Genomic DNA, 72,089 nt, shown 5'->3' with positions numbered 1-72,089 from the left:
TTGTTACATTTAGTCTTCGTTTAAGCTGTCTCTTACTTTGTTCCATATATACACATTCTTCCCCTCCCTCGACAGTTCTTATTTCAGTCTTTCTCCTGACTTCTCTTTTCCTGCACTCTCACCAAAACACGCATACATGTTGCTTTACACGCACTTACACTATAAAGATGGCTCGTCTGGAGCATGATCACTCATTTCGCTACCTTCTCTAATAGCTTTCCCCCGCCGTTCTCTTACCTCTCCCAGGTATTTCCCCACTTGCTGCGCCGCTTCCTTTATCTTTATTCTGTCGTCTACCACTTCTATCATCTCCCTGCCTGTTAAGTTTTTCATCCATTTGTCCCTTAGGTCACGTGTAGAAGGGCAGTGCAGTAGGATATGCTCGTCCGTCTCCTCCCCATCGCACAAAGGACATATCGTTTCCCCTGCTTCGTTTCTCTTTCTTAGTTGTTTCCATCCCCCTAATCTGAACCATGCCAGCGCGCCTCTTTCATTTTTTCCCACGAACTGGATATATTTCGCTTTCCCCCATTCTCTTACTCTTAGCTGTTCCCTGATTGAGGTCTTTGTTTGGCAGTCTGCTATTATAAGGTTCAGTGCACTAACAATGGAAGTGAGCCTAAGCAGTTTTGTAGAGTCGAATTACTTTCGGAACATCTCCAGCGGACTACGCTAGTCTGTCTAGCGAGCCTAGTGGGCGTGTAGAGCCTGAGCAAGGAGCTTAGCGATAGATTCTGGGTTGAGATGACGTCAGCGGCTCGCTTCGTTGATTGGCTGCTTCGAGAGTTGTGACTCGTTCCGAAGCTTCAAATGCATAACAGCCAAAGATGTTATGGAAATAATCTCCCTCTATGTTTTATGTTCGCAAACATGAAAGTGAACCAAAAGTACATAAAGTAAACATATATTGCTTAAATATGTCTGTATTATATTGTTCCGCAAATTTTGTAGGATCAAAATAATTTGAGTAAATAATTCAGTAGGAGGGGGCGAATGCTTTACTGCAGAGAAGCGGAAGTTTCTGGTTACATATGTGTTTCCTTTATTGATGTAAGTATGCTGAGATTATTGTATTGTTAATTGACTATTAGAAATCCATCATTTGTTTCCCTCATATAAGAAGAGGCAGGAGTTAACGTCCTGGCCGAATCCCGAAAGCAACCGTGCAATTTTTCAAAGCTATTGTTATCATTCCTTTATTTGATAAGCACCGCAACACATACGTAAAGCAACATCAAAGATGGCCAAATTATGTCATCGGCGCGCTATGCATTATGGGTTATCAACATATGAATTCATCGCACACACCCTCTCGTGCATGTTGTTTCGAAGGTCAGTTGCATTACGGTATCTTTAGAAATTAGTGTAAAATTACGTAAGTAAATTGAAGGGTAAGTACAGCGTTTGTGGTTGTACAGTCACGGACACTGCCGGGTTGAAATGAGTACATTAACTTTCAATGGAATCGTTACGACCCGGCAGTGTCCGTGACTGTACTTGTGCACAGTGGTTATTATTTTTCCACCCTGTTGCGGTGTAAATTTCACTCTTGAGTACGAGAGACCGTTATACCAACATCGGACCACTCAACCGGTGGTTATTTGAACCTGTCTGCGACTCGAACCTGCAATGTTCAAAGACGAAATCGTGAGCACGGATGCGTGGTTATAGTGCGCGTCAAATCTCCTGCATATGGCGATAGCCAATAGCAGCGCACTGCAGCGCTGCCATGTCGAAATCTCACACGGAAAAGAGACAGCGTGGTTGAGCGAAACGCCTTGTCACGGAGAGCACGGAACATTAGATAATATAACATGTAATAAACTTAATGGGAGAAAAGATCATACTTGCTTATGCCAGAGGGACTGCCAGGGGCTCCTCGTCACTCCAACAACTGCCGTCGTTGTCCTCATCGTCACTGACCGCACGTCCTTCAAATTTATTATAATTGGGTCCAAAATTTCGTCCCTATCTATCTCCCTTACAAAATCGTTTTCCTGTAATTGTTGTGCATGTCTAACACAAGTGGCCCATTGTTCTTATGTTACATTGTCAAGTTCTTCGCTAACAAGTTAACAACACATTTTAATGTGTGGTTCTGTTTTACCCATGTCTCGTTTAGGTAAAAGATAGGTCTCGAATCACCAGACACTCGAATTTCGTGCATTGTACGAAGGAATTTTACCCTTGACGTAACAATGTCACTTCTCTCCATCAGAAATTTACCACCGTCGTTGGTTTTCCTGTACTTGAAGCCTTATTGTTTCAATATTCTCAAGGTGGAAGTTGAGTAAGTTATCTTTTTGGCAGTAGGAAATTCGTCACGATCGTAAAATTCAAAGACGGTTCTACGAACTACGTCTTTTTCAAAGTTATCTAAGTTTGTCGTTCTTTTTTTGTACGTTAATGTGCTTTCTAGGTGATTGAAACATTGGAGCAGGCCCCGATCCACATTGTTTTGCCCCCGAACATATCCGAGAAACGGTAGCTTGATTCACACCACACGCTTGAGCTGTTAGAGCCTGGCACTTCTTAAAGTCAATTTTACTGCTCTCTTCTTCACTCGAACATTTTTTTTTAAAAAAATTGTACACCTGAAAAATCACCTGTCGTGCCTGGCTTCGTACAACACTGTATTGTTCTCTCTTCTCTCGCTATCACTACCACTTGGTTTACTCAACGACATGCTGCACACACACACAAACAAACACACACACACACACTAAAAACGTGGAAAAAACGAACAGTGGACGTAATCCTCTTCGTCAATTTCTCCTTCTACCATCACTGGGAACGAACCTGCCCTGTTTCCTTCGCTAATCGGAAAGTTTCGGAATGCAACAGGAACGAAGGGAGAACAAAAACGATACAATGCAAATACGTTTATAATGACATTGCTTCTACAGAGGGAACGGTATAAGCTACAATCACGCTTGTTTTTCGTACATACTCGCAAATTCATTATCTTTCCATCTGTTGAACTACTGACACTTGAAATAATATATTTATATCCGAGCGCCAGGTACACGATTTAGTAGCGAGGTGAAACAGGTTCTGAACTAGGCAACGCCGCACGTCTGTGATTCGCTGGTGCTGTTCAGCAGTTCAAGGCCATATGCAGGAGATTTGACGCGCACTCTAGTGTATTGTGTTGCAAACTCAGGTAAACGGGAAAGACGTTTTGATGAACGAGACTTTGGTGTTGATGAGGTCGCCAAGTTTCTGCGAATGTGCTCGTAATTCTCTCTCTCTCTCTCTCTCTCTCTCTCTCTCTGCGTGCGTACGTGTGCGTGTGTGTGTGTGTTACATGTTATCCCTGTCTTCTCCTTTCTGTATAGCTTTCTTCATGTCACTCACTCCTTTTATCTCTTTCTCTCTCTTATTCTGGGTGGCACCAGGATGATCTACCTCTCTCTTCGAGTTTCAGACTCATGTTATCTCCGTCATTCTCTCTCTCAATGAACATCTGCAGTGTTGTCATCAATTTCCTTCGGCAAAGATCAAGATCCCAGATGCCCTCTCTCTCTCTCTCGCAGTGGCGTGCCCAAGGGGGGGATTGATGGGTTCATAAATGCCCCCTCTCTGGCCCAGCATTCCTCTCCCCCCAAAATCAATGACTACTAAAAAGTAGTACTCCCTCCCCCCTTTCGAAAATCCTGAACACCTCACTGCTCTCTCGTGTGTGCGTTATTTTTCTTTCCTTCAATGTAACTTTCATTGTAGCTCTCTCTGGAGTCTGGAGGGAGTAATGTTTGTGTATATATAATGCCCTGTTTTTGTATCTTGTTACTTTTGTACTTGATACAGAGTCTGAAGAAGACCTTGCTAGAAGGTTGAAACGTTACGTTTAGTTTATGTTTTTAATAAAATAAATTACTGCCTTGGTCAGCATACTTAGTTTTTCTCTCTCTCCTCATGTGCATCACCCTTGTTATCTCATTCTCTCTTTCTCCCCATATTTTTCTAGCTTCCTCTCTTTACTATCGCTTTATACCATGATCTCTCTCCCTATATCTGTCTCTCGTTTGTGTGTGTGTGTGTGTGTGTGTGTGTGTATTTCTTTCTCTCTTTCCTCCCATGCCTCTCTCACTATTTCTCTCTCTCTCTCTCTCTCTCTCTCTGTCCCCATATTTTTCATTTTTCTTATCGCACAAGACTCTAGCAACATTCGCGTTCTGACGTCAGCGTGGAATACCTTCGTTGTTAGCTTAGGTTTAGTTCTCTTAGCATAAATACATTGCAAATGTATTATTTATGCTAAGAGAACTAAGCCTAACCTAACAATAAATTGCATTTAGCCTTCATTAAAGTATTTCGCGGTGACGTCAGAACAAGAAAGTTGCCAGAGTCTTGTGCAATAAGAGAAATCAGCTTTTGCTATGCCTTTATACAATGATATATATATCTCTCTCCATCCCTATGTGATGGTCCTCTGCTACAAATTGTTTTTTAATTTTCATTTGTGCACATTGGGGACGACAGGACCGTCCAACAGATTTCTCAGTGACCCAGATCCCACTCTACCGACGCCCCTCGCGGTACATACTATCTCTACTGTGTTTTTCATCGATGCCTTCTAGCCAAGTTCAGCATCTCACGCGACGCGAAAAACAAAAGAAGATAGGTCTTATTTTCAAGTTAGCTTCCAAGAGGCAGACAGGAGGGAAGCTATATTGGCAAGCAAGAACTTCCTGGTGCGCATGGCATGACGTCAGATGACGTCAGCGATCGAAGAGTTGCCAACTGCGAGAAGAGTATCAAACAACTGTTTCAATACGTAACGTTCTCGCAACCGGTAATTTCCCTATCATAAGTAGATGTTTATTCAGACAAACTGGCCAAAACTTGTCACGTCGTAGGAACGTCACCGCCACAAGCGGCAACACTATTTTTCTGAAAGAGGTCATCATGGAAAGTTAAAAAAGTGTTGTTGCCAACTTCGCAACCTGGGACAGTGGCCGCCATATTGGATTGAAAATGGCGGCAGGTCAAATACACTTAGCTTGCTGTTTCTCATGATAGAAACGTTACTATGCTACACAGACTTGAAAAACTGGTGTCATTCGAAAGAGAAAACTCCAACGAAGTATAAAATTACCATTAATCGTAAGTTTTATTGTTACCCGTTGAATATAGAAACAAAAAACTTTTAAAGATAAATATTTCTCTTGATCTCGAAATTGTATTTTGTTTCATAACATGGTAAATATCAATCAGATCGAAAATATGGTTATGGAATATGCACAACACCCAGGATCTTTTCTGATATTATTGCTCTGTTGAAATAAATATAGCGGACATTAATAACACTTTGAAGGTAGATGGTCTAGAACGTTTATCGTGAGAGATGTTGCAATCAATCCATGCTTATCGGAAATAAAAATATAATTTATTAAACTGCAAGAAAAAGTAATCTCGTAAAGCTAGTGCTTTTAAATATATATTTCAAATGGGGGCTTCCCTGATGGCACAGTGGTAGCGTCGTTGCCTTGTAATCAATACCCGATCGATACCCGGTGGAAGCACAGTGGTTCGGATCCTACTTTAAACTGTAGGCCCAGTCCCGATTAGTCTTACTGTGCATAAAATGGATTTAAAACACCAAATCAACCAACTAATCAAATGTAATGAACAAGTACTACTTTCAATAGGTGAATAAAGGGTGATAAGAAGAAATGGATGAAGGGACAATCTCAAACACAAATGGACAGTTCATAAGATAAGTCCCATAGAGGATTATACTGGCCATGGGACCAGACGCCAGAGCCTTGTTAGTCTGCAAAATGCAGTCCAGAATGTACTACGTGGAAGTGAGGTTGAGTTGTTGGTGTCTTGAGGAAGGGCCACTCTTACATCCCTGAAGATGTTCGTGTATGCTCATTGTAGCATTCTTTTCCATAACATCCACAACCTGGATATTAGGGGAGCTTTGCTGATGTGCAAGAGCATCCTAATCATTTAGTGCGCTTACAACATGTTATGCTCAGTAATTCATTGGGAAATGATTTACGAGTTTCCATGATTGGCACACATAATTATGTTATCTTAAAGTTTCCATCCATATTCTGGCGGAAAAAAAATATTTGGATTGGTATGAAATGTATATCTCCGAATAAGACCTTCATAATTGGCTCGTGTTATGTGCAGTCGAAGTCGAAGAAGGTAGGAGGAAGTTGTTCCATAAAAACTTCCCACGCTGACTTTTTGTATGTCCTCTAATATGATGTACGTATCACACAATCAATCAAGAAGCTATGGAATCCTAATAATAACATAACCCATGACACAACATCCCGTAGGGCAAGGGCCTACCCACGGACTGCCGACCGCACTCTCGCCTGCCGAGGTGGGAAATCACCCAACCAAATACGGGGTGCAGTGTGGTGAACGCGACGACACTACGCCTGGGTAAAGAGAGCAAAGAAGCTCAGGGGGATAGCGAACATGTGTGGGAAGGGGAGAGGGTTACTAAGTAAATAAATTAGTAAATAAATGTGAGAAAATTTAGGAATCACTCAGGTAACAGTGCAAGTATAGGGAAAGAGTTGAAATGAAATAGTGTGAAGGTGGAAGCAGACTAAAAGGAGGAAGGGTGTAGGGAAAGTGTACTAAAAATTTTTCACTTGTATGGTATGTATAGCTGTAAAGGCTCATACTTGAAATAAATTCTATTCTATTCTACTCATTCGTAGCTCCCCAATTTCCTTACCATGGTGGGTGGTCACCGATCCCATATACAGGCCGAAATCTCAGGAGAAAAGTTGTTACGCTTCTCCCAGAGGAATCACGCATCTCGTAGCCGGAGCATAAATCAAGACGCCTTAGACCGCACGGCCACTGTGCTGGACAGAATCCTAATATGACTGATATTTGTTAGACAGATCTACTGCAATGGGTATTATACTGCTCCTTTTTAACCATACTCCAAGAGCTAGATTATACACGAGAAGATCAGTCAAGACATCTGTAATGTCACAAGAAAAAACAAGTGAAGTGCAACCAACTATGATGTTTCCCGTGGAGTACTATTCTTGTGTCTGCATGTTATTGTTGTGAATGAAGTATCTCAATGCTTACTTCTTGGGGTACAACCGTTACTTTTTGGTCGCTTCTGAGTAATTTTCATGATATTTCGATAGTTTCCTCAGCTCAGAAATTTGCTAGACCACCGATCCCATAAACAGCCCGAAAGTGGCAAGTGCCATGAAATTGGACCAGGATTAATGAAGAAGAGTTGGCCTGCTGCTGATAATTCTGCGAATAGGTGTAGCTCTACACCTATTTTTCTTCAAACATGTCGATAATCTGGGCCTATAACCAACTTAAGACCATCCGACGTAATCAAAGTTATCGAATTTTCACTATCGAGAGGAAAAGGTATTGCCTGAAGAAAAATAAATGAAAGCCATAGTGAAAACTGATATTATTTTTTACACTGACAAATGGGAAGGCTAAAAATATTTTTTTTGCTTTATTACTGCTTAGGAAAGTGCATGCGTCTTTAGAGCATATTTTTCCACGTGAGAAATGGTGGAAATAGAAATAATACAAATCTTGTCATTCTACGGACATCGCATTTTTCTGGGTATGTCGCGGCAAGTTTATTTTGCAGTGAATTAGTTGAACGTAAATAATTACTTACAACACTTATTTCTGGGTGCACGGAGAACGCCGAGCGCCATGTTGTCTACGTTGATTACGTAGATTACATAGTTTACATAGTCTACATTGTCTACATGTAGAATGTAGACAATCGTTGACGCAAATCACATCACATCACTGCTTGGAACCTACAACTTCTCACACTTCCTGTGTCTTTGATAGAGGTCTGCACGGGCTCGGGCCAGGCCCTCGGGCCTAGGCCCGGCCCGGCCCGGCCCGGCCCGCGGGCCGGACTCGGGCCATAAATAACCAGAACTTCTCGGGCTCGGGTCGGGCCCAGGCCTCGTGGCTATTTTGTTAGCGAATATTGTCATCGAAAAATAATTTTTAATTATTGAAATTATGGTTTACTTCGAGAATGAGAATACATTTTTTTATAACAGCTAGTTAACGAAGTACAACAGTGCCCATTTTTTTCAAATGCTGAATTGGAAAGTAATTTTAATTATGTTTTCGGGCTCGGGCCGGGCTCATGTTTACTTATTATCGGACTCGGGTCGGGTTCGGGTTTCTTTTCCTCGGGCCGGGCCGGACTCGGGCCTTACAATTTAGGCCCGTGCAGACATCTAGTCTTTGAACACACTTGAGACTGATCACTGTCTTATGGGTCACGTTAACACAGTGGCGTACGCAAGGAGGGTGTACAGGGTTTACCTCCCTTAAGCTTTTCAAATATTATGAAATATGCTGCAGAAAAAAATTAAAAATGGCCAAATTTCGCAATCAAAGATCTGCGACAACAACAATAATAATAATAGTATTAATAATAATAATTTGAATTATTATTCCCATGCAGCACGGAGAAAAGCACATCATTTCAAACACACGCGTCTCTCAGAGTGAATGCCTTGAAAATAAACACGAATTCTTGAAAATAAAATAAGGGCAACTATGATTTAAAAGAGAAAAAAAGTTTTCTTATATCTCAGCTGCAACAATGTTCAATGAACATGTATTTTTTGTGTGTGAACAATGAGGAAAGTTCTTGGTTCATTGTAAGCGGCTAATGTGTAGACAAAGGCTAGGCTGACAAGAATACACAGTCAGCAGTCCGCCTTCCCATTGTTTATCGCGGCACGTTTGAAATTCTGAATTCAAATGACAATAAGCTCAACTATTTAATTTTTTTTGTTTGTAAGAACAGCGAGACAATCCAGATGTGAATTATCGGGGACATTTATGCGGGGACAAGGTGAAAGAAAATTCCAACCAATTCCGGGAATAGAACCCAGATCTCCCGCGTGTTTGACACACGCCCTACCGACCACACCACCGCTCCTTGGATGAGTTCCATACTTTCATTATCTCAATTTATTTTAATATAATTTCTTGTTATTATGGATTCTCTTTACACTTAAAATGTCTCACCTTGATGACTAGGCAATTATCTTGTAACAAAGAAACAAAAAAAGTTAGAATTTATTAAAAAACGAATGACTAAATAGTAATTTCGTTCAAATGCTTTCATAAATACTATATTTATGTAGATCTCTACTAGTTAATAGTAGTACTGATATTAGTAGTATTATTAGTGGTAATTGAACTAATTAATTAATAATAAGTAGCTATTATTGATTAATTATGATTATTATTATTTAATTAAAGTTCTAAAGAAAGTTTTAGAAATAGCCCCTTCGCCCCTTGATGAAATCCTGCGTACGCTACTGCGTTAACACACGAACGAAAGCCTGAAATGAACGGGAGAAATGACCTAGCAGGATTTACAAAGTAGAAGAACGTGATAAGTCAATCGGGTTGGCAGACCAGCTGTCTCTCTGGGTCACAACCCTCATTTGTTTTTGAAAACAGGTTTTTCAGTCCCATGTGTTCGCGATTAGGAAACTTTTATGTGTTCGAAATTAGGGTCATTTAAGCGTGTTCGCAATTAGGACTGATCGCAATTCGGTCGCCCACACAGCGTGCGGGAACGGCTCCGAACCGCCTTATGTGGATACATCATAATTCACCCTTATGTTTACCTATACAAAGAATGCCGGAACTGCACGAAGACATCCGGAATAACACGAGAGTGCATTCTGTGGGCACGGTACACTGTAATGGACGTTAATCTTAATTTTTTCAGGCCTCCCCGATGGAGCAGTATTAGCGTAATCGCCTTGTAATCAAGTTGTCTTGGGTTCGATACCCGGTGGAGGCAAATCGTGGTTCGGATTCCACTTTATATTTGTTTGTCACATGCTCCAAACAATACTTCCTGCGAACATGATATTTTTTTACTTTGTTTGTTTCTCTTTTTTTCTCATTTCACAATATTTGACTTTGTTTCATAAAGAAGGTCAGGCAAAAAAATATATATATTTTCCATTTCACTCATGTAAACGGGCAAGCAGTGTCTGTCGGACACAGTGTACAATTGATATGTAAAGAAGTCTACTTGAATATGTATTAACAAATATTTAATCAAAATAAAGTATTTAATAAGACATCATATAAAAATATTATTAACGCTAAAATAGAAAAAATGAAAAATATATGAGCAAATAAAACTGTTTCCTAACATGTTTCATATACGTACTATGCTGCAAGAAATACAACAATATGCAATTACGATGATTATGATGATGAATACAAGAATTATGGACATAACAATGATGATTAGGTTAAATATCATGTCACTCGCTTGTTTCCACAGCGATGAAACATAGAAATCTCGCATTAGAAGGGTAAAAATCCATTTAAAACATTGCAGTGTCCGACAGACACGGCTTGCCCGGACACGTTACAAAAATAGCTTGCCTGGATAAGGGTTAAACTGTAGGTCCAGTCTCGATTAGCCTTACTGTGCACAAAGTGGACTTAAAACACCAACTCAAGCCCACCTCAAACTCTTAATTTTTCAAAACGATAAACGATTACGAAAAGAGAGAGGAGGGAAACATTTTCGAATAAAAACTCAAGGCTGAATTGACCTTGTAAATAACATGCTCGGTTTTTATCAATTTCAGACAATTGATAGCGGTGATTAGAGTGACGTGGAAAATACAAAGATTACTTTGTTAGTAAATACTTACGCAATTTTACATTCCATTCCCTTTACGTAGGCCATGTTACAGAACAATAATTTTTCACTTGACAAATTCATAGAAGTTAATCTGTTTCATATAAATTGAGGTGACCTGAAGGTACAATAATAGATAGTGAAGTGCTTGATGAAAAGATTACTTCCAACTCCTGCAACATGATTGGCTCTTTAGGAGGCCTGTTTCCTTTACGTCATGCCTTAGGCGAGACCTAGGTGTGTGCGGGGCCTAGGGTACATAACATCCGCGAGGCCTATAAAGAAAATTGTTCAGATTTATATAAAATATCGGAGATCTCAGTGATTTATATTCCCCACTCCCCCCTCCCCCCCAAGAAAACTTTTTCACAAGGAATATCTATTAACATTTTGGAGCAAATTTTATCAATTTTACCCCCCTAAAATCGTACATACACCCGTTAAAATTGAAAATTCCGGATAAACTCTTGCTTATTCTGAGAGTCGATTCCCTAAATAGTAGAAGTGGGGAATAGCTACGCAGCAGACCAACCAGAAACAGCGGTGGCGCCCAGAGTTACGACGTCGAGGGGAGGAACTACTACGTGCACCTCGTTCTACAGGCTGCTGCGTTTACTTATCGCGCTGGATTGGTCCCGCTCCCAACTTCTTTTGACAGCATGTAGAGCGCCCGCCGTAAGACTGGAAAAGAACTATAGTATCATACGAGACTTGCATTTTGACTTTCAAGTTGAAAGTTTCAACTGCCTTTATGAGGCATTATCTATTAGTCTGTCTACCAAAATTCGCATTTCTTGTCTTTTACAAGTACGATACAAAGTTTTCAATGAGGTCCCCGTAATGCAGAGCCGCGGAAATTCACTTCTCAATGCTATGTAGATGATCTTCTACATTCGTCCGGGCTTTCCCAAACACTTATTTCTTTTCTTCTACATGCCACATACGTAGAAAAAATGACAATGTTCGAATTGAAGGGGGAGTCGAGGAATGATCTACAGCCTCTCTGCATTTTCTTTCCCAACCTCCAGATCTTTAATATTTAAGGTCAAAAATAGGGTCATGTGGGGGTAAGAATAGGAATTTGGGCAGTGCACCTTCTGAGAATATATTAGCCATTATAAACTTTATCAAATCTCAAAGACTAAGATGGCTTGGACATATTCATAGAATGTCAGAAGAAAGACCAGTTATGTACAGATGGAACCCAGTAGGAACAAGAGCAAGAGGCAGACCAAAAAACAGATGGATAGATGATCTTATTAAGGATCTGAAAGATATGAAGATCAACAAATGGTGGAAGTGCATCCAGAACAGAAATAAATGGAGAGAAATTGTTGAGAAGGCCAAAACTTTCAGTGCATGAAGTTGTAGTGCCTTATGAAGAAGAAGAAGATTAGTACATTTTGGAAAATTTACCCCCACCCCCACATATTCTTGAAATTAATTTTAGAATGTACCAGATACAGAGAAATTTGCTTTGACATCGTAAGATACGAGCAATGGCACAATTTAAGTCTTTGCAGTAGAAAGAGGGTGCACGGGGCTGCCAGGGGTGCTTGGTCATTCTGAAGAGTATTGATTTTAAATTCTTTAATTTCATTGTTTAAAATATAAATATCGTCACAACGATAGGAAAACATGTGAAAAAGTGATAACGTAGCTCAGAAACAACAATGTTAAAATTTCATCTTCATATACCTAATATTTTTTGTGAAAAAAGAACAGAAAGCTACGCCAAATAGGCTAACATTGACCAGAAAGGCAATTAAAACTCCCTTGCGGCATCCCCAAATAAATTACTGTGCACACGCATACAGGGACTTTTGTTAGGATGGATTTCTTATCATATTGTAACCTCGCCAATTACCACCACCCTTTGAAAAACTGACTTCTGGTATCGATTGATTGATTTGGTTTGTTTTACTTCGTATTTCTGCCACTTTTCGTTAATCGCGAAGATGAGGATGAAATTTATGAAGGGACACAAAGATAACATTCTTGGCCCCAACCGGGATTCGAACCCGGGCCTTGTAATCAAGGGGCGATTCTCACTAGAAGTACATTACATAGTAGTTCGTATTACACTTTAAATTGTGAGTTCCTTCCCGATTAGCCTACCTGGTCATCAAGCGGACTCTTAACTTTTATACGAATATAAATCGGTTTGCTAGCCAACGAGAAATTTCCGTCAGGAAATATTTGTGTGCAGTGAGTTGGAAACCCTGCCGCGCAAATCTGCTTCTGCGCAGTTAGTGTCGGTCAGAAATACGTAGGTGTATCTTGCGAGTGGAACGAGTTGCTTTCGAAGCTATTGTCGAAGTGAGTGTGATACGGAATACGTTGCAGTGAATCTTCAATAGTTTTAGTGTAATAAGAGTACAGAGGTTATTCGTGTGCCAGCTGTGTGCGTATACATTTAACAGTGCGTGCATGCTTACGGAAATATTCACCGTAGCCCGATAAGGCGTGTGAAGTGCGGTGAAGAAAACTCATTTGGAAATGGAGGAGCAGATATGATGTCACGCACAGAGCAAGGAAGGTAGAAAGTCTATTCTGACATTTCGTAAACGTGACGGTGAGTAATCCTATTTGTTGTTTTCTGTAATTGAGTCCGGGGCATGGTTAAATCATAGTGTTCGTTAGTTAATTGTTGTACATAATATTTTAGACACATACCATGGCGCCAAATATCACACGCTAGATAACTGATCAACTAACACTTTTCATTCACTGTCCTGTATAAGTACTAAAAAAAGTGTTTTCTTACATTGAATTTGTATCGAGGAATTACCCCTCTTTCGCTTAGGAGAGGATTGCAGTACTTACTGGAAGAGGGGGGGGGCTATTTCGCATACGACCGTTTGAAAGATTCTTCCAGAGAGAGAGAGAAAAGTGTCCGAAATTCATATAAGGACAAAAAAATACTTTAATGAGTAATTGCTTATTAAAAAAACCAGTTTTGGTTCACTGGTAATTTTTTTGGTAAGAATTTACAATATAGAGAAAGTCTCCAATTTCGTTAATTTTCGGTATACTAACTAATTTTGGCCTCCTAATCACGAATCTGTTGTAATAAACCGGGGGTCACGTCTGGAAATTGTATATTTTGATGAAAAATTGTTTGTTAGCGCCAAAAACTATCCACGGGTAGCCCCACAAACCATTCACACGAGGTTAGGTTAGGCCTGTTAGGTTAGGTTCCATTAGCACTCATTTCGCCCCTAAATTCATCGAAAAAATAGGGATCGTACTAGAATTGAACATCATAAATCATTTTCTTGTAACGGCGTGGTTGGACACAATGACAGGAGATTACATTTTTGTTCGTAAAACTACGCATATACACCTACATACCTACATATATAAAAAAAATCAATCGGCTTTTTCTCAAATTTTCAGACGTGACCCCCGGTTTTTTTTCAACAGATTCGTGATTAGGAGGTCAAAATTAGTTAGTATACCGAAAATTAACAAAATTGGAGACTTTCTCTATATTGTAAATTCGCTCCATTTTTTTGTTATTTCCTCATAACTTGAGGTGGAGACATTGCTTCCTCTCGTGCCCCCACCCCCAAGGGTTTATCCAGAATTTTCCATCCGGGGATGTGAGTTCATATTCAGGGGGTGTAAGGATATATTTAGTGCCAAAATTATAAATAGGACCTTTGAGAAAAAAAAAATTAGGGGGTATTGACATTTTTAGGAGGTGTAAGGTGGTGTTGGGGGTGTGTGGATAAATCACTCCATCACCTGCCAGTTCACTTTCTTACATTTTTATTGCAATGAAAAGCCAGACCAGATCTACGATGTCGATTACATACATCAGTGGTGTACAACAACATACAATCCGCAAAGTGAATTTAGTCAGTATGATATTCTAGGTATGCTTAATCGAGTTAACAAGTCTAGTCGGTATGTCGTCTGACTGCCACGCGTGAGACCAGGGTTCGATTCCCGGGTTGGGTGATCTATGGTCGGAATTTTTCCGGCGTTGTCCGCGCATGTCCTCTGGGGCTCACCCAGCCTCAAATCAGTGGGTATCTGGGGGCAACCATGGGGGTAAAGTCGGCCGAAGCGTGGTGCTGATCACATCACCTCCAAAACTGCCGAGATAGAGAATGTGTGGGGCTCTATCCCCGTTCATTTCGCGGTGCTATATGCACGGTGAACTTAATCAAGTTGGTAGTGTTGAATGGTAAATTTCTAAAATTGATGAAAATCAAGTAGATCTTGCCTGATATTCGAGACGCAGAACTCCTGACAAGGGGGAGGGGGTGAGGTCTCTTCCTTTTTTTTCTATGGGTGCCTAAAACCAAACCGATGTCCTACTGGGCACTATTTTTAAAAAAGTGAGATTTCATAATATGTCTTCTTTTTTGCGGTTTTCAAACCCGTTTTCCGAACATGTTCAATAAATTCAACAGCACACTGTAATTTCATCAACCCAACGCAGCCTCCAGTATGATCATGGTCAGTAGTACACGAAGTATGTGGTATTTGAAAAATTTCCAGTGGGGAGTGGATTCCTGCAACTCCTTTCGAAGGTTAGGGATTATATACGTTACATGGTCCCTGAGGACTAAAACAGATTGCAACCAGAGGTGTGAATTCCTCATCCCCTCTTACAAATACCACCAGTAGCGAAGCGTAGTCTTACGAAGGAGGCAAGCGATGTTTCAGTGGAACAAAACAAGTAGAGCATTCCCTGACATTCGCTACGAGACTCGGCGGCAAGCGGCCCGGCGTCAGCGCTTGTCTTTCCCAGCGAACGGGGTCCGCGACAGTCGGTAGAGTCGGCTATTAAAATTACATTTCATATTGTGATTCAACCTTGACTACAGAAGGTGTTGAAAATGATGTCCCTCTGCTGCAACACATTCGTGGCATCTCCGAAGGAAATTGGCATTTACACGTGCAAGTTCGTCTACTGTAATTCTCACGACCTTTATTTTTAGATAAATAAAAATCGCAGAGTGACAAATCGGGGGACCTAGAGGATTTTTGAAACACCCGTTTCTTGTGAGAGGCGGCGGATAGATTTCCGAGGAGACTGTTCTAACCTTTGTCCTATCTCATCGAGTTTTTCCTCAGTAAGTACACGTGGGTTTTTCTTTCCACTTTTATTCAGAACTGACCCTGTTACTCTAAACTTTTTTACGAAGTTTAATATAGTAGCCCTATGTGGAACGGGAACACCAGGAAATTTCGTTGCAAAACGTCTTCGCACTTCTCCACAATTCCTCTTTCCGAAGTAACACTCGACAAGATAAATCCTTTGTTGTAATGTAAACTTTTGTGGTACTGCCATATTAAGCCACAATCTTCGACACACGGACACGACACAACACAATTTCCGAGGGAGGATTATACTGACGTCAGTCAGCAACGTCAACAGAAAGGGAAAGAGAGAGAAGGCAGGGAGAGCGAAAAAAAACAGACCGTAGTGTGCGACTGTCGCGGACCCGTTCACGGGGAAAGACAAGCGCTGACGCCGGACCGCTAGCCGCCGAGTCTCGTAGCGAATGTCAGGGAATGCTCTTAGTACAATGGCATGCCGAAAACGGGGGGTTTCAAGGTTTGTAGCCTCATTGGCCCGTTCGCTGGATTTGTTGACAAAATGGTAAAACTTCGATAGCGTCCCAACACCTCTCACTCTTTTATTTCGTCATTTTTAACATTCGTACTTACCTATTCTGCATTGCGAAAGATCCTTCAAGGTGCTATTTTGCTTTTTTCGCGAAAAGAAGTTCGATTTTTGACATAAAGAGTAATTATTAAACCATTGACGTTAGCCCCAAAAACAATCCACGTGTAGCCCCAAAAACCATTGACGTTAGCCCCACGAACCATCACGTGGACGAGGTATGCCTACTAGGTTAGGTTAGGCCTGTTAGGTTAGGTTCCATTAGCACTCATTTTGTTCAATTTAGCATATACGGACAACATCGGTTTTTCTCGATGAAAGGAAATACCTACACGAACTTCTAAATACTACAGAAACTCATTTCGGTAAGTAGTTTCTTGTGTAAAAATGAAGAAATCCGTTGGGACGCTATCGAAGTTTTACCGACAAAATATTATAAATAATAAAGTGACGGTACTAAAAATAAAACATGATCACATTTACTTTCAAAATTCCAGGTAACGTTATTCATATGGTAGTAAACGTCTTGCATATGCAAACTTTCCGCATACAACTAAAGGTGTACGGACTTTCTTATTTATTTATTAGTATCACTTTAAAGTGTAGGTCCAGTCCCGATTAGCCTTATTGTGCATAAAGTGGATTTAAAACACGAACCAGGGTGGCGACAGACCTGGAAAACCTGGAAAACCGGGAAAAGTCAGGGAATTTGAGGTGTCAAAAAAAGTCAGGGAAATGTCAGGGAATTTCGTCTTCATTGACTTTTTTTTTTTTAAATAAAGATATCGTTATGGAACTATGCACGGGAACAGGAAATCTCGTTCGTAAGTTTCGGCCTCATCTTTTAGGCCCCTTTTATGAGCAACACAACCACGGCGCCAGAAACCAGTGATGGCAGGAGGGGAGAGAGAGAGAGAGAGAGAGAGAGAAATTTCTCTCGCCCGGGCTTCTCGGCAGGAATTTTGAATTTGAACACTCTTTGGAGGAAAATTGTTATAACTCGGGCACTATGGGAGCAATCTACTTCGGATAAGTTTTGTTTTTCAGCTAAAACATCAGAGCATGCAATCGTGTACAATTCAGAATGCCGGACTGGGAGGAGGGGCTGGAGGGGCGCGACCCCCGAATTTCAATGGAAAAAAACATAAAAATCTGGAGTTTGCCCCCTCTTCTCCCGCTATTTTGAGAAGAAGGCGCAAACCTTAGTATTCTCTTTAAAGAATGGACGTTTCCAAAGAGAATGAAACTTGTTTCATGTATTTTGGTGCCATACAAGTTGATTAATAAGCCAAAATGTGAAACTCTGTTTTTTACGAAAAATAGGTAATTTGCATATTGCTCAGAAAATTGTTATAACTCGGGCACTATAGGAGCAATCTACTTCGGATAAGTTTTATTTTGCAGCTAGAACATAAGAGCATGCAACCATGTACAATTCAGAACGCCGAACCGAGGAAGGGGGGGGGGGGTTGGGGGCGCGGTCCCACCATAAAAATCTGGAGTTTCCCCCTCTTCTCCCGCTATTTGGGAAGAAGTCGCGAACTTTAGTGTTCTTTTCAAAGAATGGACATTTATCAAGAAAACGTAACATGTTTCATGTTCTTGGGTGCCATACAAGTTGAATAATAAGCCATAATGTGTTTTTTTTTTTTTTTTACGAAAAATAGGTAATTTGCATTTTTGGAGGAAAATTGTTATAGTTCGGGCACTATGCACTATGGGAGCAATCTACTTGGGATAAGTTTTGTTTTGCAGCTAAAAGATCATAGCATGCAACCGTGTATAATTCAGAACGCCGAACCGAGGAAGGGGGGTTTGGGGGCGCGACCACTGAATTTCAATGAAGAAAAACCATACAAATCTGGAGTTTGCCCCCCTCTTCTCCCGCTATTTTGAGGACAAGGCGCAAACCTTAGTATTCTCTTCAAAGAATGGACGTTTCCAATAAGATTGAAACATGTTTCATGTTATTGGGTGCCATACAAGTTGAATAATGAGCCAAAATGTGAAACTCTGTTCGGAAATATGGCATGGATATGTTGCGGAGATGTGGGGGAGGTTGGTCATCAATATGAATTCCCCAGGTTTGCTCCAGACCTGTGTCAGAGTTCCCACCAAAACATAAAGAGTATGAAGGTACAAAAAGCACATTCATTTCGTAATCAGCACCATGATACCATATGGTATCATCGGGTGAGTGCGACCGTACTCTGGTGATACCATAAGGTATCATCGGGGGAGTAAAGGTTATGCCTCTAAATATTACATGGAAAATGCATTGAATTATCATTTTTTCTTGTCCGTATGGGAGTAGTAACGGGACTTGTCAATAGATGGAGGGGATAAGAGCGTGTAGCGTCATCCGATAGTTGTCGGACGTCGTAGTAAGGCATTTTGTTGGGCAAACTGAAGGAACATGGAAACAAATAGGTTCCATTGATACATACGATTTTTGTCGAATATCACCACCCGACAAAGTATCTCACTACAACATGCGACATAAATTGCATGGACTGCAACATCCAACAAGAATCGAATGCATAAACAAGAAGAGGTTTAGACTGCAAATATGCTGCTGGAATTTTATTACTCTTCTGGCTCACTTCACCTTAATGTAGAAGTGCTTACGAAGGTTTTCTTTCATCATCCTGATGTATTACTGGTTTCGCACAAGTTAACATACCTTTACAATGACATTGCATGATTCTTAGATATCAAGAAGAATCCAACCAAATGGGATATATATATATATTGAATACTATCACGAAAAAGTGAAACATAAATCTGCATTGGTGAACGTTATAAAAATTGGCAAGTGCATGCTCCCAACCTCAAATTTACTAGTATTGCAATGAAATTAACGCCACTGTCTGTCCTGTCTGTTTAAACTCGTGACAGATGGTCATTAATCTCTCACTGAGTAAGGTTAATGTACAATATTATGAAATAAAATACTAATAATAAATACGTAAATATTTTAATATCATATTTACTCGAATCATTCAATCATAAAAGCAAATCACTTTCTTCAAGAATTGACTTTTCTCTGCCAGCCCTGCTAAATTTTCACTTTCCATCTACTGATTTATACGAGGGGTGGCCAGAAAGTAATTTCCAATTAGTAGGGACATTGATTTTTCGCAAACGCGAAAACCGTGAAAAATGGTAATTGCTGCGAAGTTATGTTTAGGAATGTGCAGTTATGTCTGGACACATTTTTCGCCTGTTCGAAATATCGAAATAATACGAATTTGGCATAAAATGCGAATTGTTGGCGTTTTTAGTGATTTTTTTAAAGAAATTTCCTAAAACAACGAAAAATTCCTTGAAATACAACATTCTTGTCTTTTCTAGGCCATGTTTGTGTACATAGAACATGCAAGTTTTCCAACAATTTACTCAAGAGTAAACTATAGAGTTATACGTACATGGAATAATTCCGGCAGGCACATTAAATCATGTCTTTCCCACGATTTTTTCAACTTCTATCAAAACCATTTGCATCACAGAGCAAAGTGGCAGGGTTCTAACAGGAGATCGAGTGCGTATCTACCGTTACACGAGAGCCACATCTACGTATTTGTTGCACGAGATATGTTCTGAATTACCAAGCTAAGTGCACACCATCGGCATTTGTCGAGCGAGTAATAATGGAGCTCAGTCGTTAGGGCATCTGACTACTATGCGAGAGACCTGGGGTCGATCCCCTGCGGTGGAGAATCGGGATGTTTTCCACCTATTCAAACTGCTCCGGCACCCATCCAGCATCATATGAAGCTGGTACCTTGAGGAAACTTTGAGGGATAAAGGTAGCCAGGAGCGTGGTGCTGATCACATCACCCCTACCTTCAGCCGTGATCAAGAAAGTGTGGGGTCCTAACTCCACACCCCTACTATACACCTTCATGGAAAAGTGCAGGGAGCACTTTACTTTTACTTCCTCAAAAATCTGTTCTAACATATCAAACTGTCACGAAAATACGTAGACCATGTGACCTACAATTTAAATTAATAGCACAATGGAGTATTAAGTTTCGGTATATTTGGCAGATAAATGTTCTAAAACAAAAACGCAAATTTTGGGAAACGTAACACTAACAAGTCAAAAAAAGATAATGCCAATTTTTGGTGCCATAATATATCGGTATCTGTCACGTGAGATTGATTGATTTTAATTTTTTGGGTGCGTCGCCACTTATGGTCATTATGCACCCTTCAGTATATACGGGGAAAATTCCATTATCTAAAATCTTTACCTTAAAATTAAAAAAGGAGTATGGAAAATAACTTTCCCGAAATAACTTTCAAGATATCAAACTCTAACGAAGAGGCTTAAGCCATGTGACTTACAATTTGAAACAGTAGTTTAAAATCACCATGAAGGTATAATTTCAGATATTTGCCAGAAAATGCGCTGAAATGAAAATGTGAATTTTGGGGAAAATAACACCGTATAGTAAAAAATAAGAAAATACACCAATTTTTTAAAAAAATAACAAAATATCAAGGTCCCTACCGATTAGGCATAAATAAAACAAGAATATCAGTTGTAATTTATTGCATTAGTAACAGTGAGTCCTAACCTAATTTTCGGCATAATCACCACTGTTGTTCTGGCATTTGTCGTAGCATGGCACTAAATTTTGTATGCCCATGGTATATGTGTCTGACAGCAAAGACTGGAACTATCTCTACCGCAGTGTAGCTGTCAAATCCTTGCCCTGCCAGAAACCTTTTCAGTTAAACATTCAAGGCCAGGGCTGTACAGGGAGTGGTCCAAGATCTCTCACCTGAAGTGATGCAAAGAACCCGTGTGTACTCAGCTGTATGGGGTTGTGCACATTCGATTGGCCTTCCGTGAATTGTCTGCACCATCGTCTGACCATACTATCACTCACGACGTCCGGTCTGCACACCTCACACGATTGCTGCTGGCTCTGTGCCAAATTCTGAACGTGCAATGTAGGGTATATCGCAGTCGGTGGGAGACTATGAGAGCTGCAATATTTAACCTAGAACTGTCCTAAAGCGGCTGCATTTCAACTGTACCAGATTACAGCTACATGCCACTTCTTCCTGCCTGCATGTGTGTGTGTCGCTCTCCGACCACTATTGCTGCGTATAGGCACCATTGGAGCTTTTTTCAGGATGCCCCTCGTATATGAACTTTCAGAAGCTTTTATTATTAGAGTGTTCCTGTTTTAATGTGTGGTTAGCTAAATGAGGTACCTATACAATTCAATTCTATAAATTCCTTGCGTTTAATTTCTAATACCTACATACCCTTTTCGTCAGCATTAATGGTATAACTGCATGTTGTCATTTTCACAGTTCTTCACTTGGATATACTGTACTGAAGCAGAAATCCAATTGATAATGTAAGGAAATATGACACTTTATTTTGTTCGATTCAATTGTTTCACTTATATGCAAGAGTTAAGTTGTTTGCTTTACAGAGAAGAGAAGTAGCTTTATGCATTGAAAAATGGGTCCGCAGAGGGTTCTAAACCTCAGTGGAAATATCAACATATAATACCGAGAATGTATAAGGAGACTGATAAATTACAAATTGTATTTCTTAATCAATCACTCTTATCTCATTTAGTCGTAACTTTAAAAATAATGAAGTATTTCATTTTAAACTTACTGCATATGACAAAATTCCGTAATCCTTCCCTAGCTTGTGAATTGTAATAATTTTCCAAATTCACTATTTTGCAGTTTGAATTCAAATCGTAGAGAATAGAGAAATTAAGTCAACTTCATAGAAGATAAAATTGGTACTTAACAAAACCATACATGGATCTGTGTGTTTATTATTTCTATTTGCAAAAACATCGATTTAGTTTAGTTTGTAATTGTCAGGGAAAAATGTAAATTTTGTCCTGGAAAACCTGGAAAAGTCAGGGAATTTCATTTCTGCTTGTTTGTAGCCACCCTGCGAACTCAACAACAACAATAGAACTTAAAACATGTTATTTTGTTCACAATGTGCACAATGTATACAATTTACTTCTGTGTACAAATATCAGTAGATAGTCCTTTTTCAAATAGCTTTATTTTCACCCCAAGTTCTTCTATTCAAAAGCCGTCAATTTATTGAATATAGTTGTAAAATTTGAGAAACAGCTCACTAGAATTACTGTGTAAATAATTAGCAGTTGCAAACACTGGTAGCGGTCAACACTTCTGATGTAATTTGAGCTGGACCGAGCTGGACGCAGGGTGTAGACCAAGGTCCGCCGAGTCTTCAACCTCCCCGGGGAAACTCTTCACGGGGGTGCAGACATTCCACTTCCTGGAAACACAAACGCTCGCCCTTTGCCATCTCGCCCCATTTCCCAACGTCATTTTTTTTACGCGTTTTACATTTCGAGAAATCTAAAATAATTTGTAATATAATATGATATATATATATATATATATGGAATTTAGAACTGACAATAACTTCTTTTAGTTATTTTATGACTAATAAATATTATTATATTCGCGATCTTGTTTACGTGTTCATGAAGACAAATATTCTTTACTAGTTTTTGGTGGCAATATATCCTTCTGCTTTCGGTTGAGCTCGGCTATTTTCGGGAATCGCAAGCTGAGAAAGCAGAGCTTTTTTGTAGGAGCATTGTGGACGGTTTCTACCCGAATTTCACGCTTCGCCATGTGACTCCTTCGGGTGCGTTATTTTCCCGCAGAGCAGCCGTAAGCATTGAGCCTGGTGCTTGCAACAGACCTGCTGAGGGAGTTTGCGGCCGTAATTTTTCGCGAAAACGAGTGCGATGGAAAGTAAATAACGCTAAAGCATTAAGTACATTAAATGCTATTCGCATAACGTAAGCATTGCTTGTACTATATCTTCGCCTCTGCCTACCACCCCAATCGCATCTTGAACACGAAGAGGGATGCGGTTTATCCAACCCAGTTTGATTACTATACAGGAATGTCGAGTGGCTGCTTTGTCACTTGCAGTGACAGACACTCCATATACCGACAGGGGATGGTCAGCTGGTTGGTACTGAATAATTTTGCGGAAAAAAATATAAGGTGTCATACATACTGGCATAATACCAAAAATGCATACGTACTTGTAATTGATACATGAAGGCGTGAGTTGGTGCTTTGTAGTTCTCGCCAACCCCTTTTTCAAAGGGAGTGTTAGCTACTGGTCACTTGTGTTAGAGTTGGCAGTTAATACTCGTCTCTGTGAAAATCAATCCACACGGGTGTGAGTGAATATTTATAACATTAATATTTCATCATGCCCCTTTCGTATGTACAACCTGGATGTACGAGATGGTTGAGCGCGTTGCTTATTTTTCAGGATAGAAAAATAATTTGGTATCCCAAAAAATGTTCGTCACCAAGATATGCGCGAATTAGTACCGCTCCTGGGCAAACGAGACAGTTCTGCCCTTTCGCTTAACCTTTAAGAGACCAACTATCTTTCAAAAGATATTAGTTGCCTGTAAGCCCCAACTGCCCAAGTATCTTTATAAAGATAGTTGGTCATGTTCGTAGTTATGACGTCATAACGTCGCTAATATTTGCTGGAATTGCAATTTTGTTCTTGTATATTATTGTTAACACACATATTGCACCGTAATTGCACCGTAAGGACTCTTGCAGGGCTTAGTGTTCCATAAAAAAGGCGGGAAAATGGCGGATTCCTTTGTAATGAAATAGCGTTGGTACGAACGTAGGTTTTCTTTTCTGCAACAATAATCCGCTTGAACCTCGAGTTGGGGAAAGTGTCGTTTATGGTTGCTGGAAGTTTCGAATGAATTTTCCTGGTAGAAGTGGAGGGGTTTTGACAATATCCGGTAATTTGTTGCCCGGTGGGGAACCCCTTTTTTCTGCCCCCCTACCCTCCATGGATACGCTCAATGAGCATAAATTTTATATAGTCCGATTCTATGCTTCATCCCGCGTACAACGGTATATTATTCATCTCTGTAGGGCAGTTAGCCTCCGATCTAGTCATCGAAATGAAACTCTGCATTTTGCTAAAAATTGGCCCGGTCCCAAGGGGCTCACCTGGTGAAATGGGCTTGGTCTCCTAAAGGTTAATAGATTTTTAAAACTGTAAAGAGGGATTGGTATCAATTATTTTTCAATTCACGCGATGCTTATCAGTTTAATCCAATACAAGTACCATTATTAAATACAACAATTCTACTAGCGTTTTCACTGCCCTGCTATGCGCTCTCCTTTAAAGTTAATGGGATTATACAATGTCCGATATGGTTTAACAGTTCAACATCATTGATAGTACCTTTCTCGGTGGATCCTCAAGACGTAAATTTAGAAAATGTGGTATACCCTTGAAGTGAACCCCGAGTTTTCTGCAGTCACGGACACTTCTGGGTTGTAACAACCCCATTGACTTTCAATGAAATCATTACAACCCAAAAGTGCCGGTGACTGTACCTTTTTCTTTCCATTTTGGTTATTTTACCTCTTGTGAGATTCGCGACGATTCATGATGAAAAGGACGACAAACACAATAATACACCCATGTCTTAACCAGGGTTCGAACCTGGAACTTTGGCTCCGAAGCGCATTGCGCGGACTTCTCCACCACGGAAGCCTCGATTGAGAGACCTTACTGTTTGGAGTCTCATGCACTGCAAGTCTACAGGTTAAAGATCGCTAGAACATCCTTCCCACTCCATTGCTTTCAAGCAACAGATTTCGATGTTGTTATTGCAACTTTAAGTATCTCTCTACTAGCGTCGTTGCGTCACTGTTTTGTCTGAGCCTTATCGGCTATCTTGCAGCCCTGATGCTTGTGTTGTGGCTTCAAATATGACGACATTACCAGGATTCTCACTAGTGTGCGTATTTCACGTCCAAAGAAAGTTATAGCTTTTGAGAAACAAAAAAAGATCATAATTGACGTCCGCTTCCCTCCCTGAATAACCACATTTATTCTTGATTACACACATAAGAGACAACGTAGTTAGTGTGCCTTCTAATTTTAGTGAATTGGAGTAAATGCAAATGTGTTTAGTTTTCAGAGTGGCTTAGTGTCGATAGTTAAATGTTGTATCCAGTTTGTGTTGTTCCCTCTCCCACCTGAAAACTGCTATGACGCAGCCCTTTCTTGAAGTTACGCCAGGGTGGGAAATCCTGGGGGGACGAGGAGATTTCCCCCCACCAACAATCTTAGCCTGAAAAATCCCCCCACCAAAAATTTCCGGGGGGAGAGTTTTTGTTATAACAAACAAAAGTCAAGCAATTACTTTTAATTTCAAATTTCAAATATACTTTACTAAGAATAATATCGAAAACACACAGAAATTAGTGTAGTTGTGAGTATTGAATGCATTCTCTCTCAAGAGGTCGTTAACAAATCTACATCAATACGCACAATAAAAGTAAAACAAGAATGCAAAACAATAACAACTATGAAATATAATTGATTTATATTAACATAAAGCACAAACTAAACAAAAACTTACACATAATAAAACCACTTGAACTATTTCATAATTTATTAACATCTTTAACTAGTTGGTAAAGAAATTTGCTTCTTTGCAATATCTGATATGTATAAAAGTAACAAATTAATTTCCTTTATGTAATTAATAACAATAGTATTAATAATAATATATTTTTAATTGAGTAATTTATTTTTACTTTTATTAACATTTCAAATATGTACATCGTATAATATACACATATGTTCGGGGGGGAGGGGGTTTGAAGATGGAAAACTTTCTCCCCCCACCAGTTTTCAATGATTTCGCACCCTGGGTTACGCTAATCTGCAGATTAATAATAATGGTGTGTTTGGCGAACCAGGTACTGCAGGAAGGGAAGGCTACGAAAGGATGTGTTTTCAAAATGTTCGACTGCAAGTAATGAAGCAGCATACATGCTGTTATTCATTGACGAACGTTTTTTTTTTTTTACAATTGACACTACCAACAGTTATCAGTCAACCGTAAACCGATATAAAAATTAAATATGTTTCAAGTTTGCTCTTCCTTATCTATATATGTATATGAATATATATAAAAGAAGTTTAGAAACACGTGTTAAGACAGAATCCAACAATATAACGAGATATAAATGAAATGCAGCACCACTAGCTTTCTCAGAGTAATATTGGGCCGTCGTTAGCAGTTTAGCATTGTTGTTGTTATTATTACTTCAATAAAATATGCGTATTTCAATAAAATATGCGTATTGAAATAAACGGGATAATATTCAACTTGACATTATCACGCAGTGCATTTTGGGAACAAACAGTTGAATACGCATGAAGTCCTGCAAACAAATTCGCGGGTGTTAAGGAAAGCGTACGAGACTTCGTAAAGCGAGAAGATTTGCGATAATTTATATGCACACATTCGTGTTCATACATTATCATGATAATACTTTGAATCGCTTCAGCAAATACCATAAGCACAATGCTTATCCGACATGTTTACGACGCAGGGCCTGATCTGTTATCGGAAATTAGCGGCGGGCGTGATTTCGCGCAGTGAATACTGGCGAGGTACAGTAAGTTGTTCCCTGAATATCAACCAATTATATCGTATAATTGTAATAATAATAAAAAAATAAAGCCATTTGGTGAGCAACTTCCAAAAAATATTTCATGCACACTTGACGACTTCAGATTGAGTCTTGGGGTTTTGCAACATAAATTTAAAGGGTCCGTGGTAAAGGAAACTGCTGATGTCGTTTATTTATTCGCCTGAAATCTTGGTATCTCGCGAGTCTCAAGGTCAGCCTGTTCTTGTATTTCGTCCGTATGCCAACAGATGGCAGCTGCTGACTGTCGTTTGACATATTGTGACATCTTATCACGTCGTTTATGAACTGAACAGCACGCGAAAAACTCGATTTGGTGCTTTGTCACGGGACTCATTTCTGTCCAATTTCCATATTTCTTTCTCCTGTTTTAATGAAGCACCTTCTTCTGTTAATAAATGCTCGTATACGTAAGTAGTATTGGTTAGGCTGGTCAGATTTGATGTTCTTACGATACGTTTTTTTGGCGTGATGGATGCATTCAAGGGCGGGACTAATATGTGTCCACATCTTATATTATGAGCTCTTGTGTTTGATATGTGCTCCTCGGGATCTAAGGGTGAAAATAGTGGCTTACTTACTGTGGTAAATTTCTCGTATCGGACAAACGGATTTCTACAAATTTTGTTATCCTCCGGAATAACGATTTGGTATTTTTTTTATTATGATATTTTTATTTTCTTTTGGTATGCATGAGCCGAGCAAAGAAATTTGTTGTTACAAACCAAACAATGAAACTTCACAATATTATTTTGAAGGCTCGCGAAAAATGAGTCATTGCTTAAGTAAGTAGGAGGAGCACAAAGTTCAAACACCTTGTTGCGCCAAAGCGTCTACATAACAGAAAATAAAGGCATTGTTACACCAAAATCTCGAGACTTCCTTATTTCTCCCACACCTTCATTATATAGATCTAGTTCGTAGTATGTATTTACATTAGCAAAACCACAAACAGATAACAGCTGATATTCAGGACATTAGCCTTCCAGAACATTTTAATCTAAAGGGTTTGAAGGTTGTAAAGAAATCTCTAGGAATTTTTTCCCCTTAAATGTCTTGTTAAAGTGGCTTATTATTGGGCTACCCTATTATTGGTAGATTAAAATTATCTTAAAGTTGTTGAAACTGGTCTTTTTTATAAAACTTACGAAAAATCATTAAACCATCGGCCACCATCGGAACCATTACCGGTAGATTTTTGTTCAATCTAAAATACTGGTTCAAGTTGAATTTCTTACAAGTACCTATTCTCAGGCCTGCAACTCGCTGACATTGTGAAAAAGTTGTCGAATTCCCGGTTTTGAGTTCCTGCTTAGGTGTGGGTGTTCTTTGTGAGAGTCCCTTTACACCAAAAATTTCCATTTGTCCACACACAGCTAATAAGAATACAAAATCCATAGAGCAGGGTTTCCTGCCTGCTGCCTCCCTGCTGTCATCGCTTTGTTTCGAATTTAATATTTTTTTTTCCTGTTGTATTTTGACAAGAAATGCAAACAATGCTTCTCGACTATAATACACTTTTAATCAGGTGGTGAATTTATGTATAATCACATAACAGAATGAAAATCCTGCTCACAATTTCATGTGCAAGTTGTTATGTTTTCCATTTTTAACTCGCATCTACTATCTACCAGCACAAATATTTCCAAAGTATTACTTCTTTTTTGTGGGGAAACTGACGTTTAAACCTTTGAAAACATTGTCACATATAAAAACTACCATTCAATGTTGGGTAATATCTGTTTTCCTTCTTTCTTCCAGACTTTTGTAAAACAGCCAGGGAACCATGACTGGGAAAACGCACCCTGGTCAAAGATCCCCAGGGAAGAACTGTCAAACAATAAAGTACAAACCAGTTTCCACTTCCAACAAATGTGTGAGGGCTAAAGTTATTAGCAAGAGCCCAATAGAAAACAATAACAACATTAAAAGTTGTAGTGAAACTCAAAATGAACTTTTATTGCAACAGATGGAACAGTTGACCATTGGTACAAAGCTGAATGCAGTGACAAAGTTGAACGTTGTAGCAAAGTGTGATGATGACATTAATCTTTTAGAAAATAAAATTAATGAACTCAATATCAACGATGATAAAGTGAAGGAACTCAAAGTCAAGGTTGAAAAGTCTGAATTAGAAGGTAGTGTTGGTGGTAGTGATAGTGAAAAGGAAGAAGAAGAAGAGTTATGTGAAAGAAGTCCAGCTGGAAGAATAAAATCTCAACAAAGACATGCTCCTTATGTGAATGTGGTAAGTAAATGCATGATTATTTAATTTCATTTCTGCATACATCACAGTTTGCACTCTTGTTTCAAGTGTAAGGTGTACTTGAAACAGCAGTACTACTAGCATTCCAATTTTAGATTTTTCATTTTTTTCCCCTAATGTTGTTTTGAAGTATTGCATAATCAGTTTGCATTCATTCATATTATGATTTGCGTATTTCCAGGACCAGGTCATATTTTTTTTTCTAGTCTTCATACTGATATGGGGGGATCTCGCACACCCTCTAATTCAATTACTTATAAGTGGTAAAGCTGAAAACTTTGTTGACAGAATTTGATTCAACAACAAAAATGCCAAGTTTTGTGTGATTACCCATATGCTCCAAATAACTTACATATTCATTTATTAATTGAAGTGTTATTTTGAGTCCACTTTATGAACAGAAAGGCTAATCGGGACTGGACCTACAGTTTAAAGTGGGATCTGAACCACTGTGCCTCCATCAGATATCAAACACGGGACCCTTTTGATTAAAAGGTGATGACGTTACCACTATGCCATCAGGGAGCCCCCACACACATATTCATTTACTCAATATAGATGAGAGCCAGGTAATTGGCTGGTTAGTCCTGTACAGAAAGTGATTTGTTAAATTTAGTTTTGAGTCCACTTTATGCTCAGATTGGACCCAATTAGCCTGTCTGAGCATTTTTTTTTTTAAAGTGACATTCGAACCACTGTGTAACTCCACTGGGAATTAAACTAGAGCTCCTTGATTACAAAGTCACAGTGTTACTACTATGCCATTGAGAAGTGAAAGTAATTTGCATACTTCCCACTAGATAGGAGAGCTCACTACTCCTGACATGCTCCCATCTACTAGGGATTTCGAACCACAGTCTCATCTGACACCTCTCATTGATGTGTTATGCCTTGCATTTTATATTGAAGAATTTACTCTGCATAGTTAAAGGGTGTCCTACCCTACATCCCCTCACATACAACCCCTGAACGGCATGTTGCAATATTCAGGGAAGCCCCTCCCCTATGACATAGTGGTAACGCTGTCACATTGTAATGAAGAGGTCCCAAGATTTGGTTCCCAGTAGAGGTATACAGTAGTTGAGTCTGTAGGTCCAGACGCGATTAACCTATTTGTCCATGGTGGACTTAAGCTAGTTTTCAGACCAAAGCACAGGCGATAAGCAAGCAAATCCTCAGTAATGAATGCAACCTGTCAAACAGAAGCAACACATGTCACTTGTGTGCTCAGACTGGGTCTTTTTCTCCATACAATGACCGATTCTGAAAGGTGCAAGACTGTACTTGAAGCAAACATTCTCTGAGTCTTGGACTGGAAGTGAAAGTCTTTCAAATTGCATTGCCAAATACGGCAGCAGCACCAATGCATTCAATATATAAAACTGAGGACACATTGTTCTTCCCGTGTTTTAATCACTTGTGTTTCACCATAGAAATCAGATGGCATTTTAAAATGCTCCCATACATACATTTCCACACGTTAGAAGAACTTCAACCAACAAGTTACTGACTTCTATCTCCATGATTTCAAACAAATGCTCTTTGTACCTTTCAGACACAGCCTATCCATTGTGTTGGTGAAATGTTTTGCTTTAGACTGAAGGGGCTCGTGTCGCTTCTGACTGATATCTCCCAAAAACAAACTTTGGCAATGTGGAGGGCATAGGCATAGCTACGGGGTGTTCCGGGAGCTTTTCTAACGATGGAAGCGGCCCCGGTGCCCACCCAGCGTCGAATAACATGGGTACCTGGGGGAAACCCTGGGGGGTAAAGGCGGTCAGGGGCGTGATGCTGATCACATCACCCCCACTTACGACCGGATCAAGAAAGTGTGGGGCGTTACCCCCACACCCCCTATACGCCTTCATGGCGTGGTGCTAAGCACAGGGGAACACTTTACTTTTTTTACGGGGTGTTCCGGGTGTGCGCACACCCTAATGGGCTGCTTTATCAAAGAGAATTAAAGACAGATATTTCAATAAGAGAGGAAATAAGCGGCAGTTTGTAAGAAGTTGAAAACGACATTACTTGGTACACACGTGTGCATTATCGCTGATGAAACGAGTGTCTAGTTTTTCGATATTTTGATGTCATTGGAGAAATACGATATTTACTGCATTCTACTCTGTACTACAGCGCTTTTCTTCTATACCTGTCACAAGCTGCACTTGTGAGATAGCTTTCTCCAAGCTTACCCAAGTTAAAACTAAATTAAGAGCAACTCAGAAGCAGGATAGCTTGGAAGCCCTGCTCTTGCTATTTGTGGAACAGGAAAAAGCTTAGTCTATTGATGTAAATGAAGTTATTGATGAGTTTAAGAACATTGTACCTTTTGACAGACGTCTCTTCTTAGATATGACGTGTATTTTGAAGTATTGGTTTGTAACATTTATGAACATTTTGTGTGTGTGTAATTTCTATGCAATTTTATTTTTCTACTACATATATTCAGAAATTTTCAACACTGGCATTTAGTGAATTTATATTCCTTTACAAACATCAGTGCAGTTAAAGAGCCAAGTGATTGTGTTGCAAAATATGCTATTAAAAAGGTACAAGACCTCATTTTTTTTTCTTTGTGCACACCCAAATATAAAGTTCGAGCTACACCTATGGTGGAGGGAATAAAATTTAATGCATGTTAGGTAATGAAGTGTCATTGAAATTAATCATGGAATTTTGGTCAAGTGTTACTTGAGTTTCATTATTCCCCAACTCTGAGTATTAGGCACATTTCCAAGTGAAAAAAGAAGCATGTTCACTATATTCCTTCTGATATGGATACTAAAGAACTAATAGCTGAATCTCATGTTTCAGGGGAACAGAGGAAACAACTGCCACCCTGCTCTACAAAGTGGAGGATATTGTACCACTACCCAATTTTCTCAAATTCAGAATTACATAGCTACACAGGAGTATTTTGCAAACTGTGGTGTGAAAGAGATTGAACAACCTACTGTACCTTATCCAAATGTAATATCGGTGAGTATTTTTTATTTTTTTAATGGATGGAACTGTATGTTACACTGCATTCATTATATTTTGATATCTGATGGCTCACTTAAGCAAGCCACGAAAAATCCCGGTTGCCAGGTCGTCATGGCGACTTAAAGTTTCAGCCTGGCGACTGTGATCTTATGCTGTAATATGTACAAAATTTTTATGATTCGAAGTTCAAATTGCAGTACAGCATAAGTTATAAAAACCTCTTAGGGTTTTCATGATATACATTTTCAAAGTTTGGGTTGTGCTACCTTTGAAACACTCTGTAGTATGCACAATTGCTAGTATGTAGTTTTCTGGCACCTGATTTTCAGAGCTGGCGCCTAGCTTTGAAAATTTTTTTTCGAGCACTGCACTTAAGTATTGGGACATACCGTAAATGCCATCTATTTCCCCCTTTTTGTTTAACCTTCCTACCGGTTCACTAGGATGTGGGGTAAGAACAACCCATGTTACTTCCTGGCTAAAACAACTGTTATGGGTTACTGCCCTATTGCCTGACAGAAGTACAAGAGAGATTGGGCATAAAAACAAAAATACAACCTTTGAGCAATGACAGCTATTTATTTATGCAAGGATGCTGGTACAGGGGAATTTGCACAAACGTTGCATACATTTAAGAGTTCCGTTGGGAACACAAAATGTTATGAAAAGAACAATAGAATAAATCCCATATGTCAGAAAAGCTTGCAAAGGAAAATATGCAAAAGAGATGTTTGGGCAAGATAGGAAGAATTAACAAAATACTAGGGCTGCGCCGGTACTAATGCCAATGTGTCCGTATCACAAAGTATCCGTTGGAATTTATTTACCGATGCCAGCCGATACTTTTCCAGCATTTGTTCTTTCACGGTGTATGCAAAAATGCTCCGCAACACTTTCTGGGAGTGAAATTATTCAAAATTTAAAGTTGCTTTTTATTCTACACCAGTTTTGTGTGAAAAACTTCATTTTGCGATTACATAACATGTTGTTTAATATGTTGATATAATTCTTCAATATTTTAAAGGAAAGATCTTGCTAAATTGATGAATATAATTGAAGTGGAATGCTTACAATCAAATATTAGTCAATATTTTGAACAACTTTTAATTAGCTATCTCAATTTTCAAGTATCGGTATCGGCTCAGCCCTACAAAAAATCCAAACTAAGTGCTCTGAAAGCAGCAATGCAACTTTGAGCAAACACAGATACTGCTGTTCATCTGAAAACAGTAATCTGCCCAGGAAATATATTACGGCAGAGTGGCTCCCAAAAAATTGATTGTTAGCTTATTGGTTTAACCGATCTTGTTTTGTTTTTACGGAATCAAAATTTCTGCAACGGGTCTGTAACTTTCTGCCACATTATGTAATTTTTTTGTAATTCAAAATGAACACAAACCTGAATTTATTTTTTTAACATAAACTTCTATGCAGCTGTATCTTTAAGATATAACCCATCATGGTCATTAACTTAAATGTAATTAGTGAGAAAGATTTGGGTTTATTAAGGACCAAGACTATTCAGTAATTTAGTATGATTGATTATATTGTAACATTATTCTTAATTATTGAATTTCACACACAAAATAAGTATTTAGGTGCAAAATTCTTCTTAATAGACAGTGCAAAGTTACACGGTAATTTATAGAGAATATCGTCATTTTACTTTCACTGAACATAAGGCTTCTCAAAATAAAATTATGGGTTTTATCAGTACTACAGCTACCACATATAGAACTAGCTTTTATAACTTAAGTGAATTCATGTTCAGAAATTGACATATTCTCCCTTTATTTTGCCAACAGAGTAACAACCAAAGGAATTCCATATCAACTTTCAATTTGGAACCAGTGAATTACAATTGGAACATACATAATCCGTCTGTCACTGATCCATGTTTATCCACTTCAGATTACTTTCAAGATGAAAACAACTTTGCAAGTAAAACATTTCCACACTTACAAGATTTTATAACCACAGAACAGTACAATACCCAAGATGATGCAGACACTGACATTTCCTCCATAGAATTGAATGACATGATCGAGAAATTATTTTCTGGAGAGCTGATAAAACACCCAGCTTTGAATTCTGCTTTGGATAAGATTATGGGTGAACTGAATGCTGCTACATCTGCAGAGAGTTCTAAACCAGTACCTGTTGCTCAGTGTGAAATGAAGGTTCCCATTTCTGTGGATAACACCGATCAGTTCTGCTATTCGCCAACATCCTCGGACACATCAGGCTACTCTTCTCCCGTTCAGTCACCACAGGTAGTACCACCGGGAAGGAACCGTTCCCGCAACGAGAGCTTCTCCTCAAATAACTCTATGTTAAGTTCATGCATGGCTCTGAGTCCCCCCAGCAGTGAGAGCGGTGTAGAGGATACAAACCATTCACTTATCAGTTCAGAAGAGAGCATTCCATTATCACACACTGTTGATTCACTTTCGCCTAGTCCATATTCCTTGTCCCGATCCCCCCCTGATCCGTCACCTGTTGGGATCCTCATCCAGCTACCTTACAAGAAAATTGAGCCAAAACCCGAGAGACCAACTTTCCCCGTACTCAGTGCCAGGGAGAGGATTCTTGAGAAGATGAAAGATCATATCAAGGAGAAAGCATATGTCATCGTTTTTTCAAGGAGAGAAGATGAAATATGTGGTGATGATGGAAACACGTAAGTAAACATTAATAGTGATTGCTATTTTAGTGTATCAAAGCTTTTATTTATACAATGGAAAAAAATTATCTAATTCATTGTGTAAAGATGTAATCCTTAGGGATGAACATTATGTTGCCACAGAATAAAGACATTAAGTTTTATTTAATATGAAAATACTATTTACACTAAGTGTGTTAGGTAATATGTAAAATTTTATCATCTGTTTTTCGCCCTTATTAGTACAATAACAATTAACTAAAAGCCATATATTTAACCATAAAGGGCTATTTGTTATCTGTAATAAAGGTTACTGATTGAGGATTAGCATCAGATAAAATTAAATCTTGCAAAAGTATCCTCCAGTTTGCTGAAAAGTAACAGAATGTTCTTACAGTTGGTGTGTATTGAATGGCATTTGCACTGTGGGTTAAAAACACTTTCAATTTGTTAAAAACTATATTTGATCGCATGGATTTCATATGCATTCATTCCTCGTTCTGTACATTTGTCATGGTTTCAAATTAAACTTTGAAGAAAGTACTGATATGTTTTCCTTCAATTTCAGGAAGTTGATGGATATGTTGGTCAATTACAACAAAATCCCGTTAGAACTGGCATATGCTTTGATTGAACGTTTGAAGTCAATTGAGGGAGGATTGACAGCTGTTAATCGACAGAAAGAGGTAAGGAGATCTAAGTGGTTATATATATTATATATGTTTCAACACACCTTGCATATCTGTTTGTGCTGTTGCCGTCAATGATTAATTATTCGTGTACTGTTATTAAATGCATAATATCTTTCACAATTCGCGAAGGCGAAGAAAAACTTCTGTGGGCTGATTACATATCAAAATTGCCTTAATATTATCATAAATGGAAATGCAGCAAAGCACATTTTGGTAGAAACTTTTAAACTACACAACTGTTACAAGAATATTCCATAACTATTATCACTGTTACTATAGCAACGACAATGTTGCCAAGCACATATAAATGTTGTACAATTTAACATAAATAGAAGACAAACATTATTAAACATCAACTTGAACATTAACATATGAAATTATAAATAGATAATAGTTATAATTGTACATCTACAAGTGACATGTTCCCAGTTTCCTTCATCTCTCCAACATCATCAAGTATGAAGAAATAAGTCATATAGAATAAAGAAAAATGAATATAAAAAACTAATAAGATATGAAAAATCCAAACACCTCAAAGATAATATCAGAAATAATAGTAATACATCAAAGGCAAATTGGAATGTCATAAATGAGCAAAGAGGCAAAAACCCAATAAGCATAATGAAAATACCACGTTATTTGAAAATGAAGTAGAAATAACTAACCCTAAACATATTGCGGATACATTCAATAAGTATTTCTCAAACTGTCCCATTGACCCATAAAGTGCCCAAACAACTAAAATTGAATCAAATACTGTATTGAACTCCATTTATTTAGATGAAATAACCCTAAATGAACTAGAAACTACGATAAAAAATTTAAATAATAAGAAATCTGCAGGTCCAGATGGTTGGTCAAATCATCTAATTAAAAAATGTTCTCAATACATAACATTACCACTACAGTATGCTATAAATGCCTCTATCAATAGTGGAATTTTCCCAAAAGTACTGAAGAAAAGTATAATCAAACCAATACTCAAAAAAGGAATGGAGACAGAAATAAAAAACTATAGACCAATAACAATCACATCATCTTTCTCAAAACTGTTAGAGAAAATCATTTGTAACAAAATATACGAATTCTGTGCCAAATATAACATAATTAATCCACTACAACATGGTTTCCAAAAGGGTAAATCGACAAGTACAGCTACTTTTCAATTTATTGAGATAATTATAGATGATTAGAACATAATGAGATACCCTGTGCAATTTTCCTGGATCTGTCCAAAGCCTTTGACTGCTTAGACCACTCTATGCTCAAGCAAAAAATATACAATCTTGGCATTAGAGGAAATACATACAAACTAATAAAATCTTTTCTCATGGATTGTCCATAGTACACCGAGATACTACTTACTGAAAACTTCATGGTTCACAAAATTATATCTGACACTGAATATGCAAAAACAGGAGTCCCTCAAGGCTCCATACTAGGCCTGCTACTGTTCATACTATATACCAACGACTTACCCACCCCAGACAATACAAATATTTTAACATACGCAGATGACACAACCATAACGTGCAGTGCAAATACACAAGAACAATTGGAAAGACAAACCTACATATCAGTAAATATAATAACTCAGCACTTAAATTCATATAACTTGAATGTAAACTATCGAAAAACAATGTATATGGCTTTCAATCCTGGAAATAAACCCAATTTTGATAATATAAACTTACAAATAGATGATTATCAAATCAATTATGAAAATCCAGTTAAATTTTTAGGTTTAGTTATTGATGACAAATTAAGATGGACATATCATATTGACCTTGTATGCAAAAAAGTAGGGAAAAACTTATATCTCCTGAAACTCCTAACACAATATCATGTATCTGAAATAAACACAAATCTATACTATGGACTTATATATCCATACCTAGAATATTGCATAATAGCATGGAGAGGAGCTGCGCAGGAATACACTCAAAGATTGCTTACCCTTATTTCAAGTGGGCTCTGCTTCAGTTTTCAAGGCTACTAAGATCGTCTTTCTTCCCCCTTTCCCTTGTGTTTCGTCTTTCTCTCCCTCTTACTTTCTACCTTTCAATTTATATTTCTTAGTTTCTCTCAATTTTCTTAGCATTCTTTCCAATTCTTTATCCCTTTTTGCTGTGATTTAGTTATTCTGAAGATTTCTTATGCAGGGCGAGGGGGTCAATAGAAAGCTGAATCATTCTCTGGTAGGTTAGCCCATTGTAGTACATGCTTACGCTGCTAGATGCCTCTTGCGAGGATCCGCCTGCATCAGTCTGCTGACCGATGTTGTCGAGTGAAGTCATGGTGCCACGTATTACATTTTTTTTTGTTAACCACCTCTCTCTTGTTCGTCGTTTTTATGATGACTGAAAAGTTTGAATAACACTGCTGTGAAATTCTGTTTTCTGTTAGGGAAAACATTTCAAATACTTAAAACATCTTTCAAGGAAGCTGCTGTGGGTAAAAACAAAAGTTTACAAGTGGTTTTCCTGCTTCAGGAATGGTGAATTGTCACTTGCAGACCAACCTCGCTCAGGGCGACCCTCGACCTCCCGAACGGATGTAAACAAGGCAAGAATTCATGAACTTATCTTGAAAGACCGTCACAGAACAATCAATGAACTTGTTGATTTGTCTGAAACGTTTGCATGCCACGGTGAAATGAAAACGCCCCGAGTTGTGGCAAAGTGGGGAGTCCTGGTTTCTACACGACAGCGTGCCAGCGCACAAAGCCTCGAGTGCGAAACAATTTTTAACCAAAAACGTCATGACCCAGCTTATCCACCCACCATATTCACCTGATCTCGCTCTGTGAGACTTCTTTTTATTCCCCTGGATGAAAAAAGGCTCAAAGGAAAATAAAAAAAAACGATGGAGGCATTACTTTCAAGATTACTTTGAAAAGTGAAAAACACATTTACATCTGTTAATTGCATCAAATGGACAGTACTTTGAAGGAGACTAAATTTGTAACATCTAAAAATAAATACACAGTTTTTTTTATTACAAAATTCCAGTTTCGTGTGGGTTCCCTCCTCGTAGTATGGGTATGGCCTTAGCCAACCCTCAAGCATATGCTTACTCTAATCACAAGACCTCGGAAAGTAACAATAAATCAAAAATGTATGTTAGATTAAATTAGCAACACCCTTCCTTCTCTTTGTAGGGCCTTAACTCCGCCATTTAAAACAAGGCGTTAATAAATAATAAATAAATAAAATCTAAAGCTGACAATAAGTCTTCTATTAAGGTAACAAGGGTCAGTTACGATTTATTGAGCCTGTGGTTAAGACTAGGGATGGCCAGATCCGGATCCGGTTGGTTCCGGATCCTAAAATTTTTCGGATCCGGATCCGGTACTTTCGGATCCAGATCCAAAACTTTCGGATCCGGATCTGGTACTTCTGGAACGGATCCCTTTTGCCATCACAATGCGCTTCTTCGGAAAGTAAGAATGTGTTTATAACATATTGTTAGTGTTTGTGTGCGCGTGCGCGATTTGTAATTAATTAATACACTTACAAGGGAGGTCTAAGTCTCCCCCTCCAATTTCCATTAAACTTGGCAGGTGTATAGAGGGGTCCAAAGGAAGAAATACGTGTTTTTGTGTTTCAGCTAAAAAACTGTTTTAGGGGGCAACCCCCCCCCCCCCTCAAATGTCAAGATGAGGAGAAATTGAAGTGGGGATCTGACCGCGAAACTACGTAAATATGGCATAGGAAGAAACAGGGGGCATAGAGTCTCTGTATACACCTGCCACATTTCATGGAAATCGGAGGGGGGACAAAGAGGTCAGATGATGCCCACGTCAATTTGTCCTCGTCTTGACATTTGAGGCAGGTTTTGCACCCTAAAACAGTTTTTTAGCCGAAACAAAAAACACGTATTTCTTCCTTTGGGATCCTCTATACACCTGCGAAGTTTCATGAAAATCGGAGTGTGACACAGGGGTCAAATGCCCACTTAAATTTGTCCTCATTTTGACATTTGAGGGGGTTTGCCCCTGAAACAGTTTTTTAGCCGAAACAAAAAAAAACACGTATTTCTTCCTTTGGGTCCCTTTATATACCTGCCAAGTTTCATGCAAATCGGAGGGGGACACAGGGGTCAGATCCCCACTTCAATTTGTCCTCATCTTGACATTTGAGGGGGTTGCCCCCTAAAACAGTTTTTAGCCGAAAAAAAATGTGTATTTCTTCCTTTGGGCCCGTTTATTCACACACCTGCCAAGTATCATAGAAATCGGAGGGGGACACAGGGGCAGATCCTCACTTCAATTTGTCTTCATCTTGACATTTGAGGGGGTTTTGCCCCAAGACAGTATTTTAGCCGAAACAAAAAATACGTATTTCTTCCATTGGGCTCCACTATGAACCTGCCAATTTTCATGGAAATCGGAGGGGGACACTTAGAACACCTCCCTTGTTAGGCTTATACTTTGTAATTAAATAACACTGCATATATCAATTTGTAAAACTGTAACTGTAGAGAAATTGTATAACTTTTGTATAACATTTCTATCTTGTTATATGCGTTAAAGGTTTCATCCTGGAATGGAATGTCTCACATTTATGTTTGTTTCCATTTCCAATACATTCGAATGAATACATATTCGTTTCAATGGAATTTACAAAATCACCTCTGACATTTTATGTTAAACAAGTAAGATTATTCTTGTGCACGTGTGTGTTAGCCGATGCGTAGCAAAGTAATTTAGGAACAACACTTGAAAAAAATTATTGTAGGACTAACTAATGAAAAATTTCTTTGTAATCAAAGATCATAATACCGTTTAAGGTGTGGTAATATTATAATGGGATTGAGATACGAAACTCTCGGATCCGGATCCAGATCCGAAACTTTCGGACCCGGATCTGGAACTTTTGGATCCAGATCCAGAACTATCAGATCTGGAACTTTTGGATCCGGATCCAGAACTATCAGATCCGGAACTTTTGGATCCGGATCCGGATCCGTTTGGCCATCCCTAGTTAAGACCCAGTTGGCTTCATACAACTGGAATGTCTGTGTCATGGAAGTGAAACTTATTTGGACCCCGGCAGTGAGATGTTACATCAAAGCGATGAGAGTCACTTTACCACAAGTGCATACACTTAAATAAAGCATTTTTCCCTCCAGGTTATAAACATTATCTGATGAAAAATATCTTCAAACTAAAGTCAAACTTTCCCTGTGACACAATCCCAGTACAGAGATTGCCATTAACAGGGCCCGGATAGTTATGCATATTGCATGAATCATATATATGAAAATCTTGTGAAGTAGAGGGAGTTTTTTTTTCTGAATATAAAAATATTCTCACCGAAAACAGGAGTTTCAGGTTTGAAAATTTGAGATGATATGTTGTAATCAAGTGCAATCATGATCTGCAAGAAATGTAACTTTCCTTTTGTTTATAAAACAGCAGCATAAAACGTATGAGCTGAAAAGAGAACAATTGTCTATTTCATGTAGGGCTTTGCGGTAGCTGCAAGAAAATATTATAAAAAGATAGGATTTTTTTTCTAAAGTGCATATTTAGTTCAATATATCACACCTTTTTAGTGCATATCTGCATGCATATTTTAGTTAATTTAAGTGCATAACTATCCGGGCCTTTGTCAATATGGGATGGGTTCAACCTTTCCGTTGAACACAGTCTGTACTTTCCCAGGGAGACTTGCAACCGGGCGTCTGAAAATTATTACAGGAATGGCAATCCTTTTCCCCGAAGAGCCATAACCGATGTGAAACGTTGAAGTCTACAGCATTCTAATTGGCCCCATAGGTGTTGGATGGGGTTCAGATCTGGACTCTGGTAAAGCCAGTCCATTTCAGGAATTCAGTTGTCCATAAACCATTCAATATTTGGTTGGAGTTTGATGTAAATTAGTCTTTTAATAATGTTATTTTTCTTCTTTTCCAGTGTGCTCTGTACCTGGCAGCGGTAGTAATGCACAGTGAACCTCTAATAGCAGGATACATTGCAGAAGTACTTTCCCAGAAAGGAATTGATTTAAATGAGGTACGTGGAGGAGTTTTAGCTTTAGTTTTTGTTTTCATCAAGAATGGTATAACAGTAAAATGTGTAGATATAAATTATGTTTAAATATTTGTGTCTTATGTGGGCAGTTATGCTGTATTTGTAATAAGGTCGAATATCTGTTTAATGCAGTAATCCATAAAAACATATTTAGAGTTGATTCTCCTCGTCGTCAAATAAAATAGTCATGCAATATCAATAGTTAATTTTTTGGCATCAAAAATATTGTGAGCACAAAATTATTGGTATTATTGTATCATTGTGCTTCAGTTAATTTGCCTTACGTTTTATCTCTGTATAAATCGTGAGATGAATTGATGCATTATTTAGTGGCCATAAATATTCCTTTACGGTTTGAAAGTTTTTTATTGTCATCATTTATAGACGGTTGATTGAAAAAGTAGCGCACAAACAGGAGTACAAACAAGTAGAAAGCTCAAAATATAACAAATTTTCAGTAGCAATTAATATGCTTAAAAGTGATGCTTAGTTGGGGGAGACCTGTGAAGGTCATGAACCACATGATAGATAGCAAGAAAATGAGGTAATAGTAGCTTATGCAAAAATGTAATTAGGCAAAGATTACATGCAAGTAACCAGAGGTAGGAGATCATCTGGGTGATATGTGCTCAGCACGATGACCCCCCTTTGTTGTAGGCTTCCACGTCCAAGTTATTGTACTCATGCGTAACTCCCCAGTTTCCTCACAATGGTGTGTGGTCGGCCACCTGTCCCATACACGGGCCTAATTCTCAGGAAAGGTTGTTGCACTTTCCCAAGGAGACTCAAACCTGCGTGCATCCTGTAGTCAGGGACCAAAGCTTTCACCTTATTGCACATTAGACTACACGGCCATGAGACTCTTGAATAAACAGGAAATGGAAACATGAAGTAGTTATCAGGCCATTATGTATATGTTTTATATATGGGACATTAATCTGCACTTTATCAGTATCGGCCAATATAGGCATATAGGTTTATCAGTAAAATTACCGATAATTTTACCAAATCGATATATCTATAAATATCTTACAATTTAGTGCAATGTTGTGCCATTTTGTTATAATTTTTCATGGTGACATACATTTATTAAGGAGGTCAATGAACCATTTGGAATTTTACATGGATCAGTAGAATATCGGTTGTTGTTATTGGAAATTTTTTTATCAGTATTGTCCAAAATTTCATACCTGTCCATCGCTAATATTTTGTACTAATGTTGTACTAAAACCTGGTAAATAAATTAGTAATAACTTTTGAAACTTCTTTTATTTATGTTCTTTTTCCTGTTTTCTTTGTAGATTGTGAGCAAAGAAGGGGACACAGTCATCCATTCCTTGTGCATGAAGGGTGATAGTCATGTTAAAGTGCTGAAGGAATTGCTGAGAATTAAAAATGAAAAGAATGAGGCAGCATTTGATATTAATAGAACTAATGATCATGGTATGTAGTTTTAATTAATCAAATTATGGTAACTCAACTTACAATGATAAAATATTAAAGTCGTTCATTGAACATTTTATTGTTTTAAACTAGGCATGTTCCTCTTCCTAGGATTGCCTCAGATATATTTTCATGTGAAAATTTATGTTTCAGCTAGCCACACTATCAAAGTTCAGGATTTCTGTGTTCAAAATCATCCCATGGCATGTTGAAAACCTTTTCTCTTCTGTGCAAGCATAATGAAATCAACTCGTGAACTGAAGACATACCTCCCCTCTGAAATAGCTAAAGCAGCCAAATTATTGCTCAATTTATTTTCCTCCTAACAACTGTTAAGGCCACTTCGAACTTTTCGCTGCAATAGCAAAGTTGTCTTTGAAAATCCCACTCATTTGAGAAACTGATGTTATTTTCCAAATTCTCAAATATTACAACTGTTCAGAATTCCTTCTAGAGCATCGAAGCGAATCTTTGTATAGAGACACGATATGAAATAAAAAAACATTTGACAGAATAAGAAATAGTGAAGGTACAGGAGATATGTAAGTGTTTGGGTGCTCAGACATATGAAGAGGTTGGTAAGCCAGTAGCTGACAGTACTATCACTATCAACATGTTTCTGGCAAGATGTATCTATTTCCTGGAGGCCCTTTGTAATTTCAGAACTAGAAAGTTCCAGGGATCTAGTTGGTCATGGTTTGTTTGAATATACATATATTGCTCAAAAATCCCATCAGCATTCCCACAGTGAAACCAGGTGTATGGCCAGATGCTGTCTTGATGAAACCAGCATTTGCATCTGCCCAGGAAGACAACAAACTTCTATTTGGTGTCATGGTAGTGGTGATTGAAAAAAGCAGGGGTGTAGAGTGGCGACATGTGGAGTTAGTGTTCCTCACACATGAGACTTGATTTCACATTAGAGGGTTTGTAGAAAGGCAGAAGTACCACAACTAGGGATGTGAGAGAGTTGAAACAATTTTCCACATCACTTGTTAACGAAGGCGTAGTGATAACATTATTGCCTTTTAATGAAGGGGTCCGAGATCCTACAATAACTTGCCAGTACGAAATACACACTTGTTAAACACGAATCTCTGCAATGAGTTACAAAACACACACCAGTCAAGTGAAACCAGTGCCATCCACACTGTCAACTGGTTCTCCATTATCTGCACGCCTTGGTGCTTCTGTCAATACACATCTTACGTCAGTATGTAAAGGAAAGCAACAATGCATGGTTCAAAGGACAGTTCCGTTTTTAATATGAACACACTGTATACATGGTGATATTTGTTGCTATCTAAACCAGTGTCCCTACATAAGTCATTCTGGTAAAAATTGAATAAGATGAACCTACAAACTGTACAAAAAATAAGTGGGAATCATTTTTAATAATGAGAAAACAGCTGTTCACTCAGTCGGTTTTATTCATATATGTATAATTATGTTAAGTTAATTTCAGCTCATTTTTTTTTTTTTTAAAGAAATATAAAACTTAAGTGTGTTGAAGGTTCAAGATCTTGAAATTGTTTCTGCATTCCAGGTAAAACACCTTTACATGTTGCTGTTGTCAGTCACGACAAGTGGAAGAACCCTTGCTTGGAAACTATACGGGTTCTGCTCAGCAAAGGAGCAAAGCAACTTAAACAAGTACGTTCTTTCACTCTTTTGTTCTTTTTATATTTTGTTTATTTTATGACACTTCCATCTCATGGGTTAATAATGAGGATGAATGATGAAAGAGGTGATGGATCAATACAGTGATGCATCCATGCTTTAACCCCTAAGGCCGGTTTGACGTACTGATCTACACGTTTCTACTATGCACGGTTTGAGGTACACCATACGTCCGCATCATGGCTCTAAATGAATGCCTGTTCCGTGCCATCTGTTGGCACGGAAAGAAACTAATTTTCTTCTGCTTGCTAGTGAGACTGTATTTTACTGCCACCTAGTGTCATTTTGTGAAAATCAGGGTTGCTACGCAACTGGAAAACCTGGAAAACTGGGAAAAGTCAGGGAATTTCGCATATCTTCTGGAATTTACGTGCATTTTTGTGTTGCCAGAGAACCAGTTACAAAATGAACGAATGGTTCATTTCCACTTCTGAATTCGGTTCTTGTGATTCCAGTCCCTCCAAAAGATTCAGTTCAGAAACTTGTTCCTCTCTTTATTATGACTTCGTCTGTTACGTACAAAATTATGCTTCATTCGCATTTCGATTCTATATTTATTCACTTTTGGATCTAGGTTCTTGGATCCGTTCATTTTGCGACTCGTTCTTGTGAACCTGTTCAACACCGGAATTTGGAGAGGCGTGAGATTTTTCCTTACAGAACAAGCTACTCAAGACTAAACCTAGGCACCAGCCATCTTTAAGAACACACCCGTTCGGAACCCGCTCTCTTTTGATACGTGAAACGGAGCAGGTTGGTGTTCGGACAGTTCATTGGTTTTGGATCTGCAATAAAGCTTGAAGAGCAGAATTTCACGTAACTGGCTGTGGTTGACGTCACACTGGACGGGTGCGGACGCTGAGTAAAAACAAAGAGACTCACTACTTCCTTCCCCCCGTGAACCCATTCTGTTAATTTGAGTCCTTCGTTTGCGACCCGATCAGAAGCAACCTGATCAAGTAGTTCATTTGCTCGTTGTCGTAGTTTTTACATTGCAGAGATGTGTTACACCCGAGAAATGAGTGATTTTATGCAGTATCAGTGACGTCATTATTCGAATATGCACGTGTTTTGTGCATGTAGATGGAATTTATTTTTTAAAATCTAGTGCGAAATAGAGGAATTAAACGTACGCCGGTCACACATCGTTTTTAGGTTAGGAATGTTGGTTTCATGCCGATAGTAATTTTACGTATTTTTTGCATGTAGAATGAAATTATGCTGAATAGTGGTGAAAATGAGCCCAAGTTATTTTTGATTTATTACGATTTCATCATGCTACAAATGCAACTTTTACATGGTTTGATTTCAATTTATGTCTGTTAACACATACTGCAGAGTTTTAGTGATTACTTAAGATTTTGTGAATATATGCTTTTGTGGTTAGGAATGTCAGGTTTGGTTGTCTTAGAATTAAAATAAAGACCCTGAATGCACTCCTCTAAGGTTCCGATTTATTTCTACATTCATTCCCACCAGTTTACGATACTTACTGTCGCTTGTCAAACGGAGAATAACTTGTCCGTGGGAAGCGTGTATGATTGAGTAAGGTCATTTTAAAGTTGTTGTTTTTTTCAACATAAATAACTTTTTTCGAATCCAAATAGTGCTCATTATTTTAAGGAAGGTTCAAATTTCGTGTCACAATGATTGCCAAAATTCTGTGATAATTATTCTTCCTGCTAAGAAAATTTAAAAAAAATCATAAAACATTCGGAACTGTTACCTTTTAAAAGACAGATTTCGATGTTTTCCGTAATATAAAATTGGTTCCAGCATGTGGAAAACTCAAATAATGGAGATATTTGATTCCAAACTATGGCCCGCGTATATATTTTTTTTTTTAGGTGTATGGTTGGTCACCGGCCCCATTCATGTTCTAAATTTTCGTAATATGTACTATTTTCAATAAATTAAAAAATATAATCATTAAACTTATTGCATATTTTCTAAGGGTACATGACCTAATTTTCTGTTGTTTCTCATTTGTATTGATATAATTGAAGTTGTATACAGGTTACATTGTAAAGCTTTGATATATGTCACATTTTTTATTGATTTTTTTACACCTTAATTGTAATGATTTAGTGAAAATGGGGAAGTACACTAGTTTATTTATTTCATTGAATAGCCTTATATTAATCACCTGGTAAATTTTCAGCGAATAACTGTGTATATTCATATTCATAATAATTAACGAGCCTGCATATTTAATTGAAAAACATGAGGTTCAAAAGCAAAAATCATGAAGACAAACATGTCTGGAAAAATTTTATTTCTGGTCTGGAAAACCTGGAAAAGTCAGGGAATTTCATAATCAAAAAATTGTAGCTACCCTGGAAAATATTTCAAAAGTTACTTTTGTTTGTCCCTTGTTTGCCATAGTTTTTCCTAAAAATGGAAGGTCAGGGAGCAGCAGATTGAAGGGTCTTGTGAGTGACAAAATTCGTGAAATTATTAAAGAAAGTGATGATCATCCTCTCGATTATTGTCAGGTAGTGAGGAAAGTGAAGTGGAATCTCAACAATAAAAGTTGTGTTTAGCTTAAGAAACAGCTTAAGCTTACTCCTTTAGTTCAAGCTACGAACAGGATTTTCAGCTTTTCACAAAACCTAATTTACTGTTTAAAGCAAAGACGAAAATAACCTTTTACAAACTTTTATTTCTGAATTTCTAATTAACAAACAATTATGAGGAGGCCCTTGGTAAGTCCCCTTCACCTGATTTACGAGGAAAGGCCCAGATACAGGAATTTACGGAGAATGCCCTAATTGTGTCGGTGAAGTTTCAAAAATGTAACCATTCTTAAAAACTAACACAAGATAGAAGCTAATATACATATTGAGAAATATTACTCACGGTTGTATAGTTCAGCACTGTACTTTTAACTTTATAATGATCGATGCTAAAAAGGCCATATATTGAGAGCTCTCAACACTTAAACAAGACTCACTATCAAAATCATTGAGCACTTGTATTCTTCAACTTCTGGTTAGCACGTCCTCTTCTTTCCTCCTGTCTGTATCCTTAAAAGGTTGTGGTAGAAGCCACCTGTCGACGATCCATCACGCTGCTAGTCTTTTCATCTTTCAAACTACGAGTTCACCATATGTTTTCTCTTGTGGGCTCGAATTATCCATGCACTTTTGTGTTTCGCGGTGACGAAATCTAAAAAATGTCAACAGCTTGTACTTCAAACTTCTCACGTTTTTCCAGCAATGCACGTCCGGACATCAACCGCAAAGACAAGATGCTGTAACTCTCTTTCGCCGACTGTTGCAACAAACCCACGCCGAAATACACGAGCACTCGCTTATTTTTCATTGTCTTTGGGACTCAGTCTATTATTTAAGAGGGGAAGGAGCTTTTTCATCCTCATTCGTTCCAAAGCATAAGTTCTATAACAAACGGTTGTAGATGCCCTTTCCCCCCAAAAAAGACATTAGATGGACTGATCAAGGAGAGCTAATGTCTTTACAAGTCCTTTATCTCCTTAAATTTTCGACCAGACCTCGTATATACATTTCTATCAAACTCTGATTACAATTTTCACGTTTTTTTTGTATATATTTATAACATAATTGCTACCAGTCAAATTTTCTTCAGTTTAAAAATAATAATCATTTAGATTACCCCTTGAATAAAAAGTTCAAATAAAGATATAATAATTTCAAAGAATTTTCAAAAACTCTCTGCATAATATGAAGAGCACCTTTAACAATACTGTTCAAACTTCCTTTACAACTTGATAGTAATGATATTTTTTTTAATTAAGTACAATGATTTCATGATAATAAAAGTTCAAATTTTTACCCTTGAATCGCTTTTACAGTTGTTTTCTTTTGCATAAAACTTACTTTGAACACATAGTATCATTTTCATGTACCCAGCTTTTATCTTCAAATCATCAAACTCTCCATGTTTTCACAAATAAACATATTTTCTAAATTTTACAGCCTTTATCATCAACTTAATTCTTTATGAGTGATAAAATTTTATCATAAAAATTCACCTTTCGAACAATCACATTCTGAGATATGCTCTTCAGCAGGTTTGGGTAGAATAGTACTAAAAAATATTATTTTTACTTTTACTGCTATTTTTCAAATAGGATGCCAAATATGTATAAATAACCTCAAAATAATCTTAACTATAAACCTCATGATGTCATGCTATTTATAATTAGTGCTTCCTTTTCCTCTTCTTCTTTCTTTTACAAAGTATCAACTAGCTCAATTTTCTAATTTCAGGAAATTCTCTCATCTTCAACATGTTGACCTCCTAATAGGATTTAATTAATCAGACTAGCAACAGAATTCTGCACATCAACATTTATTACATATCAACATATGTATATATCATTATGTAACTTCAATAATTTTCGGTCTGCCTTCGACCTACTATTTTTTCAACAACAACATTTCTGGTCCGCCTTCGACCTTGTATTCGTGTGCTTCTCTCGCACTTTATCTTAATACCCACAGACTTTTATCTCATATATGTCCCAAGAAATATATGTCCCAAGAATTATCTTCACTTCATCATTCTATTAATGCTATTTAACCTTCGTTAATGCTATATTCTCTTGCTTTCCGAAGAATTTTCTCAGTTGACTTTCTTCTGAGAACAACTGTACAGTCTTCTTTCTTATTTGTTCTATACTCTTTCTTTTGCATCATCATAAACAGTTTAGAGGTTTACTTTCATATTTCTATCTTCCATTTCTTTTTCTTATTAACAAGCTATTTTCAATTTTACAATATCCACCTGCTTATTGACACAATTACTATCCGTGACAAAAATATTGAGCCCTCGGTTTACGTGCTTGTAAAATTGTACTCCGAGGGAGGAAAAAAGTCAAATATACCTCAATGGAAAGTATCTACTTTCTAATAAGCTAATTAATCTTAACTTTGTTTTCTTACTATAATAAAGAAATCACTGAAAAGTGTAGTTTTTCTTCCAATTGTCACGAATGGGGAACTTAACAACACAATTCATAATTGACTGTACAAATAATTTTGAGATTTTGTGTACTTGAAATTTGATTATTTTTGCACCTCTGTAGAAAAAATCAAATGCAAATTTTTACTAGATACTTAAAAAATTGGCATTTTAGGAAAACGTGCAAACTTGAAATGCATTAGTATAATTACAAATCCAATGAAATTGCAAAAACTGTTGATTAACGCATTTGATCAAATTCCAGAAGTTTGGCGTGTGTACCTCAAATATGGTTCCAAATAATAATTATTCTTTTACACTACGAATATGGTAAATAGCTGCATGACGTATGGCCGGGTGTGGCCAATCTCAGACTCTGCGGGCTTCAAGCGACTTCCACAGCATTGCCGTTTCGCTGCACTTCGCTGCGAGAATCGCGCAAGTGTGTTCCGTCGAGCCGATTAAAAGGAATGTCACAGCATAAAATAATGAATGAAATGTTTCTCATATTGCAAAAGGAGTACTGCTGTACTGCAGGGTATTTTTTTTTTGGGGGGGGGGGCATTTCTTTTAGCTGTTAACTTCATATGAACGTCATCTCCTTTGATACCTGGTAGAGGTACATGGTGGTTCCGATCCCACTTTAAACTGTAGGTCCAGTCCCGATTAGCCTTACTGTATATAAAGTGGAATTAAAACACCAAATCGACCGATCAACCAACCCACTTTAAACTGTAAGTCCAGTCCCGATTAGCCTACCTGTGCATAAAGTGGACTAAAAGGGAGAAAACAACTCAACTCGGATTTATATGAACATCATTTTCCCAGTATTATTTTATGTCTCACATTTAAACAGATATATTGAGTGCAAGGATGTTCGATGAGGACGATTTGAATGAAGTCTATGAGAGATCCAGTCTTCTTTGTATACAATAATATCGCACCTGCTGTGTACAGCGTTTTCATAAGAAAGGGAAACAGAGTGAGGTGCATACTAGCGATAGCAACGCATAAAAATTATATTAAAAAAATTGCGCATTTGAAGCCTTCGTGCCAACTAATATTTTAAAATATATTTCGAGCATAAACGCACGTAAATTGTGTTTATCTTGCAAAATTCACTTAATCATCGTGTCGAGTAGTGGTGGTGGTTTCAGCATTTAACGTGTTGCTATACCTTCCACCTGAAATATTGCTTTTATATTTTTGTCTGTTTCACAGCTGCAACTCTTGTAATAAGCAAGGAGTTGTGGGTTCATTAAGATATTTGATTTTTTTATTTTGATTTGATTTATTTTACTTTGCTTCTTGTGCCAGTTTTGGCTAATTTGCGAAGATGGCAATAAGTGGTGATGATACGATGAAATTGATGAATATACATCACAAACGTCCATGCCCAAGCCAGGATTCGAACCTGGGATGCATGGCATCGCAGCGCAATGTGCTAACCACTCCACCATGGGGACTGGCAGTTCGGTTCATTAAGTGAGACAGAAGGACTAAAAACTAATAAATTTTCATTAAATATGTATAATTAGTGAAAGGTAAAAGTATAAAATATTGGGTCGATGCAAATTTTTGTTGTTCCCTTTTTCTTTACATACCTTTTTCATTGTGCTGACGTAACCCTCAAGCACTCTGCCGTGCACTTGACACCTTGGTTTAATCACTTCACAGAACCGCCATCACTCAATACTGTGCATACGAACAAACACGCAAACTTGTGAGAGGCCGACTGCCTGGATATAATGCACGTAAGAATTATCATGGCTATGTGGGAATTCAGGCAATAATTCATGGCAGGAATGTAAACACAGAAGTGACAAAAGAAAATTTCGGCATCTCTACAATGTTTTCCTTTGAGCAACATATTGTTTCGGCTCATTTCCCATGTCAAAGCTGCTTGGACGCGGAGTTTAAAGGGCAAGCGGCGATGCTTGGCAACAAATGTCACTTGTTCTTAGCAACGATGTGAATTGCGCGGGAACCGGTTGCCAAGGAAAACAATTATCTCGTGTTGTTTTCAATTTGTACAGTGTGAAAGAATGAAATATGGAAATTTGATTTTTATTCTACGGCCATCATTTTGATATGCATTTCATAACCATTGCACTGGCCATTTCTGATATTGCAACATCATAATTAATCATTAATTGTGGCTGTTCCACAGCTGAGAGTACCATTATATTTGGCTGATATATTTCCACATAAACAAGCTTCAATCACAAAAAAAATCATATTTTTACGATGGTTTTACATGAAGCTACACACAATTGAATTAGACTTATGTAAAAAATACACGAAAACACTACACTTTTATAAACATTTTTCTCTGAATAGAAAACAGACAGAATTAAAATCACTTTGTCTTACTTTTTTCTGAAAGCAGACATTTGTAGCTTTCCAATGAGGTATATTTGACTTTTTTTCTTCCACGGAGTACAATTTTACAAGCACGCAAACCGAGGGCTCAATATTTTTGTCACGGATAGCAGTTATCAGCGCTTTTACCAAAACCATTATTTAACTTTCTAAATTGTACCATAAGTTTCACGTAACCTGATAAAACAAGTGACATTAAAGAACCTTTTTTTTTCCAAATACTCAGCATTTGGTAGTATATACACAACTCTAAAAATACTTATTTACATTCAACAATTTCCACTTTTTTATCGAGAAACCTACACAAATCAGTGATATCAACATTTCTATCAAGCTAAATGGAAACTTTGATATTTTACTAAAATATACCAACTTTAGAAACACATCATTATCAATCAGCAATTTAGAATATCTCTTCTTCTTAGAATTATAAGTCTTAGTTGTTTCTTCCATTTCTAAAGATCTCTGTTCGTTGTCACTATCATGCCTCTTTTCCCTTTTCTTCTTCTCTTTTCTCTGCTTTTAATTTTTCTTTCTCTTCTTCCAACTTTCTTCAGGTAGAGAAACTAATAGTCTGCCAACACTATTTGTATTTTCTCTTATCCTTAATGTCTTTTCTTTTCGTTTCCGGTTGTCCATAAGTATGTTTTCTTCACTATGAAATTCATCACTAGTAACTTTCTTCCATTCTTTCCTGTCTCCGTTTCTTTTGGAACTTTCTTTCATTCTCATCAGATGAATATATTGCTCTCTTTTCTTGTTTCATCCTTTTCATACTTGTGTCTGATCTTTCTTCGCTGACATTCTTAGATCTTTTACGAACTTTCTTTGCAGCTTTCTCTTCATTTACTTCACTTTCTTTACTGAACTATATCTAGGTCTCATTCTAATTTTCTTCCTTTTACTGATCAGAGTAATTTCCGGTATCGTCATGTCTAAAGTTATACATTGTTTAACTTTAGGGCACAGATAATTTTTTGGGATTTTCCATGAAAATTTTCTTCTCGCTGATCCATCACACTACAAGTCTTGTCGTCTTTCAAACTACGAGTTCACCATTTGTGTTCTCTTTTGGCCTTGAACTATCTATTCACTTTTCTGTTTCACGGTGACGAAATCTGAAAAATGTCAAAAGCTCGAACGACTGCAAACTTTTCGCATTTTTCCTGCAACGAGCACGCTGACATCAACAGCAAAGACGAGACGCTGTAACTCTCTTTCGCCGACTGTTGCAACAAACCTGTGCCAAAATTCACGAACGCTTATTTTCCATTGTCTTTGGGACTCGGTCTATTATTTAAGAGGGGAGTGAAGTCTTTTTCATCATCATTCGTTCCGAAGCATAAGTTCTATAACAATCGGTTATTAAATGAAAACAATTTAAACAATGCCATGCGAATCTACAGTGTTTCTGAGTTTAAAATTACCACCCAGCCGCTAGACTTCTGGGTATTAAAATTCCAGCCTTAGGGGTTAGCCAGGGTTCAAACTCAGGACCTCTAGGCTTGAGAAGCATAAAATCAAAAGAGAGAAAAGTTTGGAAATGGTAATGGGAGGCATTAAAATATGTGAGGCATTTATTGCAATACGACATTGGAAACATTAGATGTTGAAGCTGGCAATATACACTCACTATGGTGTTGAATTTTTTTGCAAGTGGGATAAGACGTCACTTTTGAAATTTAATCCAACCCATAGGTGCAAGGTGCTGCAATTGCTCACCCTCATCAATGATGTCCGCAGATTTTTTTGACGGAGGGGCAAGCAATGTATTTTTTTTTCAAGGGGTAAATGAGGCATATTAACCCAATAATAGTGGCCCCCCTCAAAAAACAACACTTTTGAAATTATGACGTTCATGCATTCCCATTTAATAATTAAGGTAAATTACTGTGACTGAAATCAAATTATAGTGTTAAAGGTATAATTTAAGTTGACATTCATTTTCTATGGGGGAGGTGTGGCCATCCTTGCCCCCTGCCTCTTCCAGACGTCCATGTCCCTATTTCAATATACTTTCACCTAGAAATTTAATGTTGTTAATTGAAGAAAATGAAGTATTTTCAAGCCGGTGAAAGTTCAAAGCAACGGGGCGATTGCATTATTTCCTATGTAATTGAACTATCCCACTTGGTTCCCTGGCAAATAACTTGTTGTTACCCATCTCACATGCTTTATTCGTCAGTTATGCTGCATAAAATATTATGCCAAAATTACACTAAGGGGATTTTCAGTGGGTCCAGACATATACGAGGGCCACTATTTATATTTTGAGCCTTGGCAACACTGATTGAAGTTAGGCGCGATTTGACGTTTGCATGGAATCGTCTGGCATTATTGACCATAACGTACTTCAAATGTTTTGTCAATAGCTTGATTTGTGTTGTTTATGTTGCCTTGGAGATTGCACGACAACAATAAAATGGAATTAACTCGTGAACATTTTCGTGCGATGATTTTTTACGATTTTCGATGTGGATTATCAAGACAAGAGTGCATCGATCAACTTACTTCCACATTTGGCGATGAAGCCCCATCCTTTGCCACTGTGAAACGCTGGTATAACGAATTTAATCGTGGCCACCATTCGCACACCGACGAGATTCGCGAAGGTCGTCCAAAATCAGTTGTTGTTCAAGAAAACATTGATGCTGTGCAAAACCTAATAGTGCAAGATCGTCATGTGACATACTGTGAGATTGAGGCAACCATAGGCATTAGTTCCACCAGCATATATAAAATATTACATGATCATTTAGCTGTGAGAAAGGTATGTTCTCGTTGGATCCCACACAATTTGACAAAAACTCAAAAGACGCTCGCGTCAATTGGTGCAAACAAATGCTCAATAAATACAATCGTGGTGCTTCAAAAGATGTATATAAGATTGTAACAGGTGACGAATCATGGATATATGCATATGAGCCGGAACGTAAACAGCAGTCGACTGTATAGGTGTTTCAAGATGAACCCAATCCAACAAAAGTTGTTCGCGCTCGAAGCACATCGAAACAAATGGTCGCCTGTTTTTTTCGGGAAAACTGGTCATGTGGCAACTGTGCCTTTAGAGGAACGTAGAATGGTCAACTCTGAATGGTACACAACAATTTGTTTGCCAGAGGTCTTCGGTCAAATACGGAAAACAAACAAACGCCGTCGGATCATTCTTCATCAAGACAATGCCAGCTGTCACACATCTTGTCTAACAACCGACTTTATGAACAGTCAAAAAATCGAATTGATGGGTCATCCGCTGTACAGTCCTGATTTGGCACCCAATGACTTCTTCTTGTTCCCGAATGTCGAGAATAAATTGCGTGGACAACGATTTTCGTCGGCGGAAGATGCCGTTGATGCGTTCAAAAACCATATTATGGAGTGGGGGTGTCTCAAGAAGATTGAAAAAACTGCTTTGTCAAATGGTTTGAACGAATGCAAAAGTGTATTGACCATAAAGGAGAATACTTCGAAAAACAATAAAGCAGTTTTCAATGCCAAATTCCTGTTTTTTCATTGTTAGGCTCAAAATATAAATAGTGACCCTCGTATTATATACTCCTCTTTTTCATACCCATCAATACAATAAAGCAGAGATGAAATGGGGCTTTTCTTCCCAAACTGAACTTTTGCCCCCCCCCCCTCCCCCCTTCAATCCTAATCAGAGGCTCTGCACATGCCTATGAACCGAAAAGGTCAAGCAACTTTGTAGAGATTTTAAAATATCTGATGATATTTAGGATGTATCTTTCAAGTTTGACAAGATTTTCATTCTAATATTGGTTGCAAATTTCACAGTTATTCAGCTGTTAGGCTCCAACAGTGCAATATTATTGACAAGATTCCTTTTTGTTTGTTTGTTTTGTTTTTGTTAAACAAAACACCAATATTTATGTACTATTTGATCATGGACGATATACACCTAGCTTTAGTGAATGAAAGGGAGTGGGGGATGAGGAAGCAAAAGAATGTGCAAAACTTCACTATGAGTTTCAGATCAGTAGTTTAGTTGTATGCATTCAGTTGTTTACTGTTGCTAGATTTTTCCCAAAGTGACACTTTGCATTTCAACATTCTGCCAGCAGCAAGACAATTTTCACAATGAAATGTGCTTCCCCATCTGCATTTCACCAGCAGCAATCGTCACACTTCCCACTGAACTCATCCAGTAAATGCACACACACTTGGATCAATGGTCACAACTGACATGGACTGACTTCACTACAAATAAATGTCTGATGAAGGAAACGTGTGTTCTCCTGAGATGATACTAAAAAAGAAAAGAAATCAATTTCTTGTAACAACCTTAAACTCACTACATTAGAACTCATGCCAGTTTCATGTGCAACGAAACATCAATGATGAAAATCATGTAGCAATGAAATTAATATTTTTAAATTGATAATATTGAGCTTCAATATCAGGTTTGCTTGTGCTGAATTGTATCTGGGGCCAAGTTTTGCAACTTCTGCCACTGGTAATTATGATACCTTTAATTACTTACTGAAAAGCTAGTCACATTTATACAAGTATTAACAGTCATAAGTTGTCAGTGGATATGATAAAATGGTATGGAGAAAAAATCATAACTGTTAATTCAGTGGTAAATTGGTGCATGTGAAGATTGGGACCCTGTGTTGGCACGTGGTGTAAAATTATATGCATCGTAATACTGACCATGTTCAATGTAAGATTTATTGAGTAGCTCATTTTTATTTTTAGCATTACTTCCATTTGTTTGCAAGTTAGTGATTGGAGCTACAGTTAGAGATTTTTTTTAAAAATGTGCTCCTAATGTTTATGCAGATTTAAAACATTGTACTTTCATGAGATTAAAGCTAAAGTTGAAATACTATGGTCTTTAACAAAAATGTGTGGAATAATCATGATTGAAGTGTAATTTTGAGTATTTTGTTGTTCTTCTAGGAATACAAGTGCAACAAAACACCATTATGCTGTGCAGTGGAGGAATCCCCCGATCCACAACTTATAAAGGTGCTGCTTGAAAATTACGAAGGAGACAGGTCAGTGCTTGTCAACACATCCACAACAACACGGGACACACCACTACATTACGCAGCAACCCTGGAGAACGTTCCAGTGGAAGTGCAGAAAGATATATTCAATCTTCTTCTGAAGTACGGTGCTGAGACCACCAAGCTCAATTGTGCTGGGAAAACTCCTTTGACACTTGTGTCAGAACAGCGCAAAGAGGTATGCTGTAATTGGCAGAGGTGAAAATTTAAATTTGGGGCTTTAGATGGTGTGCGGTGAAATGCAAGTTTCCTGATATGCCTAACTTTGCCATTTCCTCTTACAACGTGATATTTGAGTATTAACACTGCCTGAAATTCCTTGAATTCAAGAAGAATTATTGTAATACACTAGACTCTCGCTAATCCGGCCATTCCTTGCACATATGGGTGCCGGATTCGCGGAAGTGCCGGATTATTGAGAGGGTCAGAAATTACGTACTACTATGTAGTTTAAACACATAGGGACTATACAGGCTATACTTTACGTGCTTCCTTTTAGAAGCCATAGTATGTACTGAACTTTACTGTAAGAAAGTCACAATTTCAAATCCTGTACGTATGTATAGTTTTGTTTAACATTTTTAACTAACAACATTGATGAACACGATAATTCATTGTTGTGCGCGTCATTTCTGCTTGAGTGACTACAGGCCGGATGTGGACCGGACTACTGAGAGGGCGGACTATTGAGGGCCGGATTAGCGAGAGTCTAGAGTATTTAGTGATGCCAGGACTTAAAGGTGTTGCGGGACCTGTGGTCTCTTACGAAAACCACTATGATATTTCCAATTTTGAAAAACTATATTTTTTTTTAGAATTCTTTCTAGAGCAGAGATCACTAAACTCCAAAAGGCATGGAGTGACTTCCCACATATGAATATACATGGCAAGCTACCAGGATTGAGTTTATGATAATTTCTTGGTTTATTAAATCTTTGAGATGTGATGAAATTATTTCTTTTAATAGACAAACTGACAAGCCAATAAAAAATTATGCCATCATAAATTTCTGTCGCAAGATCTGTACTTTAGAAAATTTTAGATCTTCACATTTATTAGTTTCTAAGATATCGACCAAGCACTTTCATTGATTGATGTCTTGGAACTACCAATATTTGATAGGTCTACGAGTCCACTAAGATGTGTCTATAGATAGTTACTGAGGTAGCGATAGTAACAACAATTCAATGATCCACGGTTTGGCAATCTTTGTTCTAGAGCATTGCAGTGAATCCATGCTGTTTGCAATTGTCAATTATTTGTAATAGTATCATGTTTTCATAAGCTTACTTTATAGTGAATTTATCTATACAGTGAAAGCAAACTACTTGTTTTACTTGGATACAGTAGAAGGAATTTTCAACAAGCTTAATTTTTCAGAATTTGAAACACATAGTGTTTTTTAAAACAAGATATATAGTCACATGCCCTTCGGTATGTGGGATTGAACTTGGGTAGTGTAGCTCATTTATCATTCATCCTGACTATTGGCATACTCGCTGTTTATGGCATGCTTGATGGTAATGTGCAAGAGGTACTAATTTACACACATATGAATGGCAAACACAACACTTGAGTTTTAAACCCCTACAGACTGGATCAACATGGCTAATGGAAAAGGTATACCATGTCTCTGTATAGTAGCTGAAGTTCTGCTTAGAGTGGTTACGGTTATGACTACAATAGAGTCTGACTTGCAACTCGCTCAACACATCCTTGCCCAAATTGTACTTTTGCCTTTCTCTCTCCTATGTTCATAACTCCCGACTGACCATTCACCTCTCTCCTCCCAGACATTTATTCCGATCAAATTTACTAAATAATGCCGAATCAGATACCTGTAGTCTCTTCCATGATTGCAATTGTTTACACCTGTTTACAACGATGGCAATCAAAGAAGCTTGGCAATGTCCGACAAGGCATTTCTCAGGTGCTTCTAGATATTTTCTGTCTGGAAAAGTGATGGCTAAACATCTGGGATTTGGAGTTCTTTGTACTTAATATTTCCAATGATCTTATAGACTCGTACGATATATTTTATAAAAGTCTTTCTTGGCATCTCAAAGGTCAATCTCCTTCACAAATTTGGAAAGCATGCAATTCCTTGTTGAATTTACAAGTTACCTGTACTATATTTAGCAAGAGCATGTCCTCTCTTATCTTCTGGGGGTGAGGTTTTCCCTCTTTTTAAATTTCTCAGGTGTGTGGATCATAATGCTGTAGTATAGTTGCTTTCTACTTAATTGCATAAAGAAATAATTGCAAATTGAATGACCATGATCTGATTTTACTCCAGTTTTAACCTGTATATGTTTAGGTGTGGCTCTGACTTCTATGAAAACATGACAACATATAAATAATAACTCTTGACAGGAAGAATATTAATCCTGCCACTAATACAGACAGAATTTCAGAACAACCTTCATGCACAACCTATGATACCACAGTAAGTGACATGAAACAAACATGTGTCAAAATTAAGATGAGATGGGCAAAAATGGAGTAAATTTGTTAATACCTTCAGTAGAAAGAATACCTGGAATTTGGCTGGTAAAAGTCCCACATTCGAGGTATCAAGAATTCATTTTGTCCATAGGATGGCAGCACTGTACTGTATGACCACGCAGAGGGGTTGAGTAATCTATCCATCAGTTTGTGCACAGCAGCTGTTTATGTAGTTGTGTTGACGAGTATCCTGCGATTTGCAGAATGGAGGCAAATATCGAGCAAAGAATTTGTTTGAAATTTTGTGTTGCCAATGGACTGTCATGTGCTGAATTGTTGAAAATGTACAAGAAAACACAAGCGTATGGATGGTACAAGGCTTTCAAAGGCAGAGACGTTGTTGCTGATTTGCCTCGTTCTGGTCGACCTTCCTTCGACTGACGAAAATGTGGAAAAATCAGGACAAGTGGTGCTTGAAAACCGGCGTGTGAGTGTGAGAGAGGTGGCTCGTGAGCCTGGCATATCACACATGTCCGTTCACACCATTTTGACTGATGTGTTAGGCATGAAACGCGTCGAGGCACAACTTGTTCCGAAGGAGCTAAATTTCCTGCGAGAAGCACATCACAGGGATGTTGCTGAATACATGATTTCGCGAGCCTCTAGTGACTGACTCAACCTTCATAAAATGCATCATAACTGGTGATGAGACGTGAGTGTATTATTTATTATTTATTTTATTAATGCCTTGTTTTAAATGGCGGAGTTAAGGCCGTACAAAGCCTTTTCTTCCACTCAACAATACATTTAAAATTATACATTATTATATTATACACAAAGTACATTTAGTCATTTCACATAGGTCCACACACACACATTATACTCATACACACAAGTCTTAAAGCCCTGAATATAACACACAAAATACAAAATATATAATACACAAAAAACTAAATATGGAATGAAAGAATGCAAAATTTAAAATTGTATTTAAGTAACTGCAAGGTATTTTAAGAATTCGTTCACTTGCACATGCTTTTTAGACTGCTTGACAGGGGAAGATCTAACGACTACTCTGAAGAGAGTGGCGAACACGTCTGCTAAAGGAAGCGACGGAGCTTACTGTTCTAGTGCTTTCTGGCAACTGATTCCATAGTCTTACAGCCGATACGGAGAAAGAGTTGGAGAAGAAGTTTGATCTGTGGACGGGGATAGAGAGAACTGAGGAGCTGCATGATCTGGTGTCGCGATCGTGAAATTCGTGAAGAAATTGGAAGCGAGAGAGGAGATAGGAAGGTGACTTGAGGTTGAGAACTTTGTAAAGTAAAATCAGAGTGTGCAGCGTTCGTCTTTCTTGCATAGGTAGCCACCCCAATTTGAGAAAATAAGGTGATAGGTGGTCCCAGTATTTTAAATTAAAAATGTATCGTACGCAGGCATTTTGAACACTGCAGACGTCTAGCTGACTCACCTGTTAAGCCGGAATACGCTACGTCACAATAATCTAAATGTCATAAAACTAGGGACTGACATAGTTTGGCCTTGATAGAGGTGGGGAGGAACTTGCCCATTCGTCTTATAGAATACAGAGATGCGAAAGCTTTTCTACACGCCGAACTTGTGTGACATGCAAACAGGTCAAAAATCTTCAGAATGGCACTTTGAAAATTAAGTTATAGGAAAACAATTCTTGGATTTTGCACACGACGACTCTTTGTTCACGAGTTTTTGGACTCAACACATGTCTTCGCCCAAGCCCCATATTTTCCAGATATGGCTCCGTGTGATTTTTTTCTCTTTCCGCGATTCAAGTTACCACTTCGGGGAAGGCGTTTTGAATCGATTGAATCCATTAAAGGAAATTCGCAGAAGGAACTCAGGGTGATACCATCTTCTGCGTTTTGAAAAGTGTTTTGAAGACTGGGTTAAGCATTGGCATATGTGTGTTGCATGCGATGGGGCCTATTTTGCAGGCGACAAAATAAAGGTTGATGATTAACCACGTATTTTGTGTTTTATTCACAAATTCCGAGTACTTTTTGTATGTAGTAGTAGAAATAGGCATCGTGGATAAATGCATCATTGACATATAATAGTGAATGAACGCACAAGAGAAAACTGTAACCAAACACCCCGATCCCCCCAACAGATTTTATTTAAATGCATTAATCTTTTGCCCAGAAGTGTGTGTGTTTGTGTTTTAATTATTGTGAACTGAATAAGACAAAAGGAACATTATTGTAGAAATTACACAAGATATTTTGTTATCAATTTTTACACTGTTTTTGTCATTGCACAATGCTTTTCTAGCTTTTAAAATTTAATGGCAAACATCTCATGGAAGTGATAAGGTGGAGATAATCATGATCATAAGGGTAGTTTAATTATCTTTGAATTACGGCAGTTGCAATTTTTGCATTTGTGTGTGTGTTAAAAATGGGTGAAAGGGGGGGGGGGGCGGCAGGCATCAAAGCACTAATTACAGAGGTGATAAATTTAAAGATGTCGATTTGTGTATATAATGTTCACGACATTATAAAATTATTGCTGTGTGGTGAAAAAGGAAGAAGATAAAAATGGATACTGCAATGTCCTTAAAAACTATTGAAAGAAATTAAGGGTGAGTTTATAGTACGATTAATAACATGCACAAATAAGCAGCCAATCTTAGACAGGAATGGCTGTATTTAAACTGATTCCCACTCAGCTGAATCGAGCGTGAGGTAGCTCAACAATTCTGCACCCTGGCTAAATGAATTAACAAGTCCCGGATGCAAGAGCAGACAAGCATGGAAAATACTTTCCAATAATGCTGTCATCGAATTTCCAATATCAGGCAGAATAACTCTGTAATATTATGATTAATACTGAACTATTAATATTTGAAGATAGCGTTGAGTATTTGTTTGAAGTAAGCATAGAACCTTCATCGAGAAAGTCACATCATTGCCAGCCATTGCGCATGTACAGTAATGATAAAGGGGAAGGGAGATAAATTTCTCTTTTGAATTCGTGGTAACTTTGCATTGTTTATGATGCTAATGCTGTAGCTCATGGCTTGCATTCAGAGAGGGGTTGTCTACTACAAGTAGCAGCAGCCGATATGCCACAAAGAAAAGGTCAAATATGTTCTCAAAAAACAAGAGTTATGGAAAAGTACCATGGAGAAGAGTTGAGTAATATGTACATTCAAAGTGGTAGCATCAGTTGCACAACTTTTGTGCTGATTAGATATGGCCAGTCTTTACTAGCATTTGCCACTTTTCAGAAAATGCAGAAACATGAATTCCAAATTTTAACCAAGATAAGCAGAAAAGTATGTATGGTACTCACCCTATGTAAATGATTTGGAGCAGATTCATTATGTAGCTGAAGCCTAACTTCTGTGTTCCAAATAATATATTATTGTATACCGTAAGACGGTAAGGAAATTGGAAGTAGCAGACAACAATGTTTGGGATTCTTGATGCACAATCTGAAAGAAATGGGAATTCATGAAAGTAGAGAGAGGTCCTAAAAAGTGAAACAAAGACAATTATTCTATTGCAACAACCTAAACAAGTATACTGGTTTGCAGAGGTTAGCATAAAGTTCATAAACTTAAACAGGGAAGATATGCACAGTTTTAGTCAGGACACAAGATAGTGTTTCAAATACACAAATAAGCAGATTTATATACAGCCACCATCTTTCCATAGTGTTATGCATCTAGTTCAAACCTTGTAATCTATGAGTTTTCGTTCTGTTGCAACCAGCACCTGATGATGTACAAGTACACTGATATTTCTTGTTAAAAACGAAACAAAACACACAAGCAGCATGATATGAAGGACTTTATAAAAGTGTATACAAGCTTTCGACTCCCATCTCAGAGTCATCATCAGGGCTGGTTGAGAAACAGTGAAGATGCAGTTGAAGTTCGCAGTCTATTGACCAGCCCTGACGATTATTCCGAGATGGAGTCGAAAGTTTGGACAAACTTTTATAAAGTCTTTCATATCATGCTGCTTGTGTGTTTTGTTTGGTTTTTAACAAGAATGTTGACCACATGCGATGTAAGAAGTTTTTAACGTCATAATACAGTGATAATATGCATATGTATATTACAGATTGTATAAATATGGGGCTAATAGTAATCAGATGGTAATTATCCGCTGATATCAGTATTTCTATAAATATTTTATTGCACAGTTCTGCCATTTTGTTATTATTAGAGCCCCTGAACTTATAGGTACTAAAAACTACCCAAATTGCTAGGCAATATTATTTCATATTAGTTTTATTTCTAGTGCCTATTGTGCAGTGGCATATTCTCTCTGGCAAACCAACTTTTTTCATATACATAAAAATTGACAGGAAATTTGAAGTTGTCCGTCTTCTGTTTTTGTTGTACTTGCATGCCTGCATTGGTGTTGTATTTCTATTATGTCTAATTAATATAAAGGAAAACATGAAGGCCGTCTTGTGAATGAACATGTTTACAATTAATTGCATACCATGTACTATTCATCTCCAGGAATAAACTTGCTTTGAAGTTGTTCTTCCTCTTTCATTTTCTATTTCAAAATGTCCCATATTTTTGAGACACCCTTTATAATAAATATATACAATATAGAATATTGTTGCAGTAAAACAAGTAAAATTTTCAGAATACACCACTGCTATTGTGCCTTTTTTGTCTGCCTATTTGGACAGTTTGTATTGACAGACATCCAGGCTCTGGTCATGAAATTAGTAACATTAACATTTCTGTGTAATTTTTGCCGCTCTTGACAGCTTGTTCAAGTTAAAATTATTTTTTACTTTTCCAGGAAATAAGACGAATTTTTATGATGCATCGCAGGGAGAGGAATTGAAATTTAGAAGCATCATGTTGCCACAAAATGTCATCCCGATGAAGTCTACTTTATGGTGTACCTGCATTGTATTACTGTCAGATTAGTTGGTGTAAACGAACTGCACATTCACATAAGTACTTGTATTACATGTAGTAATCACCACTAAACGGTCTGGTTTCCGTACATGGATTCGGTGTTAGTGCATTATGGCTTCCATGTCCAGTCTTGCAAAATTATGGAAAATATTTTTTAGCTTAAGGTGTGTATTTTTTGTATGTGTATCTATTCTCAAGTACTTTTATTCCCTTCCGAATGTAACATCGACATTTTTGCATAGCATAGTTGCATTAAGCTGGACCAAACATTTTTCTTTGACATTTGTAATGTGAATATATAAATATATATACATAGTAACTTGTTTTTATAGGTGTTGGTGTCTTTGCTTTGTACATATACAGAGAATTTAACAATTGGATTTTACTAGTAGAAAAATATAAGTAAAGATTGTGTGTTGTGTTATTATCAGATGTGCCATATTTGATTTGTTATAGACATTTTTCTTGCTTGGTTAAGTCCTTAATCATTATTGACAATGGTAAAATACAGGACATTATCACTGTATCTTACTTCTGCTACAAGCAGGCTCTTAAATTTATTTTAAACATAACTTGATTATGCTTACACAATTTTCATGATAAAAGTGTTTATGATGCACATAAATGTACACATAAGCTCTCAATATTGTATTGTGTCATAGTCGTATATTGCTTTTAGAGAACCTTACATATGTGCGATTAGTTCAGTGTGCATGTGTTGGTTAGTAAAACGATACATACTTGGAAAAAATGATGGTTATTTGCATGTGAATCATAGTTTGAATGTTGTGTTCTTAAATCATATATTTCTAGAAGCAGTTAACAGCAAGACCCCAAAATATCTTCAAAAATTACAATCATGATTTTAAGACTAATGGAACATGTTGACATGTTTCTGTGATGTTACAGAATTTGCTCATATTGATGTCTGTGAAAGAATGCTAGGCTTAGCATTTTGAAATAGGAACAGTCACTAGTAGATGCTTTCAAGGAGACATAGTGTATGGTAGTCTGTCTAGCTTTGGTTGTGTGTACAGTAAATTGAAAATAAAGGGAGGAAAAACAAACAAGAAATATGAAGAGAGGTTACTTAATGATTGTGATAAGCACAGGTGAACAATTACATCTTTCCTACCCAAGTAAATATCACACACTTCTTTACATTTACATGTTAATTCGTATCTTTGTTCCAATTCTGTAAAAGCATAGTTGATCTTCCTGTTGAGCCCACAGCCTAATTTATTCCTTTACCTAAATACATTTACTTACGTTATATACATGTACATTACACATGTATAATTTTTGCAAGGCATGAAAACGTCACTTATTTTTTACTGCAGATGAATCAGTCGTATGTAGCATATTGCTTATTTTCATGTAGTTTTGCAGATTTTCTTCAGTGCCCATCATAGGTGAAATCGCAATCTAGCATTTGTAAGATCTTTTCTGCAAAAGCAGATAAAAGTTAAATTCCAAAGAATATATGATTGTAATTACCTAAAAAAAAATTGTTTCTGCTGTAAGAGGAATCATATTTGTGAACTTTATATGTAGACAACAAAGTTGAACATCATATTTAGGAACTGGCATAACTTACATAGTTCTTGAAGCTTTCCTAACACCAAATGAAAGTGAGGTTTTCTTGGGATATCAAGCTAGCTCTCAAAAGCTTTGGCATAACTTCATTTGTAATAATTCAAATTAGATTTATAACGAGGAGAACTCATACAAATTCTACATATAAGAAGGATCATACATTCTTTAGCTGCAGAATTATTTTTTTAAATTTTATTAACCTTTTCATGTCTTGCATGCAGATATACAAATGATTCCTAAACTTTCATCATGCATAACCAATACATAAAAACAGTCAATAATTTATTCATTATTTTTATTATGTTACTTTCCTGCCCGCCTTCTGTTGTCTTTTAGCAGCCTGCCATTGGGACAAGATATTTCACGTGGAAAATGTTCTTATCATGACCGGTTGAGAAAATCTTGATTAAAATCAGCAAGAAGAAAAAATAATGCATTAAATACAACATAATGTGCTTTATAGGGACCAGGACTGGAAATGTAAAAGTGGGATACCCTGGTATATACCAGATGTTTGTTAAGCCTATTAATAAGTTTTATTTATGTGAACGTTACATCATCAGGTTGAAAGTTAATGTATGTATATAGAAAAGATTGTTACTCGAAGAAAGCTATTTTGTAAAGCTAGCATAATATAGGACTTTATCGAGAAGAAGATAACCACAAATGTATATTTTTCCATGTTGTTCTTTTATAAATATCCTTTATGAGATTGTTATGGGAATTTACAATCCAGCTGCTTGTAGCTCAATTGTGCCAATCAAAAAACAATGAAGCTATATTATGTCTTCAGAATGTTATGTTTGTGTTTAATGTTCAGAAAACAATATTGAATCTGTTGTCTCTTAAGTTTCCTGTATTGTTGACTTACATATATAGAATGACATACGAATATGTAATTCAAAATGTTCGGTTTATGTTAATGTGTTGTCTGTTTCAGTGAATTTTGTTGTGAGGTGTCTTGATATGTTGGTCTATACAAATCTTTGACGGCTTCAGCCATAGCCCATAAACTGTTGAACAAATCGCAATGGAAGGGATATTTGTTAAACTTAATACATACATATATATATATAAACATACATCAGTAGCGTGCGGTGACCATTTAGATAGCTGAAGCACTGAATATATAATTTTTAAATAAACAATAGTACATCGAGGAGCAGGCTTGCCTTGATAAAAACACCGCATGCCACTTTTTGTTATATATATACATAATTGTGGGCTGAACTTTTTCTTTTTTAATTCACAATTATTATAATGTCATCTGCATAAATGAAAAATTACATATTCTGTCATTCTTGCTTTGTAAATAAAATATCTGTGGGTTGCTTGCAGTTTCTATGATTTGCAAAATCATATTTAATGGCATGTGAGTTCAAGCAGTGTAGAACATAATTCAAATACTAAAATGCTTATCATTTCCAATGTTGAATGCAATTCTAAGAAGAAAATAAAATCTGCATTTAATTATTTTTTACTTAAATGAGCCTATTTTTTATAGTATATTCATTGTCAAGTCACAATGCTACCCCAACAAAGAGTTGTTTTTTTCTTTTTGCTAAAATGATAGCACTAAAAGACATTCAATTGTAAAGTACACATAGTCATTAACTACCTCATTTATTCTACTTTTCGGAAGCACAATATTTTTTTTTTTCTTTTCTTGTTTTCTTGCTGCAATAACGCAATTTTACTGTTTGTAAGATCATAATTCTATTCTGATATTTGAAAATGTATGTATGGATGCATGTGCGAATTTACACCACAATATTGGTGCAACTCGTACAATTGGAGTTTAAGATTGTAAACTTCAAGGATTTTTACAAACTTGTCATAAGCCACGGTTATATCAGGTTATTTTACAATACATCTTTTTCGGATGTAAGAGGTAGTAAAGTTATACATTTGATCATACTCGACAATTGTGTTTGTTATTTTTTCCTCCAATGTAATTTAAGTTCCCAAAAATGAATATTATTTTTCAAATATATTCTCCCCATTTCATTCTTGTTAAAAGCCTACATTAAGAAAAAAGACAAATCACTTTTACTAAATGTTCTCTAATATGTAATATGTAGCTATATAATGTGCTATATAATATACAAAATATATAATATTGGTGTTGCTTTTAAAGCAAAGGCCAGATCTCGTGTCATTATTATTAAAATAAAAAACATAATGACAACTCGTTTATAAAAAAGTTCTTTTTTTTTAGAAAATTGAAGTTTTGTGTGTATAACTTACCTCCAGTATTTTGGAACTTAATTGGTTGCAAAATTTTGTTATACAGCTGGAAGTATGCAGTTCATTTTGTATTTATTTCTGTTTCTGTAACAATTGGTTGTAAGTGTTGAAATACAGCAACAATAAAATGTAGAGAACAAGCAGATCTTTCTGTTGATTCCATTATTCTCATTCGCCCAAGCCTGTGATGAAAGACAATAATTATTCAGTAAGGATATGTGAAGTGATATGAATACTACATGCATGGCATATTCTGAAAATTTGACCTGGTGTACCGCAACAAATTTTATTTATTAGGGCTAAGCCGATACCAATCGGTATCGGAAAGTATTGGTTGGAATTTATTTACCGATACTGGCCGATGCTTTTCCGGCATTTTGGTCTTTCATGGGCTCTGGAAGAATGCCATGCGACCTTTTCGCAGAGTGTAATTATCCTGGAAATTATGCAAAATTTGAAGTTCTTTTATTTTGTTTTGTATGAAAAAAATGAATTTTGTAGTAACATAACATGTAATTTAATAATCTGATGTAATTCTTGAACATTTTAAAGCAAAAGTGTTGCTAAATTGATGAAAATAATTAGAGTGGAGTAGATACACACAAATATTAACCAATATTTTGAACAACTTTCAATTTTCTTTCAAGTATCAGTATCGGTGGGAATCTGTGGAAGTATCGGTATTGGGTCACAGTGGTATTGGCTCAGTCCTATTATTTATTGTACATATTTATTATATATTAATTAGATAAAATAGAAATTAAATACATATGCTACATATGCACACATTCAAGTAAAATAAAAACAGAACTTTACATTTTTCAACAATTTCTATGTATACAGTAACCCCTCGACTTATGTAAATTCGAAGTTACGTAATAACTGTACGTAGCTGTCACAAGACATTTTTTATTTGATTTCAGTTTGTTTTTATATTATTTTATATATTTTTCATACTGTTATATATCTGAGTAAATACTGCTGCATGATGTTTCATTTATAAAATAATACTATGTAAATAATATATATATATATATACACACATACATACATACATATTATAATAATAAAAAAAAAAGGTAAAGTGCTCCCCTGTGCATATCACCACTCTATGAAGGCGTATAGGGGGTGTGGGAGTAACACCCCACACTTTCTTGATCCCGGTCTCCCACACCCCCTATATGCCTTCATAGCATGGTGATATGCACAGGGGAACACTTTACCTTTTTTTACCCATGTTATTCGACGCTGGGTGGGCATCGGGGCCGCTTCCATCGTTAGAAAAGTTCCCGGATTTGAACCGGCCGGGGATCGAACCCGGGACCTTGAGCATGGTAGTCAGACGCGTTACCGACTGTGCCACCGCGGCCACCACATATTATAATAATAATAATAAATATTGCAGTTTCTTACAAAGTTACACGTAAACTGATTTACGTAAAATTGCAGTTAGGTAAAGGTTTATGGAACGCATTACTTACATAACTGGCAGGGGGGTTACTGTATATGGAAAAGTTGGTTTACTGAGGTAGCATGGGAGACTATGCCACTTGTGCATAACAGTAGTGCTACATATTTTATTACTAAAATGTGTGATAAAAAAACATTCATAAATGTCAAAAAACTAATCATCTTGCAGGAGAAAATAAGGGAAGAAATTTTCTTTGGATGTCTCCAAGAAACAGTGACAGAATATTTTTATGTTGGGGTGCCTATGGTAAAAATGAAAGTTTCGTCGAAGTTTATTTCAAGTTCAGTTTATGCTCATATAGGCTAATTGGATTAAAGTGGGATCTGAACAACCATGCAATGTACCCTCAGGGGTTCGGATCCGAAATTCGTTGATTGCAAACAGAAAGCTCCACACCATCGGGGAGACCCTCAAGTATATAACAGGAGATGCATATATTAAAAAGGAAAGCTATCCTCCTTTTTTTGGAGAGAAATAAATGAACTTTTACAATAATCAACAGTAAATACGAAAATAATGTAAACCTACATTTTTTTTTCTCTTGTGCCATATTGTAGCTGTTGCCTAGAGTATATGCCAATATTTACATTAAAAAGGACCAAATAACTGTTGCAGTTTTTCTTCCCCTCTTCACACCCCTTGCAATAAATAGGGGCGAAAAATTGACAACAGTGCTCTACTGCTATTTGTATGATTTTTGATCAATTGGCAAGAACCTTTACTTAATGATACATGTTAGACAAACAAGTTTATTTTATTTATTTATTCAGAAACTGTAATGGGAATATTTGTGTTTAAATCAGACTATTATACGGGATAGTATAAAATCACTCACTTACACACACACACACACACTCTCTCTCTTTCTCACCCTCCCTTCCCGATATTTCTAATCCTGAAGATTCATTGCAGCAGCAATATATTTTTTCATCTTTCCCGGGCAAGGAGACCTTTCCAACTGGTACATCAGATGATTGAAAAACTGGCACAACAATATTTTTTCAGGTTTCTTAAAATTGTAGGCTATATAAACACTAAAGTGAATAGTAGTTCTTTGCTAGGGATGAAATGGAGACTACTGTTTAAAAATCAACATGAGAATGAGACTAGACACTTCATAACAAGGCTCGGAACCAGACTATAACATCTAAATCAAGAGGATATTGAAACTTGCTGTCAGAGAGTCTAGTAAACAATATGAAAATTATGCCTAAAGGGGTGACTGTCAAAGTCTATACTCATCTTTAATGTGTAATACTCCAAGTGTTTAGTTTGTTTTCTCAAACATATTTACATTTTTCATTTCTGCTTATGATAACGAGAGAGGCTACCTCATTCATGGGACTGTCGAGTCTCGTCCTCTCTTTCCCATTGAATCATTTTACTGCTGACTTCTAAATTTTTCTCAATATACAACAAGGTCGCCATTAGGAAACTCAAGGCCCTGAAGGAACGCCTACTTGCGAAGACCTGTATATTTTGAAGAAATGAAAATATACACAGCTTCCATACCTAGTAGAATTCTACATCAAGAACCAACATAATTATTCGGTTTGCATAATCCCTCCCACCCTCAACGCATGCAGGATTTCCCGTGAACTGCCAATTAAATTTGGCAGGGTGTAGAGGCTATTAGACAAACAAGTGTCCACATCTTTTTTGTTAGTTCTGCATATGTATTCATGCACTACAGAATCATTGCTGCTCCCGTCAGATTACATACTGCGACGTAAGAACTCCACGTAAACAGGTTCATGCTAACAGATAGAATGAAATCACAAATAAACTTCCAAATTGAAAATTTCTTTAGAAACCTCCATCCATCCCGGGCACTGGCGCTGGTGACATCAGGCTTATCCCTCCACAGGCTTGAAATTTAGCTGTGCTATCTCTTGTCGATTATTATAAGTTATACCAAGAGTGCGAGTAGCGTGCCTCAGCAGATTATTTGGAGAGTGGAGAGTAATTCCCAGCAGGGAATCGGCGCAGATGTGTACCTCCCCGAGTTAAACATCTGTCTATAATACCTCTATAATGAAACTCCTGAGATTAATCGAAGACTAAAATTGGTAAACGCTGTAAGTGCCATAATAATTCAAACACCGGTTTCCACGTTAAACTGTGAAATGTGCCATGCTTTATAATGTGGCTGGTAGCCCTCTAAGTAGTTCAAAGGGCATGTAAAGAGGGCACTAGTGTGCACGTTCTTACGGGCTGATGTGTGGAACGAAGCGATTTCCCAACACTTTTGCTTTTGGCACTTACAACGTTTACCACTTTTAGTCCTCAATCCTTGCGCTCAATGCATGCATTGTTAATTATCATATTTTATAATTTTCCATTCAAGACCCTGTAATTTTTATTCACATTCTAATAGCGACGCCTTCCTATCTGTCTACAGCG

At 37.4% G+C, this 72,089-nt stretch overlaps 1 protein-coding gene across 2 annotated transcripts; it reads left to right on the top strand.

Annotated features, from left to right (window-relative positions):
• The first annotated feature begins 12,966 nt into the window (after positions 1-12,966).
• LOC145986646 (uncharacterized) lies at positions 12,967-68,360 on the top strand. 2 transcript variants are annotated; one of them, XM_083120915.1, is made up of 10 exons: positions 12,967-13,256; positions 28,629-29,115; positions 31,951-32,115; positions 33,927-34,801; positions 35,352-35,469; positions 41,396-41,494; positions 42,814-42,955; positions 44,502-44,608; positions 56,885-56,982; positions 64,251-68,360. In XM_083120915.1, the coding sequence occupies exons 2-10, from the start codon at positions 28,654-28,656 to the stop codon at positions 64,255-64,257; spliced, it is 2,073 nt and encodes a 690-aa protein (XP_082977041.1). In that variant the 5' UTR covers positions 12,967-13,256; positions 28,629-28,653; the 3' UTR covers positions 64,258-68,360. The 2 variants fall into 2 exon arrangements, with proteins under 2 accessions (XP_082977041.1, XP_082977040.1); XM_083120914.1 differs by having other exon boundaries at positions 56,885-57,172.
• The last annotated feature ends 3,729 nt before the right edge of the window (positions 68,361-72,089 follow it).

Source organism: Lepisma saccharinum, chromosome 4 (assembly GCF_977018435.1).
Source record: "Lepisma saccharinum chromosome 4, izLepSacc3.1, whole genome shotgun sequence".
Classification (NCBI taxonomy): domain Eukaryota; kingdom Metazoa; phylum Arthropoda; class Insecta; order Zygentoma; family Lepismatidae; genus Lepisma; species Lepisma saccharinum.
Note: the sequence above shows the minus strand (reverse complement) of the source record. Positions and strands in the feature narration are given on the sequence as shown.

Excerpts from the sequence above, each read along its gene's own strand:
- LOC145986646 (XM_083120914.1), top strand. The coding sequence starts at position 28,654 with ATGACTGGGAAAACGCACCCTGGTCAAAGATCCCCAGGGAAGAACTGT. Across the intron at positions 29,116-31,950 it reads ATGCTCCTTATGTGAATGTG|GGGAACAGAGGAAACAACTG; the intron begins GTAAGTAAATGC and ends CTCATGTTTCAG. Across the intron at positions 35,470-41,395 it reads CTGTTAATCGACAGAAAGAG|TGTGCTCTGTACCTGGCAGC; the intron begins GTAAGGAGATCT and ends CTTCTTTTCCAG.